Below are 72089 nucleotides of genomic sequence, written 5' to 3' on the forward strand. Positions count from 1 at the left end.
TTTAGGACAAGTCCTGTCTTGTCTTCCTTGATTTCCCACGTGGATGGGGCAGAAGCATCACTGTGGAATCTACTTAATGACAAGAGCTCCTAGAAGCACCAGTGATAAATGACCTGTGGTTTAGGGTAGGAGGAACCAACCACATATTTTTCGGTGCTCATATTTCTGTTTGTTTTCCTTTTGGGTCCTCATGCCCCACGCGATGGGAACACATCTAAAACTGAACTTCCTGCAGAATGGGGGCTTGTAACTTGCTGGGAAAGGGCGAGCTAAATTGTAAGTAGCCCCCCGAGGCTTGTTGTCCTAATGAATACCAGGCCACAAATTAATGAAGGAAGTTTTAGGAAAACACTGTGATTTTTTAGCCTTTCAAGTATCAGCAAATCTGCTAGAAGTCCAGACAGCCGTTTACAGCTTGTTAAGATGTTGATTGTTTACGAATTAGGTTCTCTTTGAAAACCCTGCACCTCTCAGCCTGCCGGTGTCACTCAGCAGTGAAGTGAGGGTCTTCCTCTGCCCGGGAAGAAAGGCAGATATTAGGTGGTCCAGTCTGTAGGGAGCTTATTCGGTTTCACTTCCTACCATCAGAAATAGTCAGTATTTTTTTGACCTCCCTATTTCAGATGGTTTTGCCCTGGATTTCCTTCGGCATTCACAAATTCATTTGTTTGTTTGTAATTGTTCCTAACTGAAACAGTTTCAAGCACAAGCGTTGCCTCTGAGTTTTGGATATGTAGAATGTTTTTCAGCTTTCCTCTAGAAACGAAGGATGCAGTCTGGGGAAAAAAAGAAATAAATAAAAGGATATGATATAAAAGAGGGGTTTCTGTGTGAGAAGCTTTGTCTTCTCACTGACAGCTGTACAGCCCCACAGGTAGCACAAATTGGCCGGGTTGTGAAGTCAAGGCCAGTGCCCACAGCATTCAGCAGCTTCCTGTGTCTTAATCTGTCTGTTTGGGGAATGAACTGTGATTTGTTTTCCTTGACCCACAGCTTCGGTTGCAGAGTGTAGGATTACCTTAATGGACCAAAACTTGAGAGACACCAACTTTCCTTTTAGTCCTTGCAGGGCTGTGTCCTTTCTGGTGCCATCCATCCCCCGGGGGCTCAGCAGGGCACGCTGTGCTGGCCCAGGGGATCCAGAGAGAGGGGAGATGCTCTGGGGCTGCCTGCACAGCTGAGGGTTCCCCAAGAGTGCCCACCACCATTCTCCTGTGCCTCTGGCTCTTGAGCACTGTTCCCCCAGCCCCAGTCCATCTCAGGAGCCTGTTTCAATAACAATTAGGAATCCTGACTCAGGGCACAATAAATCCAATGCTGAGCCCCAGCAAGCCCAATTTCCTGGCTGTGAATGAAGGTGCTCCATAATTTTCTGTGTGCCATTCACACATGCCATTTAGCAAAGGCTGCAGGGTCGGGTTTTTCCATCAAGGAGTGGGATTGTGCATCCCTTTATACCCTATCACTGTTTCCCCTGAACATGGACAACAGATATCTGAGTGAGTTTTCCAGCTCATACAGGACTCAAGGCAATGTTAGTCCAGAGTAAGAAAGATACTCCTTGGGTTAAGGTTCCTGACTTGGGGAAGAGCAGTTCTGCTCTAGATCTTGGCCACATTACTCCAGCTCTTTGTGCCTCAGTTACTACACTGGAGATGAAATTTTCTTTTTTTCAAATAGATTAACATAGATAATATATCCAGCAGAAAAATATACTGCACCCTGATGGGGGAATCTGAAATCTTCCGAGTCCCTTCATGAAGCCCCAACAAGTCAACAAGCACAGACTCAAAGGAGGCTGCTATAAAACACTGAAACTAAGCCTGAAGCTTTTTGAAGGCATCCACGAGTCACTAAACTTAGACTGACTGTTTCATGCTCAATAAAAGACAGGAAAGTAATTAACAAGTAAGTTAAAGTTTTCACCCAGGCATTTTAAGTCACTTTAAAATTGGAGTCCCTTGTACCTGTAGCTGTCAGTTGTGTGAGGCTCTTCAGAGAAACATACAAAAATCAAGTAACTGATTCCCAGATCCTTTGTCCATCTGCCATTCCACTCATTATGACTTTGGTCCAGCAGACAATAGAAATTTGTACTGCCTTATTCCAAAAATTCAGGAGCCAAAAGAAATTACAATGAGTTGTCCTGGAACTTTATCAGCTCTTCTCTCCTGAAGAGAATTTTCAATTGATAAAATATTTTATCAATGCAATCAGCACATCAAGGTGCAAATCCCTATTGAAAAATGCACTGTTGACAACACAATTAGAAAGCAGCTCACCATGATACAGAAAATGGAAGGAAAAACAAACCCCAGCAATTTGTATCCAACCAGCCTGTGTGTTGGGGAGAGACCACAGAGGCCAAGATCCACCGGGTTTGGGGCACTCCTTGGTCAGAGCTGCAAAACAACAATAAAGAGGGATAGGAACCAGATTATCTTGGAAATGAACCATAATAACAATTCTCAGTTTCTGCCCAGTAATCAAGGAAACAGTGATCAAGATTTCCTTGTTTGTTGCCTGTCTTCTGAACCAGGAATGTTCACACCCATTTCCAGCTTCCCTTTTACTATGCAGGGCAGGGGGAGAACTGATGTCACACAGTCAGATGTCTCTGAGGTTAACAGCTGTGAGAGAAACCCAGAAACCCCAGGTTTTGTCAGCAAGGAAGAAAAATTTATTTGAGATCCACAGTTTGTTATTTACAAAGGGAGAACTGGTTGTTCTTTTGCTTGTCAGACAACAGAAGAAAATGTTCTGTATTCAGCTGCTTCCATCAGGTTGTTCTGTACAATCAGTACAGTGGATGAAACAACTTTCTGGAGTGAAATCCTGCCAGGAGCAGGTGGCTCAGGAATGCCAAATATTTTGAGACCTGCTTTAACTGCCACAGAGGAAGAAAACCCTCTTCTCCCTCCAGTTGTCCTTGACACTCTGTCTGTTCCCCAGCTGCACTGTTCTAAGAATCTTTATTTTTATTAGTTGGTATTAAAGTTCCCAGTAGAAAAGTGGTTTCCTTTTCTCTCTCATTTCCAATAGAGTGGGAAACTTCAGGTGAAATATATAAAAACTCAGCACAAGTTAAGATCAAAATTTCCCAGAGTGGTTAGTGATTTCAGATGCCTCCAACTGCTCCACAAACAGTTTTAACACATCCAGTGGTGAGTCAGAATGAAATATTCACTGAGATTGCTAGCAGGGCTCCCAGCATTCAAACTATTTGAATAAGTCTTCGGGGAAAGAAGCAGTTAATGAAGTTACCTTGCATTTAGTATTCATCTTTTTTTTCAGCTTTGTCAGGTAGCAGACGACAAGCCCAGGCTTGACTTGGAGCATCAGCTCTGTATTAGCACAGTCTTGTGGGTAGCCTAATGTATAATTAATTGAATTGACATCTCTGTTGAGATCAGTTATACATGTAGGATTCAAGTTATTTAACAGTTTGTGCAACTGTATTTGAATTTTGATCATAAAGACACATGCTGGGCTTACAGGGCCAGAGGCAGAGCCAGAATCATGCAGAGCAGAAGTGACCTGGGACTCATATTTTTGAGGCATGATTTGTGTAGGGGAGAAAAGAGGCTATTCCTGTATGTTGTTCCAGAATGGATATTCAAGTGACAAGCATGTTACTTAGTCACCTCTGATTTGATTCATTAAAAGAGCAGGGAGTGTGCACAGCAAAGAAACATCTCTGAGCACCTTCCAGCAGCTGAACTCACTGTGCCCTCCCTGGAGAGAGAGACCTGGACATGGGGCAAACCTGGGCAGGTCAAGGGTTTGGGGACGGGGAAAAAGATGAGGAAGACAGTTTAAGTTACCTTATAGCACAAAGCTCCAGAGTCTGAATCCCTGAGACTGCACTGGGAAAGGGGTCTTGGTTCTGACTGAAATGGGTTCAAGTATTTCCAGATTTTGCCACATTCACAAAACCAGAACTGAACGTTCTTGCTTGAAAGGGGAACAACCTTTCCATACTCTTAGTCAAACATAAAAAAACGACCCTACACATTTCTCATGGAAATTTCAGTTTCCACAGTGAAAAAATCCCCCCCACCAATACCTTCCTTCAGATTTTTTTTTTAACTAAATCTGTCCTGGGACTCAGTCTGTTCTTTGTCCCTACATCTTGGGATCTGGAAAAGGCTTCTGCTGTCAGCTGAGCTTCAGCCTTCCTGGACTTCTCAGGAACCCCATCCTTACTCACAGACACAAGGACAACTTCTTCACCCGAGAATCTGTTTGCATATTTAGCTGTGCAAGTAACAGTGTACCATGTGAAAAAAAATTAAGAAAATCAGACTGCAGACTTAGAAAGATAGGCCACTTTTACCTTAATTGGTTCACCCTAATAGGAAACTTTGGTGCATATAGCGGTTGCTTTTTGTTTGGTTTTGTGGGGTTTTTTTGGGGAGGGAGGTTGTTGTTTTGGGGGTTTTGGGGTTTTTTTGTTAGGGCTTTTTGGTTTGGGGTTTTTTTTAGGAAATCCTTTAAAAAAAAAATTAACAAAGCTGAATTAAAATCCACTTGCTCCAAAGTGGGTACAGTCAAAAAACATGGCAGAGTGAAACAGAACAAGAGCACGAAAAAATTGATTCCTTGTGCTACTTCCTTGCTCTCTGTGCCTCATGCCCAAACCCCATGCATTCCAAATCCAATCCACTGCAATTACAGCAGTCCCCAGCCACACACCATGCATCTGCAGGAGCACAGGGAGCAAGAAATGGATTTCCCTCAGTGAAGGTGTCAAGGGAACAGCCAGCAGGTTGGAGTTGTGTCCAGCCCTTTGCTCACATACACAGCAGTGAAATTAAAAACACTTTCCACCCTCCACCAAGATCCAGCTCACAAAGCTTTTGTGGTGCTTTATCCTGATGCCATTATAACACTAACACTTGCAAAGACATAGTATGTGGCTACACAAATTCATCCATGGGAGCTCCTTTTTAGTGAAGTAAAAAAACCTCCGAACAATAATCTGCTGTACCTTGGTGAAACAAGTGTCTCAGGCTGATATGAACCCCTGCAGTGTAATCTGTGGAATTATGAACATTCTGAAGTTGCATCTTCAGACCACAGGCAAGGAAACCTCTTGGAAAACTCATCAGCTAAGTCATTGCAGTACATTTAGAACATGGTGTTTGCTGAAAGAAGCCTAGAGCTATCTGGTTCTCACTGAAATTACAGAGCAGGTCTGGTATCAAATCAAGGTTCTCTAGTGCTGCCTCCCAGGAGTCTGAGGAGCTCAGCCCCCACAGGCAGAGAGCAGCTGGCAGCAGCAGGTAAATAAATCACTGTCAAACTGCTGCAGAGGATGTTGCAGCCATCATGTCTGCCAATAAGTAGATAATTGGGGGAACACCTGGTTTTCATAGTACCTAACATACCTGCCACCGGCACTCAGGACACAGAGGCACATGTGGAAAGCAGAGCAAACATCCATTTAAAATCACTACAGAAAATGTCTGGGGCCAGGGGAGCCCATGGTGCAGAGAGACCTGCAGGTAGTTATTTATTTTATGAACTCAAATGCTTTTGCACGGGAGAGAATGGAACAGGAGCAGGAGGCCTGGCAAGGCAAGGGTCCAAAAGCCTATTTCCAGTCATTAGTCTCAGACTGAAATGCAGTGATACATTTCAGTCAGCTGGCTGCAGCTATCCCAAGTATGTGCATCAGGGATAAACCACTATCCCTGATGTCCAGAGTCCCCCATTTCAAAGTCTTTTGCTCATTTGAGCCCGAACAGCAAACCCTGTGGTCTGTGGCTGTGGTTGGTGCATCAGGGGTGCTCAGCCCTGCTGCTGGGGCTGCATTCCACACCTGGAATTTGCCTCCCAGCAGCTTCCAGATGATCCAGTGAGCTGGGATCTGTGCTGTCCAAACACACGAGGAAGGTCAGACCCACAGACACACAGAGGTTCATCCCTTTCTATCTTGTCATACTGGAACATGCCTGTACTTTTTGTGCAGTAATATCCTCCCTCACAAAAACCCCACCTTGTACTTCTGGTACAACAGCCACTGCTGGTCAGAGGGCCTGGGTGCTGGAGCTGAGAGGGGCTGTGAGCCTGCCAGGGAACTGGTGGTGTTCAAGTTGAGAATTGTAATTACCCAAGCTGTCATCTCTTCAAGAAACCTGTATACTCTTACAAGAGAAATGTGCCAGGAATACCTAAGGTTTTGTAACTGAGAGAAAACAGGGGGTATTTCTGGTGTTGCATCATAAACACAAACTGACTGGCAGCTGCTGCCAGCACACACGTCTGTGAGCAGCCAGGATACTTTTTCCCTGACAGGATTCAGTGGAAATATACCTCATACATAATACATTTGTGTAATATATTAGCTTCTGTTGTTGTAACCCCTCATTGTAAAGCACTAAGGCCATCCTGCAAACTTCTTCAGTGTTATCTTGAGGTCCTTTTTCTTCTGTAGGTGAAGGCATGAGAAACTTTGGGCAGACATCTGAGAGTTGCTCCCACTACAGATGTAGTATCTTCACTGAGGATCACATTGTCATACCATGTTCCCAAACTCTTTGGTAAGCTCTCACTGCCCAAAGGGAGAATGAAGCTTGTTTTACAGCAAACCATCCCCTCTGACATCCAAGCTCACGTAACCTGGTGCAGCTCCACTGAACTCTGTGGACTGACAACAGTTCTCATGTGGCAGAAACCTGGAGCAAGGCTCTTTCTAAAGGGTTTAGACATGATTGCACCAGGGAGTTCAGCACCTGGAGTGCCTTTAAAAGTCTGATCACTAGAACCACTCTTAGCATCTTCTCATTAGCAAACCTAAAACTTGAGAGGACAAACTAAACGACAGTTACTCCCAGACACCCAAACCATACTAGGAAGTTGTTTATCATCCTTCATCTGACTGACAACTATTGTTTGGGAATTACAAACAAAGCTGTTGCAGGGAGGGTCTCTTGATCAGGGATCATCTTGGGTTGTGGACAAATGAGGGAGCAGAGATGCCAAAGCAGTCTGTGGCTTAACTGCTCAAAGAAGGTAATCACCAGGACAAAGGTGAAGGAAAACTCAGCAAGTGAAGGTACACACATTGCTGCACTTTAATGTGGACAACACTCATTTTTTTATGTGACCCAGATAAAAATCACACTCAATTTTCACTGTAACTCCTTTCCCAATGCTCACAAACAGAGCTTTTATAGAGCTCTGAATTAGATCTGTGATTTGTGAGCGACACGTACAATAATTAGACTGTGAAGATGTACAGTTAATCCATTTAAAGGTGTAAAGAAGTCCATTTAATGAACATTATAGTCACATTAGACTTGGAAACATCTAACTCTTTTGTTGAATAAAAAGAAGTTCAATGAGATTAACTTCTCTTAGTTGGTTTTAAAGAATACTCAAACATGTCCTACTCTGATAGTGCACTATTCCTTGGTGCATGGTTTCTGCATACCAATGTCTTCAGTGGAGAAGAGTAAGAATAAGACTGGGAGACATTCTATTTCAGTTAAATAATTACAAATTAAAGAGGATCACTTCTACTTTCTATACTTACTGTAGTATGATAAGAAGCTGAACTCCTTGAACTTGTAATTATATAACAGAAATGTTAATCTCCTGGTTCGGTATTCAGTTCTACTGCATTAAATGTATTCTTACAATTATCAAGTTTACTACATGGCACATAGACATTTCTATTGGGAAACCTATTATTTGATCATATCAGATTTTGACCATAAATACTGTAATGGAATTCTGTTTTCAAATCTCTCACTGCCACAAAATGACTAATGAGGGTTAATACACCTATGTAGCTTGAGAACCTGGAAAAACATTCCTATAATTTCTGATTTTCAATTTGTAATGCTAACTGAGTTTCCGATTATTTTCCACAGCTTTGTGCAATTAAAAAAAAAAAAAAAGAAAAAAAAGAAGATTTAAGCTAGAGAACATATAAGTCCAAAATACGCTAAGTAACTTGTAATAAAGAAATTTAATTTTAAATATATGTACTTTAAGCAGCTGTTCTCCTCTTAGGAGGAACTCATTTAGGCTTAAGAGTTACTGGCCAAAGCTATCTTCTTTTCCCAGGATATTATAATGTCTGCTGTTGGCTTTAATAGTTGGGAAGTACAATTTACATCCTCGTCCATTTAAATGTATAGAACCATTTCAAGGGGTAGGGTAGCCAGTTAGAAAAGAAAACAAGATCACCCACTGACTTCCACTTCCATTTTTTAATGAAGAAAGATGTATCCTTCCAGCAAAATTCTGGCTCCCAGTGCTTCAGTGAGGCTGTACCTCCATTAAAACTGAAGAGAAGCTTGTGGGCAGTCACTGCAGAGAGATTTTGGCCAGTGAAATGCTTCCTTCCAGGGGAGATTCCTGCCTTGCTGCTTACATCAGGCCACATTCTTTTGCAGTTTGCAGAGCAAAACCTGATAAGATCGAGAAACAATATAATCCTGGCTCATGGAGAGTGACTTTTTGTGCTCTGTGTGGGATGCAGTTGAACATTAGAAAGACAATCCTTCCACCTGGGGAGGACTGGGCAGGGGAAGGGGCTCTTGAGGGCTAACCCTGCACCTAGACCAATGCACAGGTTTCACCTACAGAGCATGCTGAGCCTTCCAGTCAGTGCCCAAAAAGAAGAATTTCACCCTGTCTCAGGAGCTGTGTGTTGGCATCTCACAGCCCCCATCACTGTGTGCTACTCAAAAATCCCACAGCACCGTTTGCAAACCATTGTCATAAACATATGAAAAAATGCAAATGTTGTAATTCCCAGTTGTGTCTGAGTGTTATCAGTGACACACTCAGGCAGCAGCTTCTGTGAGCAGGGAGGACAGGAGGAAAGGGGAGCGTGGAAGAAGAGCAGCCCCTTCAAGACAAGATTTGCTGCTAAAGTTCTCAGAAACTTGTTCTGCTTTTGACATATCCTGGATATTACGTGGTCCAGGGGTTCTGCAGACACCTGGGATTGAGGTGACTGGGTTCTCACTCTAAAGGTTACCCTTGAAGTGCCCGTGCCATGCCCAGATGCTTTGGCTCAGCGAGAACAAGCCCCCAGCAGGCACAGGGCCAGGGCTGTGCCTGGCAGTCAGCAGGGCTGTTCCTGCTCACCCTGCCAACACCCCCTCGTGCCCTTTAGACCTCACATTTCTCAGCAACAGTGCTCTCCTCAGGCATGTGATGCTCACTGGAGCAAACAACGGAGATAAGGATAAAATCAGCTTTGATTGTGCTGCATAGAAAATGTACTTCCCTTTAAATTTCCTGCCTGCCCCAGCTCTTGGATACACACACAGTGCCTGCTCTAATGACTCAGTCATGCAAGCTGCCCAGGCTGCCCTCAGAGCCTCTCACTGCAGCAGGACCTGCCTTCTCCAGGAGGAAACCATCCTTTAACACCACTGAGAGTTTGAAATGCTCTTTTTGCCTTTCCATCCCAGCCAAGCACACCAGTCCAGTGCTCCATTATACATTTATTCTTAGCAAGTTTCGGCTTCTCTCTAAACTAAACCTTCCACATTTCAGCTGAAACATCCCTGCCATAGGCACTGTGGTCCTGCAGGATAACTTACTACCTGTCTCCTTACACACACACCTCTGCATTTCACAGGCATGCTCACATAAATTGTCACATCTACCTTCTAACACAGGCTAGCCAGAACCTTTCCCTTTTCTTCAGTGTGACTTCCTTAGTCATTTTTTTCTGGACTTCTGATCACCATGCTCCTTTTCTTCCTCCTCACCTCTTTTTGAAGTGTGGTGTCTCTGAACCTGCTGCTGAGGCTTTATTCCTCCTGGGCAGACCTGAAGGATTGTTTCATATGCCCTCCAGCCTCTATTTTTGATCAGTCAACCAAAAACAGTGGCTGGCATTTCCACAAGGCACTTTTACTTCCCTTCAGTGTGTATGCTGAGAAACACCAAAGCTTTTTCTAAAACATACTAAACAATTTTATGAACTAGTTAAGGTCAGTATCCAGTGTCATGAGTTGTAGATGTTGGTCTGTTTTCTCAGAAAATTCGCATTTATGATCTACTCCTATTGGTGTGGCATCTTCTAGCACCCTCCTTTGTTCTGAATTTATTCACCCACCTGAAAAACTCACTGACTTTTATTCCAGGAAAGGTTTTCTCAGATCCCAGCTTTCCCAAGTCATTGAGCCAGCTTAGGATGCTGGGCCTGCTTGTTTTACAAGGAGCACATTTCATCCTTTGGGGCCAAGTGAATTCACAGGTCTGAGCAGCCCAAGGGACAGGAACGTGCTGGGGTGGCTGAGACACTGCTGTGGCCATGAGTAAAAATAAAAATTGTGCTGGAAGTGACTGAGGATGATTCAGCTTCCCTGTGAAAGGACAGAGGCTCCCAGAGAGTTCCCAAGGTGAAGCCAGAGCCTGTCCCCAGAGGCTGCTGGGGGAGAGGTGACAGGGAGCAGATCCACCAGGACAAACCCTCCCCTGCTTGGTCAGTGGGGAAATGTCTTCAAAGAGACAGAGAATGTCACCACTCCAGTTTAGCACAGTCACATCTGGCTGCAGGGCTGGGAAACTGGGTTTCCTCCATGAGAGCAGAGCCCCACGCACTGAACAAAGAGCAGCAAACAGGCAGCAGATATTTGTTTATAAAGTACAGTTAGCAAATACTCAGAGAAAGTATTCCAGTCCCATTATCTTCTAATAAAATTCCAATTTCCTCAAATACACCATCTTTTTGTGGCATAAATATATCTAAATTAGATTACAAAACTGTTCAGATAATTAAATAGCACACATAAATGTGAACTGGCACACTCGGAAATGTACTGCACTGCTGTTTAAAAATAGCAGATAAAGCCACGGGAATGAGGCAACAAAATATAGTCCTGTAAGATTACAGAGATATAAATTCAAGTACTCTGCCGTGGTGCTGCTGGAATATGGGGAGAAAGTTATTAGAAACCAAATGAATTCAGTAGCGCCTTGAACTCACTATCATAGTCTGGGGCAAGTTAATCACTTCATCCTCATCCACTAACACATTTATCCACCTACTAATTCTCCGCCTAATTAGAGAGAAATTCAGAGCTCTACTGGTCAGGGAGGCAGGGATTAGGGTTAAGAAAACACTTGTATTTGAAACCCCCTACCTCTGCTGGTTAGTGTGAAAGATCCTCTAAGAAACTCCCACCCTAGCTAATCCATGACCCTCAGCAGGGAGGAGTGTTAACAATTTGGTTTAAAACTCACACTCTCAGACAAATGCATCAAAAACGGCTTTTCTTCTTTGATTTATAGGTATTACTTGTTTTTCCAAGCTCCATTAAGGACTCTTCATCATGTACTGCAAGGGGCATTAAGCACTGAAAGTTGTTCCCAGCTCTGTATTATTCAAAGGCAATTTACACTAATTATTGGAGTCCATGGTGTTGCCCATACTCATAGAATGATCCATCTCAGCAGGCTAAAGTACTTTTGAAATGTTAATTTATTACTGAGGTATAAAAACGTCCTTACATTAAAGCTCAATTCTTTCTTAAATGCCAAGAGTTTTCTATTACTGATATATTGCATACTTACTGTTTATCTTAGAGACAAGAATAAAGATATAATTTAATTTACTGTATAATAGGGCCTATAAAAGCCACCATTAGCACAAATTGCACTGTGTTTAAACTCAGTTACGACACAGATATTATTCTTGTTTTTCTTGTTTAGTGATTTTCTCAAGGCCCAGGCAAACAGAGCATGCAGAGCTACTTGATGGAGTGAGATCTGCAGATAGCTGAACAGCAAAGTGAAAAAAACTGTTTTGTTGCTGAAGTGTTTCACGGGTGAAGGGTTTCATGGATTCCAAAATAATCTCATTCACAGTAAAGCACAGATATTAGCATGATATCACTGGTCTGAGGAAAATGCATCCATAAATTGGCATGAGAGTGCACCCATGGATCAAATGCCAACAAAAATCCACTAAAAGTACCCAGGATTCAGTTAAATTCTGGCACAGAAGCTGCTGATTTTAGCAAGAACAGTTTTGCCAGTGCTGAGCCACCACTTACAGGCTTTGTTTTTCTTGGTCACAGTGTGTGAAAATAAAGCCACGCCAACAAAAATTTATTTGACCTTGTGTTGACAAAAGCCCTTGAACAATCCAGGGGATTATTTCTTAACTGGCTCAATCAACAACTTCTACTTCTCTTGAGAAGCCAGGGGATTGCAGTCAGTGGCAAGGAACCCTGCCTTGGAAATGTCAACCTCTCATGATGCACAGGGAGTTTGTTGCAAATAAAAAAAAGGTCCCTTTGCTTCCTAAGTCCTCTCCAGGCTCCCAAAGATAGTCCTCACCCATTAAATCTGCACTGTTGTGAATTAAGACCATCTGCTTTACATCTGAAAAACCTAAATAATATCACATAAACAAAGCTTGCCATGATAGGCTAAAATATTTTTTTATCCAAAATTTTTTGGCAACGTAGAATTTGTTTGTGTAGCTGAAATACCAAACACAGCTTTGGAATAGTAATACTCTTATTATCAAACTCTGTCAAAATTTCATGTGACCTTGCCCCAAATTTCCTTTACCCCCCAGGTCTCTGTCCAACCACTGAAGACACCCCTCCCTTATGCACAGTAGTCCCTGAAGTGAAAGGAACGATGAAATGAAGTTTTATACCAACCTAAGTCTTGATTGCCAATAGCACAGTGTTTACCCAAACAAATCTAAATTCCAGAGCAATGACTTGGCTTCATAAGCTGGTCAATGCACTGCAGCACCCAGGAGTCAGTTGGTTTGCAAAGCAGAGGCACTTCCATGTGGGAAGCACTGTGCTCCTTTGCATGCCCAAATTCCTCACACGGGGCTGGAATTTGCATGCACAACACTTTGCATATATTAAGGATTTTATTTTTTTTTTTGCATAAAAGGCCCGGTAGGTGCCAAAGCAGTGACTTGTGTACAGAACCAGAGTAATCCTACCTGCAAGTCAGACCTTTAAATAAACAAGCTTTACTTATATAGAGCAACTCTTAAATTATGAAAATCTGCTTTAAAGGAATGTGTGTTCTCACAAAACGTGTAACTGATTGTGAGAATGATTCCCATAATAAAAGACAACACCCCACAAACTTCTCCTATAAAATTTATGTCATGAATTAGAAGTGAGCATATTATTATTTTGCAGTACAATCAGGAAAAAAAGAGACTTATCAATCATATTTAATCTTTATGTAGTCATTATTACCTATGGTGTCTCTTTTATTTTAGGAATAGGTGGGCACAGCCAATCCTGGACCACTGAGGTATGGATCACCACAAATGTTATGGAAAGGAGTCCTTCTTAGCTGAAATCCAACTGGGAAGAAACAGGCCAAAGCAGAAAATGCAAATACTGCTCTTGTCAGAAAATCTTCCTGTATCACAAACTGTTTTGCTTCTGCCCTTTTGTCCAAGCAATAAATAGGAACCACATCTCACAAAAGTGACTCAACTCTCTTCAACAGTGGGATGGTTTGGGAGATAAATACAGCTCAGGTGTCATTTCAGGCAGTGAAGTGGATTCCATGCTCGCCTTTATCCACATGGTAGCCTAGGAAAAGGATTATTTGAAGTTTTGTGAACTTTCAGCAGTCACTGGCTGACATTGGCTCAAAAGGGCAAACTGAAGCAGTTTGTGATGAGTTAGAGAAATTTAGGACCTATGGAAAGCACGCTGCAGATCTCCCTGTAGGAAATAATTTCTACTTTTGAATCACTGGAAATTCCCTCAGAAAATGGTAAAAGCAGCAAAGGAACAATGTCCAGCTGCACTTCTAAAAGTCTGATTTTAAAGATAATGTGCCCTGTTTACTGGGAATACATCTAGGACATAAACATCTTGAGCTGACTAAACAGTCATCAAATTGCCACACCCAGGGCCTGGAGAAGTTTTAGCAGCAAACTGGACATCAGTATCCTGTTTCCCCCCACAGTTATTCCCCAGAGTTCAATCCCTCCTCCCCCCTTTATTTTATGTCAGCAACTACTTAAACTCTACTGAGGAACATTTCAATAAAACAGGTTCAAGCTAAACAAAATGGAAAATTCTCCTCATTTCTCACGAAAAACAAGAAGCTTGTCCCAGACTTCAGGTTTCTGCACTCACTACAAGCAGCAGTTCAGTTTTCAATGGCCATGGCTTAGTACAGAGTAAAGGTTTCATGGTAGGGCCACATGAAACACTTCAGGTTGCTGGAGAGAACAGATACAGATAGAAATCTAACCTAAATTCCAGTCAGTCAAATGACTGTCAGATCAGGTATCTCATGAATATGTTTTGTCTTATCAGACAGAAATAATTTTTATAAAGTCATGAGAATAAAACCCTGTCAGCAATCTTACTTGTATTCATTTAATTTTTCAGCCACAGTAGTACATTTTATTAAAAGAGTACATTTGCCTCAGACAATATCAACAGGTTTGCCCAATAGCATCAAGCCAGATAATTCTATATTTTGTAAATTCATGAGAATATTGCTGTGCTGCCATTCAGATCACATAGAACTTATGAATTATATATGCAAGGCTAGTGGCACCAGGCAGCTCTTTTTCTAATTAATACATGTCAGAGCAAATTGTTTGGAGGAGGGAAATCGACCAAAAATGAGAGAAAAGGAGATTTCTGCACAATTGCCGATTGCAACATGAAAACTCGGCTCATCTGCATAATATTAATGATATGAAATATGCAAACAGATGTTTCTCTCATTAAATGCTGTATGCAAATAACACTAGGAGGAGTGGTAATGTTGTTTCAGGGTTGAGAGATCGTGGGGGGTAATTAAAGGTTAATCCAGTTTTCAGTTCACAGACTGTAAGACATGAGTGGCTGCAAAGAAAAATTGTCACTTAACCTTCATTATCCAGAGCATATGGATTTTCCTTCCAGAATAACAAAAACATATATGTATTTATCCGTATTCTGGTGCCAAGGATGGTGCCTATCATTAGAGAAGAACAGAAATCATTTGTTGATACGGACGTCATTAAGGACGTGCTGGAATACATTAATTAGGGAAAGCAGAATTTGATCAGAAGTTCACAGACCACAATCTAAATGCTTTAGTCTCACTAAGTATATTTCAATTGCTGAGATGTTGTCAAATGTTAATAGAAAACCATCTGAAGGACTCGTGGAACGAGTCCCCTAAACCGATGGAAAGCCTGAGGTTTGAGATCCCGTGAGCCCTGGGAGGTGGATGGGACCATCAGCAGCAGGCTGACAACCCTCACTTTCCCTCAGAGCGTCCTGCTGGGTGGATTGAAAGCAGTGAACATTTTAGCACTTAGATCTGAGTTCAACACGCCAGATGAGACGTTCCCACTCCGTGCTCGGAGGAGAAAATAAAGTGATAAGTGTGTGCGCTGCAGTCGAGCCCTGTTCTGCAGCAGCAGGGCTTTGTGCTGAGGGAGAGGCAGGGCCAGTGTGAACCACAGCAGCCACAGGTGGGTAGAAGTAGAAAGAAGCAAAGAAATATCTTGATTTGTGCAACTCTCTCTATAATATCCGGGTGAAAATCAATGTGGGCTTGCGACAGTGAGAGTGAGAAACCAAAGAGGAGAGTTGGTTCTGCTTGGCCTTGGGTCCAGGGAACACAGCATTCTCTGCTTCCAAGGCTGTGTGGTGTTTTACTGAAGATTCTGCTTCCAGAAATCTTGCAAATTATTTCCTTTAAATATGGGAAAAGACCAAGGGTTTATGTGTGTCTGTGCAGTGTCTCTCACCATCTGGCTGTCCCCACTGTATCTCTCAACTCCTCCCCCAGTAACCAACACCACCAGACCTTCCATCTGTGCCTCACTGGTTCTTTGGGTTGGAAAACCAGTCTCCCTCCCTTCTGGCCTCTCCAGTTCCCATTTGTGCTGCACATGACATGAAAGAACCACGACCACACCAACCCAGCCTCGACATTCACTTTGCTTTCCTGGGCTGAATAGCTCAGATTTGGCCAAAAATCTTTGAAACAGTAATGAGTATAATGTAGCCTCAATTTAAGCTATCACGACTATTCTAGCTCTAGAATTTCACTACAGAATTAATTTTTAAAACTTTTCATTAATTGAGGGTACCAAAAAAAAGTTTAAAGTGTATTATAGGAGATAAAAATCATCAGACTTATATATCTTTGCATTCATGTGAACATCCTGTGGCATAAATTCTGCTTTATAAAAGTTTCCCTTCTCAGTGGTTTTCACAGCTATTTACAGACTGCTTCCATTTGAAAAAGGTCTGATATCCAAGGAAAAAAAAATCTGTGAAAACAGCACTTTTCTGAAGTTGAACACTGCAGAGAGGTTTTACTGTATGGTATTTTGTCTTGAATGGCTTCAGTGAAACATAAGAGTTATCTTCCTTCCCTCGAGTGTGCAGGGATAGTGCACTTTGCAGGGCTGCTGTATTTAGCCAGCTGCAAATCTAAGGGCAACCCAGGGGTCACCTGGAGCACGTGGAAAAGCCCTTTAAACGTGGAAAGCTCTGCTTGCTCTGTGCACCTCGTCCGGCCACACGAGCCTGGTGTGAGACTCACGGCAGAAACAGGGCACAGGGGAAAACCCACCCTCCAGCCTCGCCAAGAGAGAGCCTTGGCTGCCCAAAGCTGCAGGGAAAACCACCCTTCAGCCTCACCAAGAGGAGCCTTGGCTGCCCAAAGCTGCAGGAGAAACCCACTCTCCAAGCTCACCCAGGGGGAGCCTTGGCTGCCTAAATCTACAGGGAAAACCCACTCTCCAAACTTGCCCAGGGGGAGCCTTGGCTGCCCAAATCTGCACATCCTTCCCCGCAGCCACCGCCCCCCCGGAGCAGCTGCTCGCCTTCCCTGCCGCTGGATGAGCAGCTGGGATGGGCACTGGGATTACCCTCCTGCAGGGACCCTCGGGCAGGGCTGAGTGTCCCCGGGGCCGGGGCACAGGCACAGCGGAGCGGGGCTGGCAGGGGCAGGAGCGCCGGGGGTCTGTCCCGGGCTGATAGCATTGACACAGCCCAAATCTGATCCCCTCGGCACAGAGGGGCTCCCACGCCTTCCCCAGCGCCCGACCCAGAGGAACAATCCAGGCTGGAAACCTCCGGCTCGCTTATCTCCGGTCCCCATCGGGGAAAGCGCCGCTCAGAATCCCGTCTCTGCCTTATCGCCCCCAAACGCTGTCCCGCCCCTCCGACCCCCCGAGCAGGCGAAGATTTAAAGTTGCACCCGCGAAGTCGGAACGAGCGGTGGTAAATGCCACCTGATCCTTATTAAAGCAGATTACAAGTATCCCCTTGAAATGTCACGACGCGTTTGCAGAGAGAGCCGTACCAAAATAAAAACCCTCAGCCATCAAATGTTCCCTTATCAAAACGTACATTCAGGGCAAGCAAACGTAGGTAACTGAGCGAGCACTGAGGATTTGGTCCGAAGCTCACAGGAGCCTAAGAAGACGTCTAACAAAATTTGCATTTCAATGGCTCGGTGCAGCCCCGGGCACCGCTGTGTCACACACGGGTGTGCACACACAGGTCTCACAACTGGAAACACGCTCTGACACCTCCAGTCACCTGAGAGAACACGTGGAGGATGGAAGGATACGAGGCCCAGGATTCGGGCATACAAAAAGAGAATAAATAGGTATTAAAATCTATTTATCGTGAGCAGAGTTTTGAACGTCTAATTGCTGCAGTTTGTTAGAGGAACAAAAAGATCTTCCCTGGCTTCAGCCATATCCAAGGGGATTAATTTGTCACTCTTCAAAAACAACTCATTGGAGGAATGCCCTCTTTGATTCTTTATTCTCACATTAATTAGGAGCAATAAGTACACTAGATACACTCAGTACTTAAAAAATTAGCAGAAATAAATCTGCCACACATCTCAAGAGGGACACGAAGATCTGGCTGTTCAGGGTGGGAGCCTCCAAAGTGTATCCTGTTGGTGGGGCAGCCTGTCCAAGCCCCCCAGTCCATCCCCAGTGCTGCCCCATCTCACCTGTGATGGCCACAGCCTGCCAGGCTGGTGAGGCACCAGGAGATGACTGTCCAGAAGGGCCCATGGTGTGGGGCTGCAGGAGGCACCAAGGCCTGGCTGATCTCTTCACCGTTTTTAAGGCACATCCTTTTTTCTCCAATGAACCCACAAGCACCACATGCTCCCTGTCAAACCTCCCAGCCTGCTCCTCATGCCCAGCTCCTCTGTGGTGCCTTTGCTGCTGTCAGCAAGTTTCCCATAGCAGAGGAGCTGCCTCTAGGAACACAGTGAGAAAAAGAAAGAAGAATATTTTGTACTGAAGTATAAAATAAAAGTCAATTTGATCCTTATTCAGGGAAAAAAACCCCACACCAAAAGATGAGGTGACTGAAAACTTCAGAGAATAATTGTGACAGGATTGGACCAAACTCTGTCTTCTCCATAGGGGGTTTTCAAGGTGTTTTGTTGCTCTCTTAAGTCTCTCTTGCAAGCATTTCTCACCCTTTCCATCAGTGGGACTGCTCCCCTGGGCACAGCCATCCCCTGGCTCTGGGCACTGATGCCCCCCCAGTATCCCAGCCTGGCCAGGGAGGAGAGGGCTGGAGAACCAGGGGGATGCCAGGTTTGCCCCCAGTTGTTGTGGGCCCCGAGTGCTGACACCTCCACCCTCCATCCTGTGCTCAGACCCCGTGGCCTGAGTGGCAGCAGCCTTTATTGCTGCTTGTTTAAGGTAATTACTACTTGTGTTTCCTCCCTGCTGCTTCTGCTGGAGCGGAAAAGGCTTTGGCCTTCACTTCACTCTACAGAATGGAGAAAAAAATCTGGTTTATAAACACCACTTCTTCTGTACTTTCAAAGGCAGGTTGTAGGGTGAGAGTCAGGAGAATGGTCCCTATTTGGCAAGCAAGATAATAATGATGAAGTTGCTGCAGGGAAATCTGTGTCGAGCCTCCCTGAGAACTCTTTGTTCCCTTGGTAGTAAACAATTGTCTTTTAAAGATACTCTGCTGTCTGCACCACTCACCCTCCCATAAGATACTAAACAACCCCAAAAAGCAGCCCAATTGTGTGAAAAGAGAGGATTTTGTTTCAGAGGGTGGGAATTTGTAACTCTTTAAAGACATTTAGTGTTAATTAAAACCTATGCAACCCAAAGAAATATAACATACAGCACCGTTTTTCAAGAGGGAATGGAGTCAGTCTGATTACCAAGTGTTTTGTTAACATGCTAAAATATGCTTTTTGATTCTTAAAATTCAGTGCTTAGTACTGGTGGAAAACAATTGTTTGTGCTCCGGGAAGCAATGAAAATTCAAGTGACTTTAGAATACAAAAATATCCCACAATATTCTAAAAAATATATCTCCATATTTTACCGGGAAATCTTAAAAATGAGGCTTTTTTTTAAAGTAAATTGTGGAGGAAAACATATAAGCAATATGGAAATTCTTCCTTTAAAATCTACCTCACAGCCAGCAGTGTGTTGATTTGAAATGCCTTTCTAACTGTTCCCCTCCTCCTAATAAGCACTGCATCCAATTTGTATGTTATTCTGATGAAATGGTTTAAGCGAGAGAAAATGAGTAGTTTGAAAAATAAAGGAAAGTTCTACAGAAGAAATGAAGTGCTATCATTGAAATCTTTATTTATGTGAAAAGAAAGGGCTAAAACATTACCTCAGAATTCAAGATTACAACATCAGTAGGATATAAAGTAAATCCATTCTCCTAGTGAAACATCAGAAACCATAATCCTTTTTCAAAGACCTTTTGTTATTTTAATGTCTGACAAATTATGCTTTTTTAAAAGAAGAAAAACACTTAGATTTAAGAGGTTTCTTTTACTTCAGTAAAAGTAGTTTCACTATTTAAAAGTTTTAATTTTCTGTAACCAATAGTATTTACTATGCTGGCTAAGTATTAACACAAGGGGAAGGTTGTTTTAGCCTCAATAGGACCAAGTACAAAGTTGCCACCAAGGACTTTTGCATCAAGTTGTTATGGCAACTTTGTGTTCTCAAAAGTATTAGGTTTTAGCAAGGGGTTTTGTTTCGTTAATTTGGTTGCTTTTCCTTCAGGTTTTGAAGTTGGTAAGTGTTATAAAAATGTTACATCATTGTCATTCAAATGATGGGAGGTCGCAGACCATATTTAAAACCTGTTTATGCCACAAGACATTCCAGGATGATGTCCAAGGACCCCCAACCCTGCCTAGAGGGTGAAACCCTTGAGCTCAGTACGAGCACAGGAGTCATTCCACAGTGATCCTGGCACTAAGAAACCAGGATAAAAAGAAACAAACTACATTATTTGCCTCCAATGTACTCAAGGAGAGACAGGATGGATCAAGGGGTGGAAGAAGGGGCGCACAAAAGAAAGCTGTGCATCCAGCATCTCTATTTCATGTGTTCATATTGAAAAGCACCAACAACAAACTCCCCACGGGTGTTGTGGGCTCTTGACATCCCACGAAGAACTGGAAGAGTGAAACAAGCTCTGAGAGCTCTGCAACCACAGGGCAGGTTTTGACTGGTGCAGACATGGCAGGAGGTTGTTGTGAGAAGCCTCTTTTAGGTCCTGCAGGGAAGAGAGAGAGCTGAGGGCTCAAAACCCCAAAATAAACAAGAGCTCAGGATCACAGGTTGGTACAAGGCATTGGCAACAACCCTCCTGAAGTGCTCCCAGGGCTGCAGCCCCAGCTCTGCAGCCCCTCAGCTCCCAAACCCTGCCCCTGCCCCAGGTCTGTGCACAGACTCCCACATGTCCCAGTGCCCTGGAGCTCCAGCACCATCCTGGCTCCAGCCTGTCCCACCTGGGCAGTCTGGGCACGGGAGCTCTGGAGCTCAGCCCCAGGGAGCAGAACAGTCCTGGCAACGTGGGGAGTGTCCTGGGCTGATTTCCCTGGGCAGCCTCACGAGGGCATGGCCAGATATCTCCTCTGCCCTCCTCTCAGACTGGGTTTGGGGGCTTCCATGTGTTTGTGGTACAAGAGGGGAAAACAAGAGACTAAATGAATTGTGTCTGTCATGAATGAATTGGGTCTTTTTTCATATTGACAAATTGTCAGGGTTTTTAAGTAAAGCTGGTAACTGTGGGGAGATTGTGTTGGTTTTATCAGAATTTTGGCTTATTGTTTTTTCCTCCTGAGGTCTCTCGACTCTTTCCTTTCCTAGTTTTTCTACTGGGATCTTTTTAAAGAGAAAGATGGATGGAAAGGAACCGGGGAAATTGAAAAAGAAAACCAAAATTTTCAAAAGTAAAAACCTGACATTCATGTGACTGTAATAGATTTAGAAGGCAACGATTAATTTATTTCTCAAATCTGAAAATATTTTGATATTTCAAACAGTATTTCCTTTCTTTTGCAGAAGGGGGTCTATCCACTAAATACCTACATGGCAAACACAACAATAAGCTTTGTCTCCCAAACTCTGCTAAAGATTTCTTGCATGAACTTGGGCAAAGCACTTAATTTGCCAGTTTCTCAGTGCACTGTTTGTGCAATGAGAACAATACCACTTCCTTTTTCTCATCCTTTGTCTTGTTTACTGAGATAGTCACTACTCCAGGGAGTACACAATCTCTAATTATGAACAACCAGCATAATAGCACCCTGATCTCCAGGACCTACCGCAATACAAAGGACTAATAATCATCACAAGTCTTCTGTTCTGATGCATGGTCTGCAAGAGTTATGAATACTAACATATGCTGGAAAGTTCTGTTTAATTTTGTGTCTTTGAAAGAAAATAAAAGCCTGTTTTTCCCACTGCTGCCATTTATACAGGCTTATGCTTTCCAGGAAGCTTCTGCCTTTACTTGTCTTCCTTCTCCTTTTCAAAACAGAAATAAAAGTCTCACTGAATAAAATAAAGATTATGAATGGCCAGTCTTTTCCTTCCTACCAGTTCTTGTCACCCAGGAACATGCAGCTAAGGATGTCTATGCTATCATTTAGTCTCACAGAGATCTGCAGAGATCTGCCAGCTGCTGGCCATATGCTTAATCCTGAGAGGAATTATCTATGTTCTGTGTTGTCTGTACATGACTGATTCCCTGTTTATGTATTTTTATTCGATTATGGCATATTATAAATCCACCTAGCTTAACTTTTATGGTTAGAATCCAAATCCTCCAGTTTTTGAGGGTTTTTTTTTTACTGAAATGAAATTCCACTGCCATTGTGGAAAATTCATGCAGCACCAAATGGGATGAAAACAGTAAGATTTCATACAAATGTATGGAACACAAAACAAAAAGTCTATGGAATTTGATTTATAATGACAGTCCCTTCTTTAGAGTTTGTTTTTTAATCATGTGATAGCATTTCATGGTAGGCAGAGTTTCCCATCAGCTCCTGATCACGGGCCCTGCCCAGAATCTCTGTCCACAGAGTGACTGGAGTGGTTTCCACCGTGGAGATCCATGTCCATCCCAGCCATGGCAAGGCTGGGAATGTACTCCTTCACTCCCCTCACCACCCCTTAGGAGAGGGAACTGCAAAGCAGGGAATGATGAAGTGAATTGCTCCCAGTCAGAGCAAACAGTCGACCTGGGAATTGAGTCCCAGTTGCCCAACTCCCCAGCAGCAGCCAAACCACAGCCTATTGTTTGCTTTTGAAGCCTGTGGACATGTCCAGATATTTGAAGTCAGATTTTATGAGTGGTCTCACTATGAACATGCTCATCTTAGAATGACACAACACTGTACAACACCAGGGCAAGCTTTTATACTCCCAGGCCATGGTAAGTCTTTACTACAAAAACATTCTAACATGCTTTTTACACAGAAGGCTTATTTTTCAGAATGCAGGAACACATCCCTCGGGGATGCAGATTGTTTCCTCGGGACTCAAACATTCCCACGTGGTAAAATGAAGTAGGAGGATCCAGTGAAAGGAGCTCTCACTTCTCATTTAATTCACTACCTAATTCTCAGCAGCCCAAGATTTATAAGGCACTACAGAACTGTCTACATGTTTCCCCTTGTGGCAGATAGCAGATAACTGTTAATAGACTTGCTTAGAAAGTTTATTTAAAGGAAGAACTTAACTGTATTATTTTTCATGGAGGTGTGAACATTGCTTAAGGAGCTTAAGTCTCCATGTATAAGTATCATCAGATAGGTTCATGAGGATGCTAATGTGCATTAATATGAAACTCCAAAACCAGCTTTCTAGTGGTGTAGGTAGATAGGGCCATTTTGTAAATAATGCCCTTTCTGATATTGCAGAGTTGTGGGATTGCTGCATATATTATTATTTCCAAATATAACAATATTAACCCACAACACACACCTTCTCTGTCCTCTTCCTGCAGCTCCAGTAAAACCCACACCAAAACCATCCCTGCAGAATCCAGTCTCTCCTACGGCTGCCCCTGGCCCTGCCTCAGTAAGATTTGGTCTGCCCTTCTACCCAGGACCATGAAGATGTTGTAGGAAAGCAAAGGTGCTGGAGGGGCTCCACACCACTTCTCATTCTCACTTGTCAGAGTGACCCACGTACTTTCACGTTCTGGTCCTAATTTAAGCCTTTACTGCAGCAGCAGGGAACTCCCTGTGTGGGACTGGGCTCAGGTTTCCATGCACTGTGACAGAGATGTCTGACCCCTTCCCATGCAATTGAGCAAATTTAGAACCTTTGGCCTTCAGCAAGAGGGAAAGGTACACACCCAGCACTGCTCAGCACTTCCCAGGATTTAGCCCACTCTGCACATGCTGTGTGGTGATGAAAACATGATTAAAGGAGCATATATTACATTATGTCCAGCTTTAGAGAAATATTTTAATGGAATAAAGACAGAGCCATACATTTTCTTTTTTTTTTGGTTTAGCTGTAAGCTTCACCTCCCGGTATTTACAACCTGAAGCTCTCCAATATTGGGTTAGCTAATAGGATCCAGACAACGGAGCTGACTACAGGGAAAAGCAAGAGACTGTTTTAGTTTCACCAGCCAAGGAGAAGAAAAGACCCAGCTTGATAAATGGTGAGAAGTATATTAGATGTTAAAAAATATTTCATTTTCAATAATCCTAGGTGTTACTGACAACCCAGGTAAAAAGCAAAGTTCATTTCTTCAAAATATATTTAATCTGACAGTATCCCTTTAATTAAGTAGCAATTTAGATTTTCTTCTCCTCCACATACAAAGCTTTAATGAAACATGAAAGCCACAAAAGAAATTTGTGTGTGTTTCATGGCAAGGAATGATTTTCTGTTTAAATTCACAGACAGTAGCTTTACAAATAACATTTAATATTTGTCGGAAGTATTATCTGCCTTTTTCCCTCACAGCATTACATTGCTAAGGTAATAAGTACATGAGAATACATGATTTCCTGGCTACTGTATTGAATATGCACCTTTAAACAAAGTTAGACTTGGGAATTTACCCATATCTTAAAATGCTAATCTAACGCTAATTAAAAGGCCAGTGAACACGCTTTGATGGATTCCAGTCCTAGCATAAGACAAATGAATTCCGATGGCAGCACGACTGCAGCAGAATGACAATGGCAGAGCTGCACTGGGCTGGGGGGAGCCAGGGGAGGGGTTCTCTGCACTGGCACAGGGGCAGGGAGGAGGCAGAGCCGTGGGCTGTGTGGGTGCTGCCATCCCCCAGGGTGTGTCAGCCACAGCCTTTGTTCCTTGGGTCAGAGCTGCTTTCCAGGCTACAAAAACTGGCTGCTTCTGCATCCCAGCCACCCTCCCTCTGATACAGACACCTCCCTGCTGTTCACTGGGCAGTGCTGGGCTCCTCAGAAAGGGCAACAGCCTCCCTGGGGAGGAAAAGCCAAATGGGGGCATTTCCCTTCTCCCCCAAACACAGGTCATTCCTTCAACCCCTTCAGCCCCATGTGCATCTATTGTTAAAGAAGCATAAAGAGATCAGGTAAATATTTCTAGGTGAGACTCTATGTCCAATATCTCCTGTAAATAACTCTGTCTTGTTGATCTTCCTGTCTTAGAACCAGGAGAAAATGAAAACCCAGTTTGTAATGCAGTTTGGAAGTGGTCTATGAGCTCTCAAGTGCATGCCCCTTTTGAACTGACTACAGCCCTCTTCAGAGGTACTTATGGCATGATGATATGCAAGAAGCTAACTGAATTGCCTTTACATTCCTTCTTCCCACATGAGGAAAGCCAAAATTTAATTTATGATATTTTTCAAACAGTCTTAGACGTCATTCTGAAAGGATTTGGAAGTTGGAATTTCCGTGTACCATTACTTACCTGCCTATGTAAAGCAGACTTAGTCCTTCCTTCTTATATAGATGGAAGAATTCATGATGATTCCTTATCCCTATTGCCCTTATAACCCTTTATAAAGGATTCTCCATATAGGTAGCAGTTGAACTTTAGCATCCCATCTGTGCCTGGACTAGAGCCTGGAGGACACTCTTCCCACATCTATGGAAATATCCCAGCCCCTGAAACCCCAGGGTTGACTGATCCTCCCTAAAAGTGCCAAGTCAGTTTGTATAAATAATTAAATTCCCAGTGGATCCAAACAATGTTCCCTGTACTCAGGGGTTAATGCCCAAGTTCCTGCACAGCCTCCCTGTGGGGCAGTGCCACAGTTGGAGTGGCTTTACAAACCAGAGCCTGCCACTGAGCAGGTCCTGTTCAAAGATCAGTAGCATTTTAACAGTGGGATCTGGGATGGCTCTGCATGTTCCAAAATCCGGCTTGGAGCACTTTCTCCAGGGTCCCCCAGTGAAATGGTGCCAGTGCTGGACACTGCCCTCTGCTCTTTTGGGGAATGTCCACCCTGATCTTTTCAAACCAGGCTTAGGGACGCTCAGAAGGTTCAATGGAGTGGGCACAGCACCACACAAATAGAGCTGCACAGATCTGGGACTGGAGCTGGCTGGTTGTTACCCAGATGGGACTGAGGACAGGAAGATCTTAGTCTGGCCTGCAAAAGACCACGGAAAAATATCCAGAGTCCCAATCTGCACCCTAAAAACAAGATCAGACTGCCCTTGCAAGGGGGTGGGGGAGACAGTTTTCCAGATTGTTCTTTCTTCCTTTGTGAGGGAGGATCTTATTACGAGCAGAGCTGACTTTCTAGATGAAGAAAATTCTCCCTGTCACAAGTTCTGCTTGATCTTACTATCACAAACTGTATATACACCTCTAACATGTTCCTTGAATGCCACTTCTGTGTTCCCCTGCTCTTCGATCAGAGATAAATAAACGAGAGGCAGCATGATGCCTGTTATCTAAAAAGATTCAGGTAGAGCAAGTATCATAGCACAATCAGGGTGCTTGAAAATTGTATTTTCCTGAAAAAGACTTCTACTTGCCTTCTTGGATCACACACAGAGGAAGTCCAAGGTCTAGAGGGAGAAAATAACTCTTAGTAACTGAACGTTTGAACATTCATACAGGATTAATTACTTGTTTTATTTTTTTTCTTTAATTTTAAATGATTGTACTGCTAGCAGAAGTGGAAAGTAAAGACTCTGATCTATGCCAGGCACTTAGTACATAAAAATACTCTGCAAGTTTTCCCTATCTTGAAGAATTTCAGCATAAACTACAAAGGCAAAGTGGACTGAACCGATCCCTGGAGAAAACATGTGCAACTCCACTTCCATAAAAAGACTGCTTGCTTCTATAGATCTGTACCCATTTATCCTCAGGATGAATTCACACATTTTTTTCTATTACAAGATGGACATCCTATTTCTAATGGAGTCTACATGATCTAAGCACTTCCACTTATTTTTTTTCTAGAAGTAAAATCCTGTGCTTAGAGGATGAATTGCACTGCTGAGCAGTGCTGCAAGGATCAATTGAGGTACATTAACATTTGCAATGCCATTGTGCTAAATCTGAAATACTGGGCTATATAGGAAATTTCAAACAAAGCATCTGCTCAGTCTTGGTAAAGCAAATCTTTTGTCTGAGGCATACTGCACTAGTAAATTAGTGCACCAAGGATTATACTGCTCTTGAAACGTCACCAAAGTGCAGGAATTTCACAACAACTAAATAATATGGGAAGAATCGTGAATTTCTAACAATTATTCCCCAAAACCTATTTTTACAAAAATTCACATCCTAGATGTCATTATGGTTCATAAATTTCTAGTTAACATTTACTTAAGACAATAATTAAGTCAACTGAAATATTCAACACAAGACATATGCAAAATGTGTAAGACCAGTGGGTTATGAGCAGTGGCAAGGAGATGCTTAGAGCAGATTAGGTGTGAATCACAAGGGTTGCAGCCAGGTTCTCCCTGTATAAAAGTCAAATGTCAGGCTGCCTGTGCTTGGTTGTGATTAGCATGAGATCAACTCTCTGTATCCTGTGAGTCATATTCTCCACAGCCTTGGCCAACTTTCCTAACCTGTCAGTGCTCTTATTTGGGGGAAAAAGGGTGTATTTACCCCAATGCACCCCCGTGAGTGAGCAGTCCTGACTCTGAGCTGTGTGTATGGCCCGTGGGACAGCAATGAACAGCATCTGACTCAGGGGCAGTGCAGCTCCAGGAATGTTTTGTTCACACCTGTGCAAGCAGGACACGTTCTGCCTACACCAGAGGGAGCTCAGACAGGACAGGCACAGGTTATGCTACAGCTTGATTTTCCACATTGCATGGCCACAGGGAGACATTTTCAGAAGACACTCAGGATTACAGAAGCAGTCCCACTACATTACACTGCTGACCTGAATGGTTTGTATAACCCAGGAACTTCCTCCTTCCAAAGTAAGGAACCGCGTTGATGAAGGTCTGTGCACTCCAGGTTGGCACTGAAAATGTGCCCTACATGGTCTATTTGGTAGTTCTTCCAGTGCTCACCAGCCTGTCTCCAGTGTTGGCAGCAGTGACTGGTACACCTCTGGTAGCAGCATCTGGTTATCTCATGTGACAGTAGTGAAAGGGACACATGGGCTGTGATAAACTCCCACTGAAGCACATAACATTTCTGGGAAGGTCATTTTTGTTCTTACAGCAGGAGTTGTGTGGAATTTTACAGAGCTCACATGCTGAAATATGAACAACAACCAGGCAGCCTTGAGGAAGCTGTTTAACACCTCCTGTACCCAAACAACAGCAAGGGATGCACCCTCAGCTGGTGGAAACCAAGCATCTGGTTTTTAACAGACAAACTTTCTCACCATTGACAGCAGAGGAGCTGGAAGAGTTTCCACCACACACTTGCCTTTCTTTATCTCTGCTCTTGCAGCCTTTTCTGCTCTCAGTTCCTCCCTTCCTCTTTCCCACACTTCAGTACACCCTTTTCCTTGCATCAAAGACATAGGATCTGAAGCCTGGAATCTTGCAACACTCCCTTCTCCACAACTCATTCCACTGCAGCTTACTCAAGGCTGTGAGAAAGCAAACATTCCAGAAACCTCAGAGGTAAGACCCAGATTTTTTGATGGAGCCCATTAAATCCAGTGAGAATCCCATTTTGAGGATCTGTAAATACCTGCTAGAACTCTGGCAACATGCAGTGCTGAGGCCAATGAATATTAATGCAGGAGAACTGAGCTCAGGCACAGCAAAGCAGTTACCAGGTAGGAGAGCTCTCTCTATACAGGCTGTGTCAGCACTTAAGTGCTAGATTATGTTTAGCAGCACCAGGCACAGCAGTTCCCAGCTTAATTTTCTCCACCTAACAGTTGCCTTCAGAGTTTAAACATTTATACACCCTTCTGCACTCAGCATTGAAATAGGAGCTAATTTCCATACCCCTTAGCAAATGCAGGTCCATGTCTCCAATCCTTTGTTTTCACACAAATTTTGTCACCCTTATTTGTTCCAGTCTGACCAGTTTTGGAGTAAAGGATCTTCTTGATTGAGGGCAGCAGAATATGATCCCCAGAGAGCAGTCTGTGGCTAAATTGTGGCACTTTCATGATGAAAGAGTCTGGCAATATATTCCTAGTGCATGGGTTTTTTGATTGAATCAGAAAAGAAAAAGAAAATTAATTACATCAGATAATTCTATGCTTCAAATCCATAGTTAACAACAATGCCCAGCATTATGATCAGCGACCCAAATCAGGGAAGGTGATTCCAATGGGAGTGCTGGGAGACTAGAACTGAGCCCTTGAGTACAGTATGACCTGAGATAATGTCAGGGTAAGAGGTTTATACCCTCCCTCTTTCCTCTGCTAAAGGAATCTCATCCTTCCTTTTGCTCTCACCTCCACTCTCCCAATTAGCTCTACACAACTATTTGTGGACAGGCACTCTAAACCAGATCACTGCAAGGAACTGCTTTAAAAATACACACTTTTTCCTTTAGGAAGAAGCACTTGGAAAGCAAGGAGAAGCTGCTCAAATGCACCAGACAGGTAACCTTGAGGCCTGACCCCAAAGGCAGGCAGTCCACACCAGGCTGTGAGATGTGACACAGATCTTTAAAAAGCCTGCTAAAGGCATGACATGAAATGGCAGCCCCACAGAGCCTGGAAAAACACGCTCTTGCTTGACAAAGCACACCCAAAGCCCTTCCCTGAGCTGTTCTTTAAAAATTAAAGTGACCCGAAGCTAAGCATATTTTAAAGCGTTGTTTGTTAAACAAACAAACAAACAAACAACACAGCAAGAGAAGGAAATAACTCTTAACCAAGAGTATTCTGTGATGTGTTTCTGTGAGAAAGGCCCTTGGCATTGCTGTGGTGAGAGCAGAGGACATTTTATAAATGTATTTCTCTAAACAGAAAAGTATTCAAATTGGAAAAGCCCGTGTGGCTGACTCTCCCCCTCTGCAGCTTGTGTACTCCTTCAGCAGATAACAGAGGACAGCTCTTGCTAGCAGGCTGCTCTCCACACGCTCTTCATTAACTCTGTGAAAAATAAAAGCTCCGTTCGACATTGTTTGATGGTAATTAGAAGTTGAATCAGGAAATGTGTCAACCTGCTGACGTTCTTTGGGTGTTTACAGTTTATTCTGGCATATTACACCTACTTTTGTTTAGGGCTTTCTTAGAAACCTATGTTATTACAGGGAGTGTAGTTCGAGGAGCTGGTGACACACTTGGAATATAATTGTGGAGAAGGTGTTTTTATAAATTCCACACAAGAGGAATCAAATGTTAAAAAAATCTCAATGTTGCTTGGATATGCTGGGAGGAATCTTTTCAATTCACAAAATATGATGATTTTTCATCGCAGATACAGAAGATTTGACAGAATCAACATTATCAGAGACGATGCAGACTGTTTTCCTTTATCTCTTTGAGCAGCACTGGTAAATTCACAGTGCTAGCAGTTTGGAATTAATGGTCTCTACCAGTAGAGGCCAACTAGCATTTCAGTCTTAAAGAAGATCTGACAAGTTCTCTACATAGAAAGCCCTAAAACACCATGAACACTATCTAGCTGAGAGTCCACAGGCAGCAATACACTTTGCTCTGTATCCAAATTTGCTGTTTGGGCTACATGAATGTTGTTCATTTCAGACAGGCTGTGAACAAAATGATGAACAAAACTCCCTCTTTGGCTCCCAGAAAGCAGTCAGTTCTCATTTGGGTAAGAATCCTTATTTCCACACTTATCTTTTCTTCTACATTGTATGTATTGCACTCAGTTCCAGCCCAAGTTGCCAAAGGCTGATTCATTAGGCCACGTAACAGGGAAACACAGACACTCATTTCAACCTGTGGTCTCTCTGTGCTGGCCTGGAGTCACTGCCATCTGTGTGAGTCAGGCACTCAGCACACCTGGGAACCTCCGAGAGAAATGAAAGCACTGCTCAAGTCAGGATGATGACTCAGTGACTGACATGCTGCTCTCATTTGGAACTCATCCAACATCTTGTCATGACACTGTCTGTTCACTGCAAACAGCCTTCTCCTTCCTCAGATGGTGCCCGTCATATTTCTGAACATAACCAAGGAAAGAGCACGACAAGAGCAATCGCATGCAAAATCTGCAGAGCTCCTCTTATAAAGCTGGCTGTTTGCATTTCTTAGTGTCTTTGTAACTCTTACACTTTTTGAGGACAAAACATTATATTCCAGGTCTGATTCCAAGGAAAGAAACAGAAGAACTCTAAACTCTGTTACAAACAGTTCCACAGAAACCAGGAAGACAAGATTTGATGGTATAATAAACACAGCTGGAGGCAGATCAAAGCAGTGCAGGCATTTCTCAACAGGAAAGATGACAACTTTTCTCAAATGAAATTAAGGTTTCTACTTACTCTTGCGATGCTCGGAACATCTGCGCTCAATATCCCAGATTTTTTACTCTCTTGGTGGGACAGATGGCAATAAGGTGCCCAATTCCCAATGCCCTTCAATAAGATTTAGGCACCTGCCTCATAATTTTTCAAGACTGACTTCTCTATGCTATTCTCAGCTTTGAAAAACTACAAACCAGGAGATTCCATTTGCCACTGTGCTGCCAGGCAGCAGTCTGTCCTCACATAAATTGCTCGACCTTTGTGTTCCCTTTTTCAGCCCCCCCATTTGTGAACTAAAAACACACCCCTTTACTAATATATTTTATAGTTTTTAAGATGCTTTGAGCTTGCACTAGAGGTACACTATAAATACATCCATATCTAAATTACCAACATTCAAAAATAACAGGAAAAAATACTTGTTGGTGGATTAGCTACATATGATCAATGCCCAATAAAAATCTACTACGGTTTTGCTAAGGTCATTTAGTGCTGTGCAATTCTCATGAGGTAAATATTTTTGAAAGTGGGGAATGCTTTGAGATTAAGCAATACATTACAGTTTTTGATCAAATGCCAGAAGCCATAGGTGAATAGGAAACAGACATCAGTAATTATAGTTCATACTGCAGCTATTTCAAAACCCCTTGCTTCAATGAGCAAGTATTAACTGGACAGACACTCCTTCACAAATTAGAGGCTGCAAAGACTTATTACACACCATATTTATCTTTGAAACTTGTCCAACAGAATTAAACTAAAAAAAATAATGATACAGATTATGGTTGCAGGCAAAAAACTATTAAAAGTCGAACAACTATATATATGTTTTTATCTGTCAAACTGTCCCTGCAGCCACTCTTTGGTTAAGGAGCTCAGGAATGTGGTATTAAGAAATACTAGTAATTGTATTAGTATGCTGCTGTCAAACTTCAAACTGGCCGTATTTTATCACAGGAGCTGATAAAAGAATTTCTTGATTGTGCAGGCCTTCAAACAACAGAACTGCAAGAACACGAGATGGGAGCAGAAATGAAAGCCTGTGACACCCACGGGAGGGAAAAGTGCACATGGAGTGTCAAAGCTGTGCACAGAACCATCAACTTCACATCAGCCAAGGCCACTGGAAACCCAAAAGCAATCCAACCACCTCACCATGTTACAGCATGTGGGTAACAAGCTCAGTTAACTGACAAAGTCTGGCACAGAACAGAGGTGTCTGAGCAGGCCAGGATGCTCCAGGTACCACCTTCTTCAAAGAACAATGGTAACTGAGAGGACATTCCCCTTTCCAGTTAGTTTTTCTGTTGACTCCAGAGAACTACACTTGGGCAGCTGCAAGATTTTTCCTCAGAAGACTTAAGGTTACTCAGGATATCCAAGATAGTACCACGACCAACGTTGGACAAAATATGAAATTGTGGTGGAGAAAAAACTGGGGCAAAACTAGTGCAGGCAGTTATGATTCTCAAGACTTCTGAGGGGAGGAAGGTGCTCAGGCAAGGCTGCCTTTTAACTGTTGCCCAACTCAAGATAGCATCAAATAAGCTCCTGATAAATACTTGGCTTCACAACAGAATCATACCAAAATTTATAATTTAAGAACATTCCTCTAGATTTCAGTCAGACAAGAAGCTAATGCAAACTTTTCATTTGCTAGAAGAATTATTATTATTATTACATCTCAAATTTAGTTCAGTGTAAGAGATTATACATTTAAACTGATTAAAAAGTTTAACTAGTTAACTAAACCAAGCGTTTGGATTTTTTTAACACCATTAAACAGAAAAAGTTAAGTCTCAGAATGCAGTTTTACTTGTTTGGTCAAAATTTACTACGCAGAGCAAAACTACAAAAAAAAGTGTCAGGAATGCAAAACATTTCAAAATAGATCACCAATTCAGGAGGATGCTTATTAAAGGCACAATTATGGATTCATTTATTATGTATTTATATGATCTCTATAAAGCTGTATTAGGCTTTTGAATTTTCCCTGTTAGCCAGAGATTTTTGAACATAGTATAATTCTGGAAATCAACTCTAATAAGCAAATACTTCAGGTAGATAGATAAAAAGGCTTGAAATGTGATCATTCTAAATTCATCATACAAGTAACCCAATGCAAATATTCTGCATACTTCCTAAACAGTTACATGATTAATGGCCTAACATAAAACTAATTGGTAAAGTGAAAAGTATTACAGGTGACTGGGCAATAGCTGTTTTTTGAGGGTTTGCATTTCTTTTATAGCACATTTTCATAACAAAAAACACTGATCCCTGTAACTAGATTAAGATCTTGATTTGTAAAATAAATACTGTTACTATTAAGAGTAATTACTGCAAAAATATATACAGCATATTTAATATAGTATATTAGTAATTTAAAATGTTTAATGGAACACTGCTGATGTGTTTGGCACTAAATTATCAGCATCACTCTGCTTTTCAGTATATAACAAGCAGAAAGGTCAACTGTATCTAACACCTATCTGCCAGCTGCTTAAAAAATAACAAAAATTATGGACAGAGTGCCTGAACTTTTGGACAGGAGCATTTGGAACTGAGAAAAACCTTGCTGAAGGTTCATAGTGTAACCTGTGTGTTTGCACAGGTAACCATGCAATTCACCTCTCTAATCACTTTCCTAGAGATAACACTTGCTTCCTTCCACGCACAAGTTTCTAAAGCAATGTAGTTTGTAAGCCTAGTGTGAGATTTATGATGTTATACTGCAGAAACCTGTTTAGCCCCTGATTTACAATCCTGGCAATTGTGTTCAACTCTGTCATCACAGCTAATTACAGCTAACTGCAGATTACCACACTGCAAACTCTCATCTGCGTGAAAGAAATACGATGTTCTGCTAAAAAAGAAAAGAGAATCAAATATCCCGAGGGCTAATGAACAAAAATGCACTATTCCATCCTGGACTGCAAAGCTGAACTCTCCGAATTGCTGCTGTAAAACTTCCAATTGCTATTTGCTGGCAAGGTGTTTTAGCCTCCAGTACTTCCCCAGTAAATCAGCATTACGCTAATACCACACCTTTGGCCTCAAACATATTAATCTTGGTTAACAATAACTGACATTTACATTACCAATTCCATTCAGGCATTGTGGTGACTAAACATATATATGCAAGAGCTTCAGGGAGAAAAGTTATTAGTTCTGAATGTGTACTTACTTTTCACCGAGAACAATTTCCAAGAAACATTATCATCAATTCTTGTTATAATCTTATAACATAAACATTCAAATCCTAATTGATCTGTAAAACATCTGACTCGGAGTAAAATCTGCATTTGTATCTTGGGTGCAGTTAACTGTACAACATAACACGTTTCAGATAGTTTTCCAAGGTACATATTTCTATATTTTATCTGCTCAAAGAAATTGGTACTTTTAAAAAGTGTGTTCTTGGGAAGGAAAGAAAAATGGGAATTTGAAATATTGTGAAGAATGTGGCACCAGAAGATGACAAAAAGTACCAGAGCCTTCCAGGAGAGGGAGGATGGACCTTTTCAGACAAATGTTTTGTGTTTCTATTTACTAAGGCTACAAATGCATAAATAATATTGGTTCAGAACAGGTAGGATTGTTTTGCTTTTCTTCATTTAGTGTTCCCCCCAAACTTTCAAGCAGAGAAGTAGTACTTCCTGCATTAAGTCTGTGTAACCCCAGCAGGAAAACTTACCCTTCCCCTTATACCCACTCATCATAACTGCAGTACAGCACAAAACACATTTGGACCAAGTGTTTTATTTCAAGTTCAGGGAGTTCTCTACCAGACTCCAAATGCATTCTGAAATGCATTATCTTAGTTTTTCGTATTTATGAGAAAAGTGCTATATTTAACATAGGATTGGTGATTAAATAGTATTTTTTACTACTTTATAAGAGAGCATCAAAACAAGCCAGTGCAGTCTAACAGTAGGAGGATAAATACAAGGCATTTGATGTGTTGGGTTTTGTTTTGGGGTTTTTTATGTTTAGATTTAACAAGATGCCTACAAAGATTCTTCAAGTAACAACAGGTATTTGACTTCTGAAAACACGACAGATTACATGTATCCCATGTTGCTTTTTGTTTCCCATCTTTTCTTGGCTTCAAATCTGAAACAGGACACAAAAACCACATTAGGAATCACAAGCATGTGTGTTTCAGCTATTTAACCATGTCATTCTTAACAACAACAAAAATAAAAACTAATTTTAACACTGTAATAAAGACCTGAAGACAAATACAGCCATACAACCACCACATTATTTGTGATAAAGCCCCTGTGCTGAAGTCTGATACACAGCTACAAACCCCCACCGAAACCCAACAAGGTTAAACTAAACAAATAAGATTAGCACAAGCCTATTTCAACTAAGAAAACATTTCACTGAGATTGCATTGTATACACTTAGTGCCAGTGATACCAGAAATGTTTAATTCCATACTCAAACGACTTACCCCCAAGCGAGCTTCTTTTTCTTTTGAGCTTCTTGGGCAGCCTCTGCCTCTTGCTTGGCTCTGACGAAGTTGCGGCAAGCAGCTGCTTTGGCAATTTTCACACCAAGCTAAGACATGAAAAGGAACAAAGGAAAACTCATCAGATGCAAATGGCTCATATGAAATTTAAGCCTCACAAATTACTTGGTCTGATATTGTTTCTCAAAAGTCAACAGATCCCAAAACACCTTTCAAATATTAGGCCGATGACGTAGTGCTAGATGGGACAAATGGGAATGTCCTGAGAGAAATACAAAGGTGGAGGATCCTGGGGCAAGAAACCCTTTCCACCAAACCCTTGATTTTCAAAAATAAAAGCAAAGGGCAACAGCTCACTAGATCCTTTTGTTTGTTTGTTTGTTTTAAACAGACAGGAATGTGCAAACGCAGTCTCCTTTATTAAGATCAGTGACCTCAGCTGTGCTATCACCATAGGTCTTACCAGTATGAAAAACACCCAAAAATGCAATTTATACAGGAAGAGCTGCTACTAACACTCATTTTTCCAGTAGAACCACTAACCATTTTTAATCAGTCTGTCCAAAGATAAATAAAAGTGTCCTTACTGTCTCTGTGCCCTTTAGTGTTCACATTACTACTCTTAGATTGTAAGTGTGATAACAGGCGTGCTTTTCAAATCAGGTTGTAACAGGCTGTAGGTGAACACCACTTCCTTTCCATAAACTTACTGAAACTCTGAGAATTCAGTTCACGGCAACGAATGTCAAGGGGGTGGAAAAGAGAATAAAGCAAAAGAGATGGAAGAAGGTACTGTTGACTATGACTGGTTCATTTTCCTCAAATCAACATCCATAACTTGTTCATTGTAGTTACATTTTGTGGTTGCTGTCATGACTTGACATTACGAATTATGGAGGAATTTGTTCTCAAAAGTTGCTGCTATTCTCCAAGACAAGTGAGCAATTCATTTAGACAAAACTGCTACAAACTGATGTGGCCAAACAGGTTTTCTTTCAATCCACCCCAAAACCTACTGCAATTAGGAAACACGTTTCTGACTGGACATTCTGAATTCCCCCAAAATGTCATGGGAGCATCAAAGCACAGAGGCATGGGAGACGCAGGTGAAAGAACACCCCTCACCACTTGGGTTCAAGTTCCATGATTAATGGTCATACACTTGAATAATCTGCAGCATCTCTACAGACAGTGATTTACTCTGAGAAATGCTGTATCCAGAGAAGGTCAGGGAGAACTCAAGAAAACATCTTCAGGTGTAGATGACACATTTTCTACAACTATCCCACCAAACAGCTCATAGGTAGGTGATCCTTTTGTTAACAAAGCAAAAAAACCCCAACCAAACCAGGATCACTAGAAGCTATTCTACCTTATGGTCCTCTCAGGGTTCAAGAATCAAGCAAGCAGCTTTTCTGCAGCAGGCTTAAAGAAAAGGCAGTAAGCACAGCACAAGCAGCTAAGAGCTAAGCATAACATTTTAAAAGAAAACACACATTTTCATAAGCACAGTATTTTAAAAAGGAAAAAAAGGTTAAACAAGTTTCACATTCACTTTTGTACATGTTTTAAGGTCATAAATATGTACCTATGGAATCATCTCGATGCACAAAATAATTAATGTGACCAGCTATTTCAAAACTTTTATGTTATCTTCGTAATTTCCCCCCTGAGCATTAACATTTTATATAATCAGTAATTCAATGCCAACATCTGAACTGCCAAATCTCAGGTCAAAGACTAAAACATAACATTCTTTTATTTGCATTGTCACTTAATATTTAAGAGCAGCTATTAACTTTAATATACTTGCAGTATAAAAATGCCTAAGAAAACTCACCTAAAATATTTCAAAAATGTTTACTTTTAAATTGAAACAGGACTAATTATTAGCTTAAACAACAGAGCAATCTGATGGCTGAAGTCAATCAGCAGAGCCATGCCTTTATTAACTGGGTTTTACCTCCTAACACGCTTGAAAATTAACTTTCACTGTGAGATGAATAACAGCATCTCCTTCTATTCTAGTGGCCTATTGAGCACTTACACACATACAAATATACACAAGTGAGGTCTACACAAGTGCTGCAGAAAAATCTTTTTGTCTGTATTTCTTGGAAGACAGAATGAGTTCTTCCATCTCTGAAAAGTACAGAAAATATAGGATAATAAGATCCTCTGCAGCACATGGGGAAGTAAAGGGAGAAACATTTTGCAGCCTTGTTATCATTTCTAGGCTACAGAGAGTCAAATTTTCAAGACATGAAAACAAATGTTGCATATAAACAGACATAAACATTTCAGTCAGATTAAATGTCTTCTGCTCCCACCCACACCCAGACATACATCTGCCCCCCCAAAGAGAAATCCATAAAAGCTTGGTCAATGGATTTTACATTAAAAAAAAAAAAAAAAGAAACTGCTAACATTTCAGGTCATCAGATAACTCAATAAAATACAATCTTAAAAGAAGTAAGAAAGCATGAATAAAAATATATACAACAATTTCTTGTGTAGTCAAAGTATCAGCATTTTCCATATAGAACATCCAATATTTTGCTGCATTTTAATTAAGGTGTCTAAACATTATCACAAAGAACTGCAAATTGGTCAGAGCACGCAGTAAGGAAAATTAAGCTCTAAAGGCTTTTTATCACCATATTTCAGGAACCAAGGGTGTAAAATGTTCTAATTTGGGATATATTAAAAGCCATAAAAGGTCTTTCAAAAAGATTAATGGTACTTTGCTTGGATTTAAGATAAGGGCTTTAGCTGGTTGGAAAAGCAGGGCCCTGGCTAGACCCTTGAGGCATTCATCTTTACAGCCACTTGGAAGATTTGTAAAAGCGTCTGCATAACCTCAAGCAAACGCACTGCGACATTTTTTTTTTAAATTCCTTTCAATTTTACAGGTTTAAAGTGTGTAAATCATACTGGGTAGTAAAGCTGATATAATGGTTCATCCTTGTAACACTATAGATATATATATATATATTTTAAGACAAACACACACATAAAAAAACCTTAAGTTTCTACAGGGCAAAGACCTTTCTATTTTGAAGTTGACCAAAAATCACGTCAAATATCTAACTCTAGACGTTTAATGTACCATAAATGGAAATTTTCTGCCCATCTGAAATTGTTACCTTGTAACAAATATCTGAAGCTTTGCCTCTTTTTGAACACTTCCAAGGCGTTTATTTAAAAATACCAATTATCATACCTTAACTTTTTATGGAATAACAGGTCTCTATGAAAAATATTTATGCCATTCTCTTTTGTTCTTTAATTAAATGAAAACAGATGTTTTCTGAAGTAAAGCGGAACCATTACTGGAGTACTTAAAGTGTTAAGGTCTTTAATTTTTATATCAGTTTGGTCTACAATTCCTGATTGTCTTTACTCAAGCTCAACATTAATGTCAAGCAAGTTACCTAGGAGACGAAAGAGATCAAAGAGACAAAAAACCCTCAAATGTCTGATTAATCAAGCCTGCAAACAGCTTATTTCTTTTAGCCTGCATGCAAGTATGAAAATGAGATTCTGGGAGCCGTACATTGTGCAGATTTGTTCATTCTTATCAGAACAAAGCCAGCGGCAGCTTATTTCATGGATCATTGGCACTGTCATCAGTGCTACACAGAACGGGTGACAGCTCCTCATTTTGAGGCTTGAACAAAATTAGCAAAAAGTCGGCACAAATTAGCCTCTCATCTTTTTAGTAATATGACATTATTCATTTACTTTTTATCCAATTTTTAATTTTTTCCTTGTCAGCTATCCCTTTCTAGTGTTTCTCGCCCGGCATCATAAAACACTTTTAAAACAAGCAAAGAAATGGCTCAAGTTGAAATAGAATGTAAAGTTCAGGCAGAAGAGTAAACATTTTTCTTAGAGTTGCAACAGAATCTACTGTAACTTCCAGAAAACTTCCCTGCAAATCAAGACATTAAACATTAAACATCACAAAGCAAAGAGTTCTCATTCAGACAGGACCGTGCCATGGAAATGCTGAATGATACAAGCACTGACACAGCTGATTCAAGAACTGCTCCAGAAATACTCGGGTATGAAATAAAAAATGTTAAGCCCACAAAAGCTCCAACAAAACATTTATATTCAAACAGGTCCTGAAATATCCTCTGACCATAGCAGAGAAGCCAAACAGCCTTTTAATACAGTGTTACAGTTTCTCATCAAATATGAATCTAGTTATTTCAGGCTTGCCTGTAGCAATGATTTTCTCCTTTTATGTTATGGAATGTTATCCATTGCTGACGTATATAAAATATATAAAGCAAACAGGAATATTGAGTGGATTTTGCAGTGAAAATTGTCCCCTTTCAATGATGTGCTCAACTTCCACTGTAAAATACTTTGTAATACCTTTGTTGTATTTTTATGCTGTGTATTACAACATCAAATTATATTTGGATGACACAGTAATGGAGGAAGGACAGAAAACTGTTCTAATATTAAGCTCTTTGCTAGACTTAAACATTTAAATGCAAGTAACTTCTTCCATTCATGAGAAAACACAGCATTAAAAAATTAACCATAAGCTGTTAGATGCTTTACAGAGCCCCCTTATAACAAAGGCAGTTTTAAAAAAAGAACTGTAGTACTGTTTTCAGCAATTTCTTTATCTCTGTTCTTCTAAGTAAGAAAGCTTATTAACAAGCTTTGAACTTAAAATCACATTTACAATAATGTGCCATCAACAGTTTTATAAGCTAATTAGAAAAAAAGATTAATTAATGACTGGCTGCTAATAAAATGGCAATCATGAAGAAAGAAACCAAGGGTGCTAAGCTTCAACTACCACCAATTAAGAGCTAATTACAAACAAATTATATATGTGTTTTGCTGTGGGCTTTAATTTACTAAAATGGTTTTAATTAAAAGAGAAAACATGCTGATTAATTGAACTGCAGAAAAAATCTACAGTATAAACTGTGCTTTGTCTGTCTCTTTAATTAGACTTGTAACATCTGAAATCTTTTTTTAAGGTTTGTTAAGGAAAAGATATACATAATTAAGGGAGCATAAGAATGTAATTCTAGGTGATAACCCTGCCATGTTCTAAAGGTTAAAAGAAAACCACCTCAACGAAGAGAGGTATTTGGAAGCACCTCCACTAACTGTAAGAAAGGAAAACCTTCAGAGATAAAAACAGAAGCTCTTTTTTTTTTGCCTTTTTTTTGGGCTCTTCAACAGGCAAGACTTCCAAGTTAACTGGTACTTGGTGACATTATATATGAAATTGCATCACTCACTTTAGGTTCCCAAAAACTCTATGAGAGATGGTGAACGTTGAACAGAATTCAGAAATTTTATTTTACCAGCAGAATATCATCAAGCACCAACACCTGCACACCTCTAACAGCAATGGCACCACAGTCAATCATATCAGACCCAGATCCAGAAATGGAAACCAGTTTCCAGGATGGTTCTCAGTAGTTCTGACCTACAGCCTTGGCTGTACTTCCCTGTCTAAATTATGTGCCCAGAAGTTATGTGCAGGCAGCAGATACTAATTTGGTCATGAGAAAACACTCAAAACTGCTGCATCAAATTTGGAACAACAGCAGGACTGATCTTGCTGTAACATGTGAATGATATCCCCCTGAATGGCCAATTAATTTCACCAATTATGATGCAGATCTTTCATTTAAGCCTGATTAAATACCAGTGTCCCTATAAATTGCAGCTTCTTAAAAATCTTTCACCAAAATGTCAGAAGCCACTAAGCTGAGCACTCAGTGCTGTCAAAAAGTCTGTGCTCTTTAGAGACTGACAACTACTCCAGCAATTTAGCACAGTAAATTACAAAATATTTTAAAAGTTCCTTTTGACAGGTAAGTCTAATATGGTCAAGATTATTTTATCATGTTCAAGTTACAGTCCTCAGGCTAATGTGCTCTTGGACAATATGGCACCTACCTACCAGGCACTTAACATAAAAAACACAGGAAAATGCAAAGTTTGAGCTTTAGTCAGATTAGTTCTCAGAATATTAGAGCCATAAGAAATCTATGTTCTGCTTTTTGAGACACCACACCAGGACTTGAGTACAGAAGCACTATGAAAAAAACTCTTTCCCTAGGGGGAAAAAAGTTTGGAAAATATATATTAGGAGTGGAGGTGGGGAATCTTAAGATTATCAGGTTTAATTAGGTAAACAATTTTTACAAGTATCACTCCCAACAAACTGATTTACAGCAAAGTGACATTACCAGGTATCTCCACATACCACCTGTACTCAAAGGGATGAACACATCCAACCATGCACAGTCACAGTGCTCTAATTTATCAACATTTATTCTTCAAAAAAAAATCTAGGCAGATTCCCACAAACACAGCAGGAATAACCTAATTACATCTCAAGATACTATTCCAAGAAGATTTTTACAAACCATTAAAAAGCTGACATAATTCCAAATGTCTGTTCCAAGCTACATATCCAAGTACCTGCTATGGTTGGATCTCAGCTATCCCACCCTAGGGCATCACCAAAAAACCATTTTATTTCAGCCCAGGTAAGTGTCCCCATAAACTTTATTCTCTCAATAAAGTTTCATTCTAAAAGGTTCAGAATTTTTTGGGTAACTCCTACATTATTAATAACAGTTCTATTGGCATCCCTCAAGTTAAACAAGTCATCCTTAAATGCAATGTTCAAACAACACCTTTAGGTGTTCCAGTCTACATTTGAGGAGCAGAACTGTAAAACATGAAGGACTCTGCCAAAGCTGGAAGCTCTGGAATGTGATAACAAAGACAGCAACTGGATTACAACAATGAACAATAACTGTGCATATTATACCATGCACACTGCAATGAATTGCTAGTTATTTAATACTAATGGCACTGTACTGCAGGTATGAAAGAAATAATGCAGTAGTCCACCTGTGCCTGAAGATGTGCAGTGAGTCAGGATTAAGCAGTGTGACCTGTGTGCATCATGTTGTTGCTCAACACATTCAAAGCAGTGCTGACCTTGTACACTCTGACTGCATCACAGACCGAGGGGCTCCAGCAGAAGCTAAAGGAGCAGAGTTACTGATGGCCTGAATTATTCTGGACAACATAATGCAGTGATGTCTGCATTTTTTCAGGCAGAATTTCACTCATATATAAAAGAACAAGATCAAGAATTTCAGGATCACTAGACCTCACAGTGAAGTAGGATATCCCACATGAGGACGTGCTCTGGAGATGGCCAAGGACACCACTTCTGAGGATCTGCTCCCCTAATAACTGACAACAGGAGACAAGGGCTAACACTGTGTAGTGAGGTTTGCCAAGAGATCAGACAGAATATCAGCATCATTATGTAAGTACAACTCATTTTTACAACAGAATCAACTACCAGTAAAACAGGGGTAACACACATCAGCTAGTCTCAAAAGCTACACAGGAATCCACACTAGTAAACACAGCCTCATGCATAAGGTATCCAAGCTCTAACTCTCAGTCCAAAACCTGGAACATGACCAGACTGAGAAGTTTTGTTTCAAAAATCAGCATTCGTGCATATTTGTCAAAGCAGAAGAAAACAACAAATAACATACTGCCCAATGCCTCATTTACTGCAGCACAATAACATTTTCCTTATGGAACCTGCAACAAGTACCACTTGGAAAGCAAGAGACCCAAAACCTTGAAGCAGTATCATTTAGGTTTTTAGGATGCAAAATTCTGTAACGCATTCACAGCTGCTAGATTATGCATATTGCCTAAGTCATCACTGATTTTGAATGAATTTGATTTTAAAAAACCCTTTCTCACTGTGTCATAATGACAGCATATTGACAGCATCATTTTGACATTCCTTTGCTTTTCAGGGCGTGCTTTTACCGTCTATACTCATCATCTGTTTATTTTTGGCTTCATTTTTCTAAATACTGAAGCTGCCCTATCAGTTTCACAGGCTTATAAATGTTATACATCAAAAATTAGTTTCACTTATTAAGGCAGGAAACGGCTTTAAGAACTCTGGGATCTGTGCCTCAAAGCAAAAGCTTTATCAGCAGGTTCCAGTCACTGCTTCTCGCAAAAGCAAACGGTGCCGATTAAAACCCCCCACACCTGATTTCAAACAGAACACCTGCCCACTGAACAGTTCTCCCAGGGCTGCAAGGGGGGCTGCACCCCAAACAGCACACACTCCCTCTCCCCAACCCTGTGACACTGCCCAAGAAAAATGAAAACTATACAGAAAGAGATGGAGTCGAGATAAAAGAACAATAATTCATCCACTTCTTTCTCCAGACTTCAGAAGTGGTGCCCTTCAGTACAGCCATAGTACAGCTCCATGCCTGACTTGCTCACTGTGTTGTGTTGCATGTGGAAGTTAGAGGGATACAAACAGCCACATACTTAATTAAACTCACTTCTTAGAAGCATTATATAAAAAGAGTCTCAAAAGGGACATTTCTTTAAATTTCATTTCTTTAAATTTCCTTCCTAAGAGAAGGAAAGCAGCGATTGAATCAATACTGCACAACATGAAAGCAATATTAACTGTACTTGTATACAAAGCAATGACTGTGGAATCAACCCCTTCCACAATCAAATCCTTTTCTATAGCTCTTCAATGAATCACTCTTAGAACAACTTCCTTAGGAAAAAAAAAAAAAAGGATTTTAAAAGATCCATTTAAAAAAAAATACAGCTTCCAAAAATCGCAAAGAAAAATGAACCTTGCAGTGAGTAATGGAGCACATCCTTACAACAGCAGAGAACCCCAGTGAATTCACATGGAATCTGCCTCTGCAGAACTCCTCAGGAGAGATCAAGCCAGCCATTTGAGTTTTCCTTCTTTCAACATACTATTTATTCAGATAAACCCACTTAACCAAAACCAAGTCAAGGCTGTGAATACTAATAATGTTTCAAGCATTTTGTTTTCAGAATTACAACATGCTAATATTTGAAAGTCAACAATTTGGAGCTAATGTTCCACAAATAATAATACATTGCGGCAGCACCTGGGATGTGCTGTATGTTGTATAATCCCATGGCTACCAAAATCAGATAACAGTTTATCATAAATATTACAAAACCTTAAAACTTCTTACATTAATTTGTTTTTATAGTCAAACAATTTGCACTAGAACCTCAGTATGTTTTATTGATTATGATACTCTAACCACTTTAGAGCAGATGGGATAATGACATTTGTGAAGGAGAACAGCAAGTGTTTGTCACGTTGTACACATGAAAGTAATGGAACAGCCAGAAGCTGGTCAGACTTAAAGGAAACATCAGGACACATTCCTATCACTGTCAGTGGCTGTTATCTTTGCAGATTGAAGTTTTGTGATCACTGGTGACAAGGCAGATAAGAGGCCAGTCATTACAAACTGCCCTGAGTGACTACCTGGAGGAGTTTAACGATCCTGTAAGAACACTCCCTGAGGAACAGTTAGTTTTACCCAACCTCACAGAACCTTAAGAACTGTGTTTCCCATTTCAAAAGCCCTCTCTTTTTAAAGCCACCACAACACTGTAACACATTGCATTAAACAGATTTAAATCTGCAGTTTTACATTAAAGCTTACTTTAAAACCCTATTTAAAATATTTGAATGAGTAGTCGTCAAAATTTGTCTTTGTTTTCTTAGTCCTCTTCTAATACCTTTGAATTTGGAAAGCATATAGAGTGGACAGAAAATTCTCACTAGCTGTGTGAAGATGGAACATGCAAAATGAAGGAATGAAAGCAAAAACTATATAATTATTTTTAGTATTAATCTAGAATCTCTTAAATTATACAAATCAGATTAGTTAAAAAATTATTGCTTCTCCACTCACTCAAATAATACTTATTTGATTTTTCCTTAACTGGCTTCAAAGCTATTCCAACTATATTTTTATCCTAATTTTCTTCCTCTGTGTTTTCTCCCCCATGCACAGCTAGCAGTGGGCAAAACAGATCTCGTGGATTTAAATTACATACTTCAGCTGCTACCACCTACCTTATGTGCACCTATTCAAGTATTTCTGACATCAAATTACCAGAGCTACCTAAAAGATTCCTCACCAGTTTAAGTATTCACTAAGCACTACATACAGACTTAGAAGGGACCAATTTTTGTAGCAAAGGGCAGCACAGCCTTCATGAAATTTCTCAGATACGCCAACAAACAAGACAACATCTTGAAAAAATTGTGTTTTTCTCACCTGGATTTGTTTTTAGATTATGCACTTATACACTAAAAAGTTATGACAAGGAGAAAAAATAAAAATCCAACACAATTCTAAGGCTACAGCAATATATTTGACAACCATCTACTCCCATTCTTCCCCCCAATTCTTCCGGCCATCAACTCCTGAAAACATGAATACACAGGAAGAAAAAGTATTGGAACACAAGCTGGGGTATGTATGTCCTTATCTGGACACATTTCACTCTAAGCTTGCTAAATCTCTACCTGTCTTCAGGCTTCCCAAGCTTATTGAGGAGGCAATGCAAAGAAAAATATGAGGCACAGGGAACTGAGAGGAATGGAACATCCTACTCCTGTTTTCTTGGCTGGCAACACACAGAGAAGTCAAAGGCTCATTATGGAGGACCAGTTACCAACCCCTCTGACTCGTGGAGTCAGCAGAAGGCTTCAAAGCAAAGTTACTTGGCATTGTTTGTGGTCGAATTTTCAAGTCTTAAACACAGCTCCAGCCGCCCAAGCACTACTAGATCAGCAGCAAAGTCCTTCAGTCCCTGACAGGACTCTGCTCAGGAAACAGGGAGGATGGAGCAGACAGTCAATGCTATTTTAGCCATGATACCTTTTGTACAGACACACAAAAGTCAATGTCCCCTGGGAGCTTTTGTTAACAGCCCACTCACCTCACGCATGGCCAGTCTGTCACTCAGCTCCTCAGCCTTAGCAATGTCCCCTTCAGCCACACACTTCTCTATGCTAAGTTCAAGGCCAGACTAGGAAAAAAAAAAAAAAGGAAATATCTTTAAGACAAAAAGAACACATTTAAAGAGAGTACATCCTTTCTAAAAGTATTTCTTTCATAAAATTCTTTAGGACACTGCACAAACCTGCAATTTCTATGTAACACAACCCACTCTGTCTCTGTACTGTAATGGACAGTATAATTAAGAACTCACTGAAAGGCTGCCCGAGCACAAATCATTGCATTAGTTCCACCTTATGTGCAGGATAATACTATAGGTTAAAAAAATTACACGGACTAGTTTATGCCTGTCACAATGAAATTTCATCTGAAGATCTGTCTTATCTCTTCCATCCCTGGAGCTTTCTAAACAAAATGTGAAATATATGTGTCAGGTAACATGAAGAATGGCAATTACCACTGTATCGTTACAGTTCTAAGATCTTATCTTTCTCCAAAAACTGAGTTCTGGCACAATGCCACTCCCTGTACTAATAAATTAAAGATTCTAGCAGCCCTATGGAAAACAATGAAAAAGCTTGAGAATTTAAAGGTTATTTTCAGAGGCTATGATCAATGTAACATAACCTGTTCAACAGCAACATTTACAAATAACACAACCATAAAAAGTAAATATTTCCTGGAAATTATAGCTGGAAACTTCTGATGGAATACAGAAGGCTAACATAGCAGAGGGCACTGACTTCAGAATTTCACAAAAAAACTCACTCTCATAACAAAAGGCAATTTACAGCCTCACTGGTTTTAAATATTAGTGATGCTAAAGAAAACACATTTGACAGTTTCATAACAAACACTTTTTGAAGAGACAAAAGCAAAAAATCTAACAGAATTCTGGAGAAACAGTGATATGCAAACTCTGCACTTCAATTATGTCAGGTGGCAGTTGAAAAAACAAAATGCACAACTGGAAATTGCAGTGATAGCCAATTCTGTTAGATGTGCTTTCTGAAAGTAATGAGACACACTTTCCACTAAAGTCCCTGAACTTACGTGGAAACCATCTGCATTTTAACACTTTGGGCCTTATTCCAGATCTATCCTGGCCAGTTTAACGACAACTAAAGAGCCACCAAAAGTAAGGAGCAAACAATGTCTCATGACTTTCATGTAGAAACCTACTGTAGGCAAATGAAAAAACCCAAATGTATCCTAAAGGAGGCTAACTGGACATTTGATGCCATAGAACTTACACAGGACTTTACCAGAAAAACTACAGAACAAACAGTGCTACCAGGAACTCACAATATATGAAGTTTCTTAACTGTCCATTATGTGTACCAATTAGTTCAAATATGACTACTTACACAGTATTTATGAACAGAAAGTGTTAGAATCCCACCAAGAATGTATGATAGATTTACCCCTTTAATTCCTAAAGCCACTGGTGCCAACTGAAGGATTTTTGTGACACATTTTAAAGTTAAAACACAACTAAACAAAAGAAAATAAAAAGTCAAACACCACATATGAAGCATTCTGAGAAAATATAACCAGACAGGAAACAAGCCTGGATGCTGTCTCAAGAGCAAGCAGAGCAACCATTCAAAAAAGAAATCTATTAAAAACATCACAAATTTGCCCTTCCCAAGTGATTTGATCATTTACTCTCAAATAGACTCAGTTTTATTCCTATCTCAGGTAATGTCAACTTCTTTTACCACCAAGTACAAGCTGACACTGCCTTTGTAGCAACATTCACCTTTTGTGGGGCCCTGCTATCCACAGGTGATTCAAATCTATCATTGATTCCAAAGTACTGTGTCAGTTCTTTCCATTTCTCTTCATTTTCCAACTGTTGGCTACTAAAAACAAACAAACAAGTCATCAGTGTAACCAGCTCCCTTTCCACAGCTTGTAATATTCTATGCTAAATAGGATTCAGTGCTAGAATAAACTCTTCCATTTGGCAGGCATGCTGTCTTCACCCATTCAGTTTTTAATTCAAGTGAAATTAATTATTCCTCCCCCTCTCTAAGTATAATTCCAGAATGTTGAAAGCAAGCTGATAGAATCATAGAACCATTCAGGCTGAAAAAGACCTGTAAGATCATCGAATCCAACTGTAAATACAACACAGAAGGAAATACAATTCAAGAAGGAAAAACAAGAGAAGGAGCAGGCTGATCAGGAGGTTTATGCAGTTACATGCAAAACATAATCAGGAACAACATTAAGTCTATTTTAAGTTACAGTAAATAATACATTAATGCTGATTTTTAAAATCGAGCAGTAACACTCCATTTAGCATTCACTGATACAAACTCAGCCTGTCCAACAGAGACATGGAAAATATTCAGCAGATATTTAACATGATGTTCAAATTCAGGCTTTAGCCATGCATGTGGTCAAGCTTTTTTACAAGTTTTGCCTGATACTAAAAACAGACCTCAGGAAATCACATTGACCTGGTTATACCTCTTAGTCACTTCATCAGCCTTCTTCTGTTTTGCTAAGGGGAAAAAAGAAAAGAGAAATCCAACATTACACAGTAATAACCCACAGCACCCAGTAAACTTACAGAGCTCGAATTGGTCACATTTCCTTTCAAAGATCAACACACTGGGATTTTTACCCAATGATGGTGTGGTTTTAAACCACTCAGCTGTAAGAGACTTACAGTATCTGTGAAGAAGTTTTAACTAGAATACACTAAAGTATGATTTATAGAATTACTGAAACACACTTAACCATTATAAATCAGTACTGAGTAAGTTCTACCTTCTTTTAAAGAAGAGGACAAATATATTACTTGTATTTTAAGTTGCAATTTACAACCTGGACCTGCAAGTGCTGTATACAACTAGAAAAATAAAATCACAGACAACAGATAGAATACATCTACTCAGGCACTCATTTCTTCACTAAAAAGAAAAAAAAAAAAGCCAAAATAAAAACAACAACTCTCCCCCCCCCTCCCCCCAGACCAGCACGTGCTGATAACAACTCAATTTTGAGAAAGTAAATCCCATAATTATAAAGAACACCTTTGCGGTGGCGCTTTCTCTTTCGGCATCTGTTTTCCTGCTCTGCTTCTATTTTCATTTCACGGTGCTTCTTCTGAAGCTCCACAAATTTCTACAAGATTAAGAAAAAGCAAATCAGTATTTTTAATTTTTCCCCCCCTATTTTTAAGAAATTACATATTGTGCTGAGAAGCATTGTGACAGTATGTTATTTATCCACAGTACCTGGTATTAACAATTACATTCAAACTTACAAATCAAGAACATCCAACTCTGATGGTGTTAAAACAGAATTGGTTCCAATCTTTCACCACCTCTCCCTGACTTTCTGCCCTCCCTACATGCCAGGACTACTCAAATCTGACAGTTTTCTCATGGGATGTGCCACAGAATACATTTCTGCTGGTACCCTTTCCAGGTATGCATCACCCCTACCATGGCTGATATACTGAGCTGTGAATCCTTACTGATGCACAAAGCAGCTACCAAGAAGCTCAGAGCCTAAAAACCACTGAGAACACAAGTTTCATGCAGCTGTCTAGTTATAAAAACTACTTGCTGTGCCTTCAATCACTATCAAACTACCCAGTCACTTCCTACCTAAATTCCTGCTCTCCCTGCTTGAAAACAATCTCAGGTATATCCTTTGATCATATTATATTTCATTTCAGATAAAACTAACATTGAGTTATTTTAATCTAAAAATCAGCCATTGGGCTCTGAGTCTGTTGCATTAATGCTCGTTTGGAAGCCTGTGAAGACACGCACATTCCAGATATTTACAGAGATTCCAGGAGGGCACGTGTGAGACTCGCTGTCTTCATCTGCCACTGGTATCACAACAGGTTCACTGCTGGCACCACTCTCCTGTCCAGTCCCTGGGAGTTCAGAAAGCTCAGCTCCTTGGATATTATCTTGTGCCCCTTTCTTTGAAGAGGAAGCAGGAGAATCGCCTCCATCATCAGAACTCAAATCAACATCACTTTCATTCACTCCTGGAGGTAACAGCCCACTCCACATCTTCCAGTTTCAGCAAATCCAAACCACTTCAAGTCACTGCAGAGACACCGGGTTACCCATCCCGAGGTGAGAACAACCTGCAGGAGAGAGAAACAGAAACACCAAACACCTCATCAGAAATATTTTAGCTTCTCACAAGCAACTATCAGTACATGCTTTAGAGAAGCACATTATAAAGCTTCTACTACTTACTGTATCAGAGAGGAGTAGACGATTTGAGTCCACAGGTTGACGCTATAGTTCATTTTTTCCCCCTCCTCGTCCTTTAAAGTTATGCCCCTTCGCATTTGTTTACGGCTACTTTCGGTTTAAGGGCGACACCAGAGCAAACACCTCCCGTCCCTCCACAGGAGCAGCTTCCCAGGGGAGCACAAGCCCCTGCCCTCGCCACCGGGCAGGGCCGACAGAGAAGAGCCTGCCCGGGGCAGGCCGGGGGAGCGCGGGGCACCCGCTCCGGAGGAGAAACGGCTCCACCGCAGGGTGGGGGACGGCAAACGGAATCCCCCCGACTCCCGCAGGCCCGGCGGCACTGCCAATAGCCCGCGAAGCCCTCGCGAATCCCCGCGAAACCCCCTCAATGTCCCCTCGGTGTCCCCGCCCGGCCGTGTTTACCTGGCCGCCATCTTGGCACCGCCGGAACACCCCGCCCGCCCATTGGGCCGTGCCGCGCAGCCAATCAGCGGCCGCGCCGGTCTCCATGGCAACGGGGCGGGGCGTCCCCCGGAGAGGTGTGGGGTGTTCCCTGGGATAGTGTGGAATGTTCCCTTGGAAAGTGTGGGGTGTTCCCTGGGAAAGTGTGGGGTGTTCCCTGGGATAGTGTGGGGTGTTCCCTGGGAAGGTGTGGAATGTTCCCTTGGAAAGTGTGGGGTGTTCCCTGGGAAGGTGTGGAATGTTCCCTGGGATAGTGTGGGGTGTTCCCTTGGAAAGTGTGCGGTGTTCCCTGGGATAGTGTGGGGTGTTCCCTGGGAAGGTGTGGGGTGTTCCCTGTGAGGGGAACAGAGCGACCTCCAGGCTCCCATGAGAGCTCCCGAAGGGGCAGATGGCCCAGTAAGTGCCACTGAGGTTGTTGTCGGAATCACAGTCAGTCAGGTTGGCCGAGACCTCTGAGGTCATCGAGTCCAGCCTGTGACCGAACTGAGTGCCACGTCCAGGCTTTCCTTAAACACCTCCAGGGACGGTGACTCCACCACCTCCCTGGGCAGCCCGTTCCAATGGCTGAGCACCCTTTCTGTGGAGAAATTCCTCCTCATGTCCAACCTAAACCTCCCCTGGCACAGCTTGAGGTCCTTTCCTCTCATCCTATCCCTTGTTCCTTGGGAGCAGAGCCTGACCCCCCCCCCAGCTCCCCCCTCCTTTCAGGGAGTTGCAGAGAGTGATGACCCCAAATCAGGATACAACCCAGTTGTGGACATACTTGAGTGGAATAGGAAGAGGGCAAGTGCTATGAAGATGGATAATAGGGAATATGGCTTTGAGTAGGGATTTCTTGGTGGATCACAGCTTCTGGGATTGGCTGTGCTTAGAAGGGAGAACTAAGTGCCTTTCTCATAGACATAAAACAGATCTTCAGATTGTTTTCAGTTTTATGCCATAATTTTACATCCTTAGATTCATTTCTAAAATCAATTAATTCCGTAAGTAATCACTTTTTCATGAACTACATGTAAATTTCACACTCAGCTTGCTAACTAGATTTTCCTCTCATCTGGGAAATCAATTTTTAAGAGAGTTATTTTATTTACATTTAATGACTGGTTATATTTGGTATACAGATAACTGGTAATTAATAACTGTATTGATACTGGATATTCACTGCCGTTTGTTCTAGCAGATTGTTAGACCATTGGGCTGCATGATGTTTTCTTAATTTCAACATACTCCAAAAATTGAAAAATATGTGACACCTCTATGACCTGTAAATTTATATGTTTGATAGGGATAAATTTTCAGAAGGCAAATTTAATTTTGTGTGACACAATTTGTATCCAAACACTGTGCTCCTTATTTACTATCCACAAGCCAATGGCACTGGTAGTGCACACAAATGAAGTACTCAAATATTCACATTAATTTCATTTTACAATTGCAAATTACTTGTGTCTGTAATTCTAAAAGCCAAATTTTCAGGATGATCTCCAGTCCTCCCACAATAAATTCTGAGTTCTCACAGGTCCTTCCATGAAAGAAAAATGGTGGCAAGAGCTCCTGCCTGACTTTCATCAATCCAGAAGCATTTGTATTCAAAAGTCAGTGCTTGACAAAACCACAAAAGAGATTGTTGGCTACTTAACAGAATTTGCTATTTGCTGTGGTTTGTGTTTTGTTTTGGGGGTTTTTTTGTTTGTTTATTTGTTAGGGTTTTGTTTGTTGAAGTAATGTATAGAGTCTTTTTATTTCAAGAAGGAAATAGAAGGCAGCACAACCTTGTGACCAACACTCATGTTCCTACATCAAAATCATGAGAGCTGCTATTGTGTCCAACACTTGATTCGATGTCAAATTCTTCTCATGGCAATTTTCTGTTCCCCATTGAGCAAATATTCAAATAATCTGATTTATTTCCTTTTGGTCAACTGATCTAACTTCCTTTCTCACTTGAATTCCTGTCCTGGAGACCTGCCAAACAATGACTCCTAGGAATGAAACGAGGCATGCCTCTGAGATTCCTGTGGAACACCAAACTAGCACAACACAGTAATTAGAGTTTGGATATTTTTGACACTGTTCTTAAAAGCTACTTGAACTTTAGAAGGAAGGACTATTGAAATTAGATGTAACATCAAGTTTAATTTGAATCTTCCATGATCTCTATGATTTTCCAGGTTCTAGGCAGTTTTCTCTGTATCTCTGTTACCTTCCTTTACCTGCTGTTGGATATTTACAGATACCACTGTGAGTGCCTGTTGTTATAGTCTACTTTGTCATGTGTATTTTCTTGTGGCAACAGGAATATGAGGTTCCTGATGCAGGAATCTCTGTAGAGCAAAGCACATGGTGGGCTCAGGAATTGGAAACAGCAGCTTTTGGTGTTGGTCTTTCTATTGTCACTGCACAGTAGCCAAGTATTAGCATGTAAGTGCCAAGGTACTCCCAGTTCATGCTGTGTGAGGTGGTCTTAAGCAAGTTTGCTTGGGAAGAAGATATCCTGTATTCCTTTGGGCTGTCAGTCTGAGCTTCTGGTGCTGTTATTACCCCTGGCACTGTTTAGGATGGACTCTTCATCCCACCCCTACACTTGGCAGTGTGCACTGTATCAAGCCTGAACTGGGCATTTTTCCATACCTTTGCTTGTTTTCATGGAGCAGCACTGAAACAGGCTGTGCTGCTCCTTTCTGGGTGAAAAGTATGGATTACCATCTGCAAACCCCAGCACTGTTTGGCTTCTTTTTGAAGCTCTCTCAATGGGTAACTGTAACAGAAGTGGCTGAATTTGTCAGGTCCCAGGAAAGCTGATGGCTGTGCACAGGCCAGGTACCAACAGCAACTTCTCACAGTGCAGTTCTTTCCCTCAGATCAACCACAGGACACCGTGGAGGCCTGAACTATTCCCTTGGATATGTGATTGAAACCCTGCTCAGCTAATCACAAATAACCCTGTACATCTTATTTCTGCAAAATATACAGTTTCCTAGAGCAGAAATGAAATCTCCTACAACATACATTTTGCATTATTGTTTCTTTTTAGCAGTAAATGAGGACATAAGAAACTTTTTCTTAAGCATAGAAAAATGCTACATTTTATCCTTTCGAGACAGTGTTTTCGAACCATGTCAAAATGATCAAGAACTGGATTCTTGTTTAAACATAATAGGAAGGCCTTATTGTATTAGCAGATTACAGTCATTGTGTTGGTATACTATCTACCTTGTCTTCATTTTTGCTAACTTAATGAGAAATTTTTCTAGCATGGTTATATTTTAATACAATAAAATAGTGTTGGAGAAGAAAATTAATATGATTTTAAAGAGAGATGTAAAGACAATAAAATAGCCTCTGGGTTTTCCTTCCTAAACTTTTAATTTGTTGCGAACTTAAAATATACTTTTTATCAATCCTTTAAAATAATTATACTCAAATGAACATTTAAACTCAATTAAAAGGTTTACAGAGGGCATTTTTTTCCACATACTCTGCCATATAAGATCTAAGCAGATCTGCTCAGATGTTCCTAAATTTTCTTTTTGAGAGAAGTACATAGCTGAATAATTCAGTATCAAGCCCTGACTTTTAGTGAAGATATTGTCATAGCACCATTTACAATGTCCTTGCTCCTCTGAGGTTTGCATTTTGGTGAAAATTCTGACCAGAAACAGAAAGAAATGTCTGTGGTTTTAAGCATCAGCAGCCCATGAGCAAGTTGCTTTGTCTACTCTTTCAAAAAAGGCATCTCTAAAGCCCTAGGACACAGTATTCAGGGAGGAAGTAGGAGCTTTTGTCCAAAATTCCAGATTGAAGCTTGGAAGATCTGTACTCAGTTATTATTCTCACAGGCTTCCTGTGAGGAATGAAGAAGATATTTTCAATTTTAGTGACTCACAGGTAGAAGAGAGTTTTCATCACCTATATCTATTCCAAGCATAAACTCTGTAGGTTCTCTGGGTTCTTGGAATACGTTTTTTGCAGAAGGCAAAAGGATAACCAAGCTGTTGGACATGACCCTCTTTTAACTGGATCCCAGCCATGGCAGGCCAATGAGGGTATGAAGGTCATTTCTCGTTATTCCATAGCATTTATTCATCCCCTTGGGACCTGGAGACTGTTTTGTTTTCTGACCTGACCCCTGTGTTGCTACAACTACATTTGTTACTTTGAGCACAGGATATGTTTTATGGGACCTGCAGCCATAATTCCCCACTACGTTCACAGCAGCCCAATGTCAGGGTCCTCACCCAGTATGGGACAAATTCCAGAGATCCAAACACAGCAGTCCCAATTTTGTGGTGATGAACACAAAGTCCATATACTGGATTGGGATCTTGGATACATTTCTCTGGCAAGAGAGGAGAAACACCCTTCTGCCACATCAATAAATGGAATATCATCCGACTGTTTTCACACAAAAAGAGTCAGAAAGCAGTTTTCTTAATCTCTGAGAGAGTTTTACTTTGTGTATTAATTGGTGTTATTTAGAAGCACAATAGTGACTCTTAAGCTAGGAGTCCCATCACGTGGCACTCAGATCTGGAGCTAGGGCAAGGCACTTAATCTCTCCTTACTTTAGTTTGTGAAACAATCAACACTATTTTAACTACTTTTCAAGAATATTAGATAAAATTAATTAGTTTAGTATTTGTACTGCAATAAAGGTCTATATAATTGGAAAGTCTTATAAGAATCTCGATCGTTTTAGTTATGTTTTGCGTTGATTAACTTTGAAGGGTTAGTTTTGATACTTTGTGCTGTATTTGAAGTGTGCTATTGTTTGATCTCTCTAAATAACAGCTGACTTTTCAAGCTCCTGTAACAAACCTGTTTAGTCTCTGTGTCTGCCAATGCCCTCTACTGGTTTGAAACACAATCGCTCAGCAGAGGGTACTGCAGGAAACTGTAATATTTAGATGATTTTCCTTGGGGAGAAGTAGAGTTTTGGTTGTGTAGCCGGGCTCTCTATGAAGTGTGAGGAGCTGCACCATGGGCAGGTGACACCTGGGTGACTCTTGTCCTGCTGCACACACATAACACCACGCCAGGTGTTTTGCGTTGCCTTCTGTGGTTTTGTTTCACTGGCTTTCTGTTCTCCCATGAATGACAGGCTCCCAGGTGGCTCTGGAGAGGGAAGAAGGCAGTTACCTGAGAGCTGCTGTGCAGATGTTCCACCAACACCACGGCCACCTCTCCAAGGAGCCTCTCTGCTCTTCCCCTTGGTGCGGGGCCTCCCAAAAGTGAGGGGTGCTTGTGTTGACAGGCTGTGGGACAAATAACCCCGGAGGCACAGGAGCTGCAGAGCTAATGAAGTGCCTCGAGGAAAAAGTCTTAACTATCAAGGGATAGATCCACTCCCCCTGCCACAAACCAGAGGTCACGTGGCTGAGGAATGTGTATCCAAAGATAGTGCTACCTTCCGAGAACTCTACTTACAGGTAAGTAACTCTTCTTTAAAGGAGGTATCTTTGTGTGGCAGACTGTTTATGGGAGCAATTTGAATTGAACTTTAAATGAAAAAGGCATATCTCTGTAAGTGGTAATAATTTTAGTCATCTCGCTGTGGCTAGGGGTTGTGGAATTCATTAGCACAGATTAACATATAAAGTGGGTGAGATATCTAATAGCAAACGTAGAGGTTTAGGGACCTTAATTCATCACTGAATGAACAGCGTGTACAGTATTAGGGACTATGAAATTTTTAATTTACACAAAGTGTCCAAGAATATAGGGAATAAATTTAAACCCAAAACAGATAATGGAGCTGTGCCCTGCCTAGCTGGCAAGTTGAATTGTTTTTACACTGAGTGAAGAAAGCTAATTATCCCAAGCACAAGGAGACTGCTAAAAATAATAAGATTATAAAGAATAATTTGCTGATATAATTACAACAAAATTGGGTACACACAATCGTCAGATACATGTATTGCTTGACCTGGGCGAGAAAGTGAAATAAATCCTTCCTCTATAGCCTTCGTAAATTTGTTTTTATCATCTCCAAGTGGTGTTTGCACAGGCAGCACAATTTGCATGTGTAATGTGGCTGTACAAATTGACAACAAGTAAATTATTCAAGGAAATAGGCTGGTCGTGGGTCTGAACTATCTCGCAAAGCCTATTCATTTTGAAGAATCACTGAGACGTGAAGCTCATACATCAACCATTTTCTGACAATCCTCAGACTTATTGTCTCCTAAAATGTCATTATGGCTATTATTTATGAAGCTAATTCATTTATTAATATATATTTAACTCTGACTTGTCATGCACCTTAGCAGGCATTCTGTGCACTGCATATTTTTGAATAGATGAAAGAGTTTTGCATGCTTTAATGATTACTGTAAGCTGCTATAGATTTATAGAATGCAGCTTTATTATCTACTTGCATTAATACCTTTTTGTAACTTTTTTTTTCCTTAAGGCCATCAAATATAAATGGCAAATGACACATCCAAAAGATTGTATAAAAAAAGAGATTTTCTCAGAGTTTCTTGAATTTTAGAGCATAATGAGGTAGCTAACTGTCAAGGCCTAATTCATTTTTAAGAGTCTATAATAATTATTTTGATTTTTTTTGTGTATTTTGCTAAAAAAATATAGGATGAAATCTATAAATTCAGATGTTTACTATACTTTTCTCTTTAAGGACAAATGAGCATTTTGATTATACCAACAGAGGGAGTACAATTTGGAGAGGGGGAAATGTAGCAGTTGGAAAATAGATGTCTCCTGCTATAGTATACATAGAATATGGATAATTGCCCCCACATAGAACAGTCCTTAGGAAATGAACAGCACAAAGAGTAGGGATTATGAGGTTGCCTATGGTTCTTGGATTTTTTTCATCTCGATTCACTTATCTTTAGGGCATATTAAAAGACATAGGGATCACAGTAACCCTTCCCTAGCATCTAGAGAGTGTCAGGAAATTAAACATTGCAATCTACTCTGAGACACATATTTTGGGTAGTTCTAAATTTTATTGTGCACACAGAATACAAATTAAACTTGTAATTATAATCACAAGTTGACTATTTAAATGCATCATTATTTTGACTGTATGGTCAATTTGACTATTTGCATGATCACAATTTGGGGCCACTGGCCAGTAGTCTAAGAACTGATTTGGAAGTTCCAGGCTCTACTTGTGATGTTGATATCCCCCATAGATTTGATGGGTCATTTGGTCTTGCTCCCTCAGTGCTCGTTCCCATCTGTAGGATGGAGATAAAAAGTTTGCCTTGTTTCCTGATGGCATAAAGGACTAACCTATTGGGGTAAAAGAATACCTGGTTAGAGTCTTTCTTTTGTATTAAAATCAGGAATTGTCTTATTTTTCACGTGCTCCTAGCATGTGCTAGGTAGTAAAAGCCCTGGGGTTGTGTTACACCATGGAATGGACAGTCTGTGAACAAAAAAGTGTTTTACTGTATCATTAAGGTCTTGCAGAGCTGTGTTCATTGTGGGCAGAGCTATTTCACCTTCAGCAGAAGAACACAAGATTTTCAATGCCAAGGCGAGGAGTCTTTGCAAAACAAAGAATTATCAACTCTTTGGGTAGCATGAAGGTCTTCTGAAGCTAATGTTATGATGGAAAATACTATAGATATTCATGTTGGAAAGCTTACTTATTACTTTGAATTCTTCAACTTCTTCAGAATGTTAATAAGAACACAAAATATATATAGGAACAAACTTAAGTGACCAAATTAAAGACATTGTGAAAAACCAACTCAATCCAGACAGGAGCAAAGAAACTGGTCACGTGGTTCTGAGTATGTGGGGTGAATAAATAAGGCTTTTTTGTGTCCAAAAGTCAGTAAGAAAAATAACTTTCTGTGCTTTGGAAACAGAAGCTTATGTTTTCAAAAGTGTGCTGTCACTTCTGGTACTTGTAATTTCAGGTGCCTGCCTTGAGACATCTTAGAAAGTAAACCCAGACTTGTAAAATACTTTTTGAAACTGAACCTGGTCAGTTGGTCTAAATCTGGCTTACAGTAACTCAGAATTTTCTAAAATTGAGAAAATACATTGTTGAGCTTTTGGAGCTTAAATATTTTTGCCACTTGAAAAACTACCAGTGTAAATATTGGTTGGTCTTCTGTTATTTTCAAAGAAAAATGGTGCTTGCAGTCAGACTATCAGTCTATGCCTTCATAATTTTTGAACTTGACAGCCAGTTTCAACTAAGAGAAGTAGATTCACAAGCTCCCTAAAGGCTTGTTGACTACAGCCAAGAAATTATAGAGACTGAAATTAATGCTACTTCTGAATTAGGGGGGAAGACTGACTTCTAGCATATTTTGTGTTAGTTTATGATTAATGAGAGTATTTAAATAATCTCAAAATGACATGTTAAAGAAGAAAATTCATTGAGTTTTTCCTCGTTATAACAGAGCATATTAGAGGCTTCCCAGCTGCCGTTTTTGCAAATAAAAAAAAAAATTGAAGAAGAGATTGACTGAATTGTTTAAAAAGAGCTTTTATTTTCCTCATCTGACAAGAGATTACAGACTTCTGCAAAGACCCTGTATGGCACATCAAACTCTAGTTCATGCCTTTGCTGTTTATGGTAGTGGAGCTACTTTTTTCCTTTCTGAATATCGAAATTACACCTGCTACATAAGATATTCGTTCATCTTTATTCAGTAACCTGTAAAATTCAGAGTGTAGAGAAGGTGCAAATCTGCTTGATAGTTCTGGACAAAATTTTTCAGCTGTGATTTTCTGAGTGGCTCAGCTGTAGAGCCTCAGAATGATGTGCAAAGAAAGTGCCCCATCAGACTGCCTGTGCAGCTCTTGCTGCTGCTCCTGATGACACTAATCCATATTCCACTTCTAAGTTGGCTGCTTCTCAGAGAAACGCTGCTGCTTCAACATCTTTTACTGCTGATCCTGTTTTACATTTTTGGAACAACCTAGGAATTCTCCCATCCTCTTTTATAACCAGGGGAAGTAAACACAATTTATTGTTTCATAAAGCACAAGTCATGAACCATAAAATCATTATGTATTCTAACTGTAATGCCTTGTGCTGTGTTTTAATATACCCTGGGATAGTCCTTGTTGGGCTACCAGGGTACCAGGCTGTAGGGACAGCCTGAGTGACCAGCTTGAGATTCTTCCAATGTGTCAGGTGTCTGTAGCTACAATAATCAACTCCTTTGACTGTAGGCAGCATGTCAGGAATATGCCAGCTGATACCCAGAGCACTGCCTGGAGCTGCTGCCTGATAATCCCTTGAAAGGGGGGACATCCAAAAAGGACCGAGTGTGAGCAGCTTCCAGATGCTGTAGTTGCTGCAACCAGCCTATCTACCTCTACCCCAAAACTGCTTTCCTTCTGACTTTGACAGGAAGCTGAACAGGAGCCAGAGTGTGCCCAGGGGGCCAAGAAGGCCAATGGATCCTGGCCTGGCTCAGGAACAGGGTGGCCAACAGGGCCAGGGAAGTGATTCTGCCCCTGGACTCAGCGCTGGTGAGGCCACCCCTGGAGTGCTGTGTCCAGTTCTGGACCCTCAGCTCAGGAAGGACATGGAGGGGCTGGAGCAGGTCCAGAGGAGAGCAACGAGGCTGGGGAAGGGACTGGAGCACAAGTGCTGTGAGGAGAGGCTGAGGGAGCTGGGGGGGCTCAGCCTGGAGAAGAGGAGGCTCAGGGGAGACCTCCTCACTCTCTGCAACTCCCTGACAGGAGGGGGGAGCCAGGGGGGGGTTGGTCTCTTTTCCCAGGCAATGATCAGCAAGACAAGAGGGCTGGGTCTGCAGCTGTGCCAGGGGAGGGTTAGGTTGGATATCAGGAAGAATTTCTTTGCAGAGAGGGTGCTCAGCCATTGGAATGGGCTGCCCAGGGAAGTGGGGGATTCTCCATCCCTGGAGGTGTTTAAGGACAGACTGGATGTGGCATCAGTGCCATGGGCTGGGAACCACGGCGGGGTTGGATCAAGGGTTGGACTTGATGATCTCAGAGGTCCCTTCCAACCCAATTGATTCTATGATTCTATGATTCTACACCAAATAGATACTTTGGAAAAATATATTTGAACTCTCTCATTAAAAAAAGCCCAACAAAACCAAACCAAACCCAGGCTTATTCATGGTGTAGCACCCTTCCTTCTGATGCAGTCTCCTAATAAAGCATTATTATCCATGACACAGCTAAAGGGTGCTAACCATCAAGGTTCCATGGGAATGCAATAATAGGAGCAGGGTTGTAAACCCCAGGGCTTAATCCCAATCAAATTCCAAGTTCAGTGGTTATATTTGCCCCCTAGACTAATAAGCAGTTCTTCACTTTTGGTTTAAACATTTACACAGTATTGCCAAGTGCTGATGGTTTCAGAACCAGCAGTTGCATATCAACAGTGGACATTGACAGGCCATATTGTTAATTATATTTGCAAAGTACATTGGGATGCTTTGGGATAGCAGAGTCAGTGCAAAAGGCAAGGTAATTGGTCTGTGTATATTTGGAGGGATGAAAGAGTCTACTGAACACACATTGTTAAGTGACTGGAATCTTTCCATATCTTAAGTGGCCTTTAGATTGGAAACAAACACTTCAGGATGGATTATTTATTTTAAAAAAAGGAATTAATGGGGGTAAATCAACACGCATTTTGGAAAATACTTCTTCTTGCTTCTACATGAGAGTGTCAGGCAGATCATCATAATTTAGCACATTTTAACTATAGTTTTATTGTACCTCATTTTTCAATAGTAATTTTCCAGAAGCTTTGGGTTTGTAATGTTGTTAAAAAATTAGATGTGTGACATAATAAACAGAATCCTATTCTTTTCTCATTAAGTGTTGTCTTGTCTATTTGCAGTTTACACAGAGGTTGTTTCCAAGAGAAGGATGTAATTTAAAGGATGGAGACATCATCTATACCATCCCTTATCTCTTAACAGCCCATCATTTGTGTTGTAAGTACCCAGTATATTTTCTTCATCCTTTTTTTCCTTGCTCAAAACTGCACAGCATTGCTCTGTTTCTTTTTTTGCTGGGGAAATAAATGTTTTGATAAGGGCCCAATTACATCAGTGCTGAGTACTCTAAATTCTAAATTTAGTGTTCCCACTCCAAATTCTCAGTACATTTATTTTCACATATCTCAAAGTGTCAGGAAGCTCCAGTCACATATTTTTTATGAAAATAGCGAACTGTGTGTAAACAGCAGAAGTCTGTCTGATGTGGATTTCTGAGTGGATTTTTTTTAAGGTTTGCAGGGCTAGATACCAGTGAGGTTGATTTTTCTAGTCTGTCTGTTTTGGTGTAGGAATCAAAACCAGGCTGGTTTGTATCAGGCCCTTGATGCAACTCAGAAATACTAAAGCTGGCTGGCCTGCCCATTTAGGTTCCCAATTGAATCCAATGGTGTTAATCAAGAATCCCAAAGAATGGATGCCTCTTTGGAGTTGCAGGCGACACTTGGCAAATTAAACCTGGTTTTCTAAGAGTGCTTTGAATTCCTTCATTAACTGGCTGCTGCATTTTGCAGATGGTTGGATCAGCAGCCAGATCTCTGCAGCTGTGTGGAGTGGGCAGACAGGTGGGGAATTTTTGCATTTGTGAGTTGACCATCAACAAGAAACAGATTTTAACAGCAATGGGAAAGGGAGGATTTGAGTACAGGGTTAACCTCGCTGTTCACACTTCTTCTACACATCCAGTGACAAATTCTGTTTTGTATTGAAGAGCTTGACTGCCTCCTTCAATACCTGCATGCCTTCAATTTGCCAACTTCTTAACAGTAAAGAACTCTTAAAATATTTAGTGTTTATGAGAATGTAGATAATACAGTGTGCACTGAAAGTAATTGAAACATTTGGTACCTGAGTCATGAAGTGAAAAGAGACAGTGAGCTCCTATATCACTTACCTACATTTTATTGGGTAGTGACAGCTTAATGTATAAAGGTGAAACAATTGGACTTTCTTCAAAACACAAATGGGGTTTTACAGAAAATTTTACTTCTTTTTTTAAATTGACCTTACATTCGTTATGTTTTTGCAGTTTGACAACCTGAGGAGGAAAACAAGTCAAAAGCACAGATAGCTGGGGTCTGAAATTTTCCACTTTCTTGTATAACAACAGAGTAAGTGACAAAGAAGTAAGATCTGGGTATACAGCAGAACTCTCAGTAAGTGTGCACTTAAAACTGTTTGTGTCCCTGCATGCTCTGCAAGGGAGAAATCTGTCTTTGAGGTAGTGTCATAGTGCACTTGACTTTGTGTTTTAAAAGACAAAATTCAAAAGCAAAATTAATTTTGGAAAAGGATTCGAGTGCCTGAGGATTAGTTACAACATTTTCCTGCAGTGTTCACTTCCCAAGAATGGCATGCCTAATAAATATGATACTTTGTAGGCCTGGCAGACAATTAACAGATATTTAGTTTGTGATGGACCAAAAAGTTGATCAGTTTTAGAAACTCTTCTTACAATAGAAAAATGTTTTGATTTTACAGCATTGCTGTTCATAATGATGTTTTTTTAATTGAGTGCTCTATAGATATTTGGTATTTAAAATGGGAAAAATATAAGCAAAAAAGAATGGTAGAGGAAAAACCAACTATCTGTATGAAAGCCCAAGAACTAGAATAAAAAAAATTATCCACAGCAGTCACTTTTGGAAGCCATATATACTGTATTTTATCTTCCTGAAAGTTACAAATATACTTGAGATTGAAATTTTAAAAAACATACTAGGACAGAGATGGATTAGGGAGAAATGATACATTTATTAGTCATCTTTACTGAATAATCCACTCCCCTTTCCCATTTGCTTGGTTTCCACTAATTCACATAGGAAATGTTTGGAGATGGTTGATAAACTCAATCTACTCCATGCATTATTATTGCAGGACTGTGCTGTTTGCTGGACTAATCTCAATAATATGTATGTATGTATTTTCTTAAACTTCCAGAGTCATGTTTCCAAGCTTTCGAAGCCCAGATCCCATAGGATTATCTAAATCTGACATTTATCTGGGTAAAAGCTAACACATAAAGCATCATAGCTAATCACAGGTTTTTTATACTTGCACTTGGAAAAGAAAGAGCACTGGAAGTGACACACTAACAAATAATACATAATCTGTCCACGTGAAGTAATCTTTGCTGCTTTGTTACCTCCTCCATACGCCACATGCACCACTGACAAATACATCTTGTTAGCTCTGTAGTTGAGAATCATGATGTTTATTGTAACATGCACAATAAGTAAATCATCACTGAAAACTGGGATTGGGAGAAATCACCTGTTTAAGATTCCAAGGCACGCTGCTATTTTTTTTTTTTAGTCACGTGATTTTAAAGTACGAATATGTGGCAAAACTCTTTGCTTGGTCACACACAGTATGGAAAGAAAAAATGTAATCATGAGATTACATGAGAGATCAAAACACCAAAAGTCTTATTTTACACACTTCCATAAAATCTACAATCTGGAAGGAGCTTAAGGAGTTCATCTAGTCCATCTTCTCTGACCCAGAGGAAGCTTTAGTCTGTCATCTTCATCTTACTCCTCACTGTTCTGAACATCAAAAGCCTTCCTTAAATACTTAACTGATGTCATTTAGAGTGACAATTGACCCCATTCTCCCCTCCATCCAAATTTGAACCATAAAGCATTCTCAAACTTTCTTGTTTCCAAGACAAAACTCAAAAACAAGTGTATTAGGAAATATGTTTTCTTCTTATACTTACTATAGAAGTAAGTATAAGTCATGAAATGTCCCATGCAAATTTTGACTGAAAAAACCCCCAACCATAAACAGAGATGAAAAATAGCAAGGCCTATTTCTTCCCTTATTTCTGTGCAAGATACACGAGACTATAGAATAATGAATAGAACATTGTGTCAGGCACAATTCAGTATGTATTCCAGTCAGATATTCTTCAAGTGTGGCAGGACAATCTTAAAAGAGTGTTAAAATAATCCTTACCTTGCCTGTGCCTAGAGAAGCCCAACTACATGTGCTATTGGTGTATAGCTATCATAAAAATAAATTAGCCAGTCTGCATTTTCAGGTTAATCTTCAATTTCATAATTGAATCAGTAATTACTATAAGTTAATATAATTAGGTGCTAACACTTAATTGAGAATTATTTATTCAGGAATCTTCACTATTGTAACATTTTTTATAGCTCCAAATCATTCTGAGTAATGTACTGCATTAAATAAGCTTAACCAGAAACAGAATGGACATTACCTGGAATCTTGCAGTTTAGTTTTGAGCTGTTTTTTATCACTCAGGTTTTTACTGAAACAAGAGAAGAAACAGGATTTTGTCAGTCTTTCTAGTTCTGCCCATAGCTGAAGTGCCACCTGAGCATTTTTAAAAGATTAAGCCAAATTGTATTGGAGAGACTCCTGCTGTCTCCAGTGGTTGTTGATGAAGGCCCCAAGAGAAGACTTTACCTCTAAGTGTCTCTCAGAATAAGTGACCTGCAAACCCTGATCAGTACTGGTGATTGAATGTGTGCTTTTACACCTACCCTCATATCCAAACAGGAATTCATAATGGGTTTGTTTCACAAAAAAAAATGGAACTTTATATCCCAGAACAGAGGTGCTATGGCTAATAAACCTGAATACACAATGGTGCAGTTCAAAAATCATCTCAAGGATCAGCGAGGGTTTTTTCTGCACTGAATGGTTTGAATAAGTTGCATTTCTTCTTTGTGCTTGAATTTGCTTGAGTTTGTCTCATCCTTCCCTTCTCCTGCTGCAGCAGTTGGCTCATTCCTGTGCTGACCAAAGCCTAAATCAAAGTGTATCCTCTGTGAGGTCTGTGAAGGGAGGTTGGGTTTGAGTGTGAGCACAAGTCTGGAGATACCATGACAATGCATGGAGAGAATATGTCCAGCTCTTTTAGATAATCCACAATATGCAAAAGTAAAGGAAGCACGGAATAATCAGCTTTTGACCTCAGTCCTACTGTAGATCAGGTCAATTGGGTAGAAGGAAATACGAAAATTTAGAAGGCAACTTGTGTGTTACATCCAAATTTTGCATTGCTTATTCTACGTATTTCAGACCAGGGTGTGTCTTGGTGAGCAGTTCACAGTTGTTTCCCTTGCTGGTTCAGCAGAGAAAAAAATGAATTTTTCAAACTGATGTGAGGGTGTTAAGATGACTCCCAGGGAAGTCAGCATTAGTTGTGCTGTTAGATGTCTGTTTCCACTCTATAAAGCAACAATGAAGTGCAGTAGGTTCAACAGAACTTCAGAATTACTTTGATAAATTTGTCAGAGGAAAGAAATATTAAAATCTGTGTACTGTCTGTTTGCCTTTTTTCTTGAAATATAAATTAATTATGACTATATAAAAACCTTTTACCATAGCTAATTAATCAGAATCTCCTAATAAACTATGTGTCGACAGCACTGTATGTCTAATTATCTTTTTCACTTCAGAATTGTGCAGTTGAATAATGAAGAAAACATTACCTGATGAATTCTTTTATTTTATGATGATATCTCTAGAGACAGAAAAGACAGAGCGGCTTAAATGCCATCTTAAATTACATCTTGGCCTTGGCAAGCTTTCAGCTGGTTTTGATTTGCATGGAAACCATTTTTGTAAGACTCATATTCTCTGAAAAACAGAACTTAAAGCTATAACTAGAATAAATTATCTATAGCTATTTAGGGCTCTATTAAATCTAGATGCTAGGCACCCTTTTCACATGCAGAATGCAATGGAACAGCTTTTAATACCCTGTCAACCTGTTCTGTGAAAAGTCGATTGGGCAGGGAAGGTTTGATTTGGCTGGTTTTATTAAAATATCTTTCCTCTCCTTGCACCATCATGAACCACTCAGCCTAATTTAAACCAGGCAAATTCACCAATCTGTCTTGCATGTCTATAGAAACAGCTTTTATTTTTTAAAGTGATGACATCCACACATAACTGTTGGCATGCAAGCTCAAGACACAGTTATTCATACACTGCTGATAGGGAATTGTTCTTTATATGTGCTATACCAATATAGGGAGCACGTTCATGGATTAACTGCATCCATGCCTCCCTCTTTTGATTGCATCACCCCCTCCATAGCAGCTGATTTATCCCCAGGACACAGGGGAAGGGGCAAATCAAATCCCGTTAGACTCTTGTTAGTCAACCTTTTAAGTTTGTTCTGCTTTTATAATTTGGGATGTGTTCACCTGCAGTACCACCGTGGAATGAAAGTATCATCACACCACACAGGCATCCATAACAATGCCTGTTATTACAGTAAAAATGTTATCTGATCTAGTCTTATTAATTATTTAGATCAGAGCTTAATTTGATCTAATGGCTGAATTCAGTGCTCATTTACTGTGGTGCAGACCAGCTAAAACCAAGGAAGCTTCTCTGGATGTGTGCTGATGAGAAAAGGAAGAAAGGAAAAGTTATAAATATCTTAAAAGCAAATGCTCATAATGTTTGCACGAAATACTTAAAAAAAACCCCCAACTTAAAAAGACAGTTGCTCTCTACTTTGTCTGCTGTGCTTCCTGGAAATATTGATCTAGATCATATTGTCAACTGTGCTTTAAAAGTAGGAATGTCTTGTCTAAGCATAGGGTTTCCATCTGCCACACCTCTTCTCTGCAGATCCTTACAAAGTTATTGGGAAAAATTTCAATACTACAAATTGATTTTTTTCTTGCAGTGCATAGAGCAAAAATAACCCTGAGACAACACTAATTCTGGCTCTCAAATACTGACACTCAAGGTTATGTTCCTATGTGAAAAGACTATAGCAACCTAATAGAGAGAACCATATAACTCTTACACTTCCTAATAAGCAATCTGAAAATATGTACCTTAAGTTCAGATTTAGAGCATGTTAAAGAGTCAGCCAGTCTGACCTCCATGGTTAATGAATTCCATGAGGAGCGAGCAAACACTAAAAATGCCCTGTAGCTCAATGTCTTCAGCCAAAAAGAACTAATCCAATTGACTGAGACCAAAGAAAACGACTGGGGATGTATGGTTCCAGAATGTCTCTGAGGTATTCAAACCCAAGTCAATTTAAGGACTTGTAAGTTAATAACTAGGACTTTACACATAATCCTGTACTTTACAGGTAGCCAGAGAAGGTTTTTCACAACCAGGGTAATGTGATTTTCATGCATGGTGTCAGTCAAAATTTCAGCAGCCGAGTTCCAGAGTAGCTGAAGTTTTTCCTCAGTGCAACAGTGAGAGCGACAAAACGCTGACATGGCACTGCCTCAGCGAGTTCTAGAGTGGGCACAGGCAGCAAACCTGCATCAGCAGGGGCAGAGACCAGGGTTTGCTTCTCTGTGTTTTAAAAAAGGAGGAAATAAACCTGTCAGTAACTAACAGAACACGAATACTAGAATATGTGACAGCCTCAATTATTGCCTGCTGTTTTATCATAAAATCTCACCAATCAAATAAGTTAAACCAGTATCTTCTGGACCTTGAACCTATAAAAGTTGGGGTTCTGTGTTAGAACAAACTAGTCACATTTTTCAGTATGTATGTGTTAGCTGTAGCAGAGATGTATTGAGGGACAGGGTGGGAGATGGTTTTCTGACAGAAAAAAATGTCTGTGATAAAGGGTTTCTTTTTCCTTTTCATGTTCAAAAAAAGTTAAACTGTTATTTCCAGACACTTGATTCCTGCTTTAGAGTTGACTGAGTGAAGGATCCCGTTTTCATCTTCAGTGGTTGTTGTTGTAATGATGAGCTGTTTGTACCTTAACAGATGATAAATAGATACATAGACATTTAAGCAGAGAGCCACCTGAGTTCATCTTTATACTTGCCTTGGCAGATGAAACTTGCTTTTCAATAGCTATCCTCAGATATATTGCTGAAAGTTAAGATACGAGAATCAATCATTAGGGATGAAAGCACTGGGTATTTATCGGAGAAAGGGTTATTAAAAGAAGATCAGCAATGGTTTTACCAAGAATAAATCCTGTCAGACAGAATATGACCGAGTTCTTTGAAGGAATGACAAAAGAAATAAATGATGGGAACGTGGTGGACATAATTTATGTAGACTTCAGTCAGGGGTGTAGCCAGCAATCTGAAGTTTGTCCACATCGTGGCTGATCCCGTGCCCCCTGCCTGCAGTATCCCCATAATCTCGCCCAGCAGACAGGCCATGGCATGTGATCACTAATGCAGCAACCACACAGAGATGGAGATTTGTATCAGGGCTGGGCTTTCAGAGCCCAGAAAGAAACGCTGGCCCCAGGAAAAAACAGATTGTGTTTTGCACATACTGCTGAAAATGACGGGTTTAGAAAATGTTTTAGGGGAGACAAAATCAGAAACACAGATATCAGCATTATAAAGGCAGAATGGCCTCGGTCAATTAGGAATATATTTCTATTGGACATTTAGTAGTATTTTCTTCTGACATCTTTCCTCTACTTTTTACATACTAAAAATCAAATATTGGATTGGGAAATGTATCATTTTTTTCTGAATCTTTAAGAGTTTAGGAACTCTCCCCCTCTAGTTCCTGTTCCAACCCCAGGTCCACAATACACCTCCCTGTTTCCAAAGGTCTCTCCCACTATGATTACATCATCTTGTGCCAAATGCAGGTGTTTTCACCATCCTTTGCAAGTACTGCTAATCCAGTGAGTCAGAAAATCTTCTGACAGTTTTTTTTCTGCCCCCCCCCCAAAAAAACTGGGTGGCAATTCCACAGGATTTCAACCACCACCCCTGTGCTATTCTCTAAAGCAAGGCCAGTTCTCATGTCACATCCATAGATGGTAAACTATATAGTGGTTACTTCCTTGTAACCTTTTCTGATTGCACCTGAAAAGAGTCTACTCTTCTTCAACTTATCTCATATAATCTATGATGTATTACTGGATGTTATTACCTTCAATAATGTCATGCACCTAACTCATATTATTTCTATTCTCCTGCATGTAATTAACTAGACATCATTCTACCATATTTACTTACATCTTAAAATTAGGCTTTGTCTTACATTTTTTTCCCAATTCCTCTGGCTAACTTAGTCTTTTAATTACTATTTCTTCATAATAATAATGTTTCACTTAAGCTTGAAATAAATCTATGGCTTTGAAGAGCCACACATACAATTTGAATTAGCTTTCAAATCTGAACTTTGCAGAATCATCCCAGAACTACACTGGGATACTGAGTCCTGAAAATTGGCATCTGTATTTCAATTTATAGTTCACCTTAAATTCTGAATAACAAATATTTACTAGGCACTTATTGTTTCTTTACAAAATTATCTGTAACTGAGGCAAAGGAGAACAGATTTGTTTGAAGCTGGATATAGATCTTTAAAGTGTGAGCCATGTACTTTTCCCAGATCTTTACCACTCATCTTACACTACTGAGATTCTACCACATGGAATATCATGGAATGGAAGTACAGAGTACACTGGGTTGTTTTGGTAACACACAGTTTGCAGAAGATCTGGTAATTCTGCCCTCAGATGCCCAAACACATGTACTTTTGGCCACAATAGAGCTGTATTCTTGGGGATTTTGGAACATAATTTGAACCTAACATGAGAATTACTCACGAGACCTTGTTCCATCCCCTAACCTTCCTTTGCTTTTGGCTTTTGTCTAGAACTTCAATTTTTACAAAAAGGTACTTTCACCCCCCCAGTACTTTGAGATATGAGATACTGGAACAACATAAGGAAAGTCTGTCATAAAAATCATTGCTTTTTCTTTTTGTAGCATCATATCTGTTTGTTTCTTCCCGTTGCTACTAATGCTCACCACTAGACAGGCAGGGAGATTTGTTCAAGTAAGCATGTAATCACGTCCTCTAAGAAGTGGTGAACCAGATTAGCACGAGGCATGCACATGTCTGACAGATCATTACTGGCTCTATCCTGGCTTGCAGGAGTCAGACCAGTCTGTTCTCTTCCCTGTGCTGTGTGGGTTCAAACACCAGCTGAATTTGTGTCTTGCTGTGTACACTTCCCAGAAGGGCAGTGCAGTGATACCTGGGGGTCTCACCACCTGAATTCAAGCATGGACACGTCCTGAATGTTTGCACTGAATGGCAGCAGCTGGGATTTTGTTGTAAGTTCATCCTTCTACCAGTGCTATCCTTCAGGGTGTCATTATCAAAGTAGAGCATACTTCTCAACCTCAAAGAGTGTGAGTCTTGTGGAAAAAAAAAAATCAAACAGTAAGATATGTGAAATTCTCATTGAATTAATGGGCCTCTTTGATTTTTTGCCCAGGAGAATACAAAAATCAAAAAATTTTTAAGCCAAAAAAATCTGGCGTCTCCTGGGTAAAATGTGAGAGTTGAGAAGTATGACATAAGCATTAGTAGCCTTTGTGCCTCTTGATAGCTCTGCTGAATCTCCCAAGACTCTAAAAGTTGATTTGTCAGCTTAACATTAGCTTCAGCCTCAGCTGCAGCAGTAGCTGTTGTTTCACCTTTATCAGCAGAAATGGTACAGCTACTGGAGGGACTGATGTGGTAAATCTTTTTGTGACACCATTTTGTTTTTGCCACTATCTCTAATTGGTTTGCTCGTGCACTCTGCATCCCTAGCTAGATAGGCTGAAAGCTTCATCACACTTTAATTAGAAAAGAGCTATTTTAAAGTTACAGAGTTGACTAATTTTATTCATCAAGTCTCTAAGGGTCACATTTTCAAACTGGACCACTGAAAATGCCATTGGTGATATTTTGCAGAGGCTGAATTCACAATACTCCATTATAAGCATCATAATTTGACACATTCACAAAAATGAATGTAGGTTTGCAGCTACAAGCAAAACACCACGGGTTTTGTGCTTAAAAAATTAACTGAGAGTGGTTAATATTTGCTCCAATCTTTTGTTGTGCTTCCTGCTCACAGCTTCCATCCATTTGACCACGTCTGGATGCCCAGGATTGAGTGGTTAGGTATAAAGTCACTCTTTAGCACGACTCCCTCTGTCTTCTTTTTCT

At 40.5% G+C, this 72089-nt stretch overlaps 1 protein-coding gene and 2 long non-coding RNA genes across 7 annotated transcripts in view; 2 read left to right on the forward strand and 1 right to left on the reverse strand.

Annotated features, from left to right (window-relative positions):
* Nucleotides 1-27623: 27623 nt before the first annotated feature.
* On the forward strand, nt 27624-32379 carry LOC127476930 (uncharacterized). The gene is made up of 3 exons (XR_007906792.1): nt 27624-28326; nt 30378-30447; nt 32091-32379. It is a non-coding gene; the product is annotated as an uncharacterized LOC127476930 (long non-coding RNA).
* Nucleotides 32380-34848: 2469 nt separating this feature from the next.
* Nucleotides 34849-51163, reverse strand: FAM204A (family with sequence similarity 204 member A). 5 transcript variants are annotated; one of them, XM_051800428.1, is made up of 8 exons: nt 51115-51163; nt 50251-50579; nt 49504-49594; nt 48935-48968; nt 48219-48321; nt 46437-46526; nt 35565-35671; nt 34849-35218 (listed from the first exon to the last, which is right to left on the reverse strand). In XM_051800428.1, exons 2-8 carry the CDS (start codon nt 50500-50502, stop codon nt 35167-35169), a joined length of 729 nt encoding a protein of 242 aa, XP_051656388.1. In that variant the 5' UTR covers nt 50503-50579; nt 51115-51163; the 3' UTR covers nt 34849-35166. The 5 variants fall into 5 exon arrangements, with proteins under 5 accessions (XP_051656388.1, XP_051656390.1, XP_051656389.1 ...); XM_051800430.1 differs by lacking the exon at nt 51115-51163 and adding an exon at nt 50695-51016 and having other exon boundaries at nt 50266-50579; XM_051800429.1 differs by lacking the exon at nt 51115-51163 and adding an exon at nt 50695-51013 and having other exon boundaries at nt 48219-48318.
* Nucleotides 51164-61967: 10804 nt separating this feature from the next.
* The window catches only part of LOC127476922 (uncharacterized), a 20398-nt gene continuing 10276 nt past the window's right edge, over nt 61968-72089 (forward strand). The window contains exons 1-3 of the long non-coding RNA XR_007906782.1: nt 61968-62066; nt 62642-62692; nt 63157-63238. This is a non-coding gene — a long non-coding RNA (uncharacterized LOC127476922). The remainder of the gene's footprint in view (nt 62067-62641; nt 62693-63156; nt 63239-72089) is intronic.

This window comes from Manacus candei, unplaced genomic scaffold (genome assembly GCF_025592945.1).
Source record: "Manacus candei isolate 608988 ecotype Guabito, Panama unplaced genomic scaffold, ASM2559294v1 h1tg000050l, whole genome shotgun sequence".
NCBI classification, from domain to species: domain Eukaryota; kingdom Metazoa; phylum Chordata; class Aves; order Passeriformes; family Pipridae; genus Manacus; species Manacus candei.

Bases quoted from the DNA above. Each gene is read 5' to 3' on its own strand.
- FAM204A (XM_051800428.1), bottom strand. From the start codon at position 50,502: ATGTGGAGTGGGCTGTTACCTCCAGGAGTGAATGAAAGTGATGTTGAT. The intron at 49,595-50,250 runs GTGCGTGTCTTC...TTAATCTTGTAG, and splicing joins TCTCTGTAAATATCTGGAAT to AAATTTGTGGAGCTTCAGAA. The intron at 35,219-35,564 runs GTAAGTCGTTTG...GTCCTGTTTCAG, and splicing joins AAAAAGAAGCTCGCTTGGGG to ATTTGAAGCCAAGAAAAGAT.